This window comes from Salarias fasciatus, chromosome 20, assembly GCF_902148845.1.
Source record: "Salarias fasciatus chromosome 20, fSalaFa1.1, whole genome shotgun sequence".
NCBI lineage: Eukaryota > Metazoa > Chordata > Actinopteri > Blenniiformes > Blenniidae > Salarias > Salarias fasciatus.
Window position 1 is genome coordinate 17,586,326 of NC_043764.1, and position 66,705 is coordinate 17,653,030.

The 66,705-nt window shown below is 43.0% G+C and overlaps 7 protein-coding genes across 11 annotated transcripts in view; 4 read left to right on the forward strand and 3 right to left on the reverse strand.

Annotated features, from left to right (window-relative positions):
• Positions 1–1,253: 1,253 nt before the first annotated feature.
• Positions 1,254–8,440, reverse strand: LOC115407646 (periphilin-1-like). Of its 2 annotated transcripts, none has more exons than XM_030118073.1 (7): positions 8,087–8,440; positions 7,427–7,507; positions 7,206–7,309; positions 6,680–7,011; positions 4,479–4,537; positions 2,453–2,611; positions 1,254–1,734 (listed from the first exon to the last, which is right to left on the reverse strand). In XM_030118073.1, the coding sequence occupies exons 1-7, from the start codon at positions 8,123–8,125 to the stop codon at positions 1,552–1,554; spliced, it is 957 nt and encodes a 318-aa protein (XP_029973933.1). In that variant the 5' UTR covers positions 8,126–8,440; the 3' UTR covers positions 1,254–1,551. The 2 variants fall into 2 exon arrangements, with proteins under 2 accessions (XP_029973933.1, XP_029973932.1); XM_030118072.1 differs by having other exon boundaries at positions 6,656–7,011.
• Positions 8,441–9,466: 1,026 nt separating this feature from the next.
• Positions 9,467–15,665, forward strand: LOC115408081 (receptor-type tyrosine-protein phosphatase V-like). 2 transcript variants are annotated; one of them, XM_030118676.1, is made up of 12 exons: positions 9,467–9,483; positions 9,551–9,682; positions 9,955–10,000; positions 10,356–10,455; positions 10,531–10,621; positions 10,698–10,774; positions 10,912–11,046; positions 11,563–11,685; positions 11,815–11,975; positions 14,359–14,494; positions 14,945–15,006; positions 15,101–15,665. In XM_030118676.1, the coding sequence occupies exons 3-12, from the start codon at positions 9,996–9,998 to the stop codon at positions 15,318–15,320; spliced, it is 1,110 nt and encodes a 369-aa protein (XP_029974536.1). In that variant the 5' UTR covers positions 9,467–9,483; positions 9,551–9,682; positions 9,955–9,995; the 3' UTR covers positions 15,321–15,665. The 2 variants fall into 2 exon arrangements, with proteins under 2 accessions (XP_029974536.1, XP_029974537.1); XM_030118677.1 differs by lacking the exon at positions 9,467–9,483 and having other exon boundaries at positions 9,490–9,682; positions 15,104–15,665.
• Positions 15,666–15,762: 97 nt separating this feature from the next.
• Positions 15,763–24,102, reverse strand: LOC115408079 (glutamine-rich protein 1-like). Of its 2 annotated transcripts, none has more exons than XM_030118674.1 (12): positions 23,900–24,102; positions 22,966–23,239; positions 22,793–22,888; positions 20,610–20,750; positions 19,753–20,529; positions 19,493–19,667; positions 19,239–19,393; positions 19,034–19,148; positions 18,400–18,508; positions 18,096–18,244; positions 17,926–18,016; positions 15,763–16,921 (listed from the first exon to the last, which is right to left on the reverse strand). In XM_030118674.1, exons 2-12 carry the CDS (start codon positions 23,218–23,220, stop codon positions 16,735–16,737), a joined length of 2,250 nt encoding a protein of 749 aa, XP_029974534.1. In that variant the 5' UTR covers positions 23,221–23,239; positions 23,900–24,102; the 3' UTR covers positions 15,763–16,734. The 2 variants fall into 2 exon arrangements, with proteins under 2 accessions (XP_029974534.1, XP_029974535.1); XM_030118675.1 differs by having other exon boundaries at positions 22,966–23,244.
• An 812-nt stretch (positions 24,103–24,914) lies between these two features.
• On the reverse strand, positions 24,915–34,612 carry qars1 (glutaminyl-tRNA synthetase 1). Its single transcript, XM_030119513.1, has 23 exons — positions 34,435–34,612; positions 34,014–34,164; positions 32,105–32,214; positions 31,955–32,030; positions 31,793–31,857; positions 29,956–30,009; positions 29,608–29,668; positions 29,456–29,530; positions 29,275–29,360; positions 29,091–29,177; positions 28,912–29,011; positions 28,729–28,807; positions 28,390–28,629; positions 28,210–28,302; positions 27,978–28,115; positions 27,528–27,615; positions 27,293–27,439; positions 27,095–27,196; positions 26,903–26,995; positions 25,902–26,029; positions 25,763–25,829; positions 25,554–25,679; positions 24,915–25,446 (listed from the first exon to the last, which is right to left on the reverse strand). The coding sequence occupies exons 1-23, from the start codon at positions 34,543–34,545 to the stop codon at positions 25,396–25,398; spliced, it is 2,328 nt and encodes a 775-aa protein (XP_029975373.1). The 5' UTR covers positions 34,546–34,612; the 3' UTR covers positions 24,915–25,395.
• Positions 34,613–34,906: 294 nt separating this feature from the next.
• ogg1 (8-oxoguanine DNA glycosylase) lies at positions 34,907–38,736 on the forward strand. The gene is made up of 7 exons (XM_030118638.1): positions 34,907–35,325; positions 36,239–36,594; positions 36,678–36,857; positions 37,440–37,618; positions 37,719–37,866; positions 37,943–37,992; positions 38,073–38,736. Exons 1-7 carry the CDS (start codon positions 35,216–35,218, stop codon positions 38,289–38,291), a joined length of 1,242 nt encoding a protein of 413 aa, XP_029974498.1. The 5' UTR covers positions 34,907–35,215; the 3' UTR covers positions 38,292–38,736.
• Positions 38,737–42,604: 3,868 nt separating this feature from the next.
• Positions 42,605–58,941, forward strand: LOC115407840 (proline-rich transmembrane protein 3). Of its 2 annotated transcripts, none has more exons than XM_030118360.1 (4): positions 42,605–42,625; positions 51,090–51,995; positions 52,094–52,402; positions 55,458–58,941. In XM_030118360.1, exons 2-4 carry the CDS (start codon positions 51,170–51,172, stop codon positions 57,470–57,472), a joined length of 3,150 nt encoding a protein of 1,049 aa, XP_029974220.1. In that variant the 5' UTR covers positions 42,605–42,625; positions 51,090–51,169; the 3' UTR covers positions 57,473–58,941. The 2 variants fall into 2 exon arrangements, with proteins under 2 accessions (XP_029974220.1, XP_029974219.1); XM_030118359.1 differs by lacking the exon at positions 42,605–42,625 and adding an exon at positions 42,649–42,939.
• A 4,778-nt stretch (positions 58,942–63,719) lies between these two features.
• The window catches only part of LOC115408000 (cytosolic sulfotransferase 3-like), a 3,983-nt gene continuing 997 nt past the window's right edge, over positions 63,720–66,705 (forward strand). The window contains exons 1-4 of the mRNA XM_030118573.1: positions 63,720–63,911; positions 64,314–64,442; positions 64,583–64,683; positions 66,683–66,705. The exon at positions 66,683–66,705 is cut by the window's right edge and continues 104 nt beyond it. Of these exons, the coding sequence (XP_029974433.1) occupies positions 63,776–63,911; positions 64,314–64,442; positions 64,583–64,683; positions 66,683–66,705 (389 nt within the window). The 5' untranslated portion in view covers positions 63,720–63,775. The remainder of the gene's footprint in view (positions 63,912–64,313; positions 64,443–64,582; positions 64,684–66,682) is intronic.

Here is a 66,705-nt window from a genome sequence, read left to right on the forward strand (position 1 = left end):
CTGTTAGATGTATATATAGTAATAAACTTTAATAATGGATGTAGTAATGTAAATGTTCTGTACATATGGTCTTAAATATTTATATATATTTTGTAACTTAAGAATCATTTGTATAACATGATGTAGAGATAGGGAGGCTTGCATGTTAATTTGTTGTTGTTGTCTCATACAGAAAATAAAGTGTACTTCAATGAACAACAAAATCTTGTATGTACAAGTTACATTGGTTTATTATATGTACTGCATCACCAGCATGTCATCATGAGAGGATTTGCTCTTGACATTTTAAAGGAAAAGTTACATGTGAGGCAAATGTTCCATCGAGTGTGCTTCGACTGCAACGAAGTGGGTCAACTCCAAGAGATGGAGCAATTTTCATTCATTAGCGTGCCCGCAGGTCGCAGGTTGTAGCCCTGCTGGGGGCTTGAAATTCTCCACACAGTGTTCTTAAGCAGGATCTTTACAGCATATTTTCTCCCCAGGACAACATGTGGTGTAACTCCTTGGTATTAAACATCACCTGCACCACTCAGCAGCCATTAGAACAAGACAATCTGGTCACTTCAACACAAACAAACTCAGGTTTTTATAGAATTTATCCAGACTAAAGCAGATAAAGTCAAAATGCTCATATCTTAATGAAGGTTTTGCTAAGAAAACACTAAAATCAACATTTAACAGTGTTAATCGAGGATAACTACTGTTTCTGGGTTTTTTTGGGTTTGGTTTTCTTACCCTTTGCCTCGTGACCAAATCTGGCAGACCTCCTGAAGAAAAGCGTCCACACGGCATGATGCTGCCACCATATTTCGCAGCGGGGACAGTGTGTTGAGAGTGCAGTGCTAGTTTTCCACCACACATAGCATTATGCATTTAAACTTCAAATGGGACTTCTTCTGTCTTTGTTTCAAAAATGGCTTACATCTTAATACTCCTCCATCGAGGCCCGATTTGAGGAGTTTACCACCGATAGTCGCGCTGTGGATCTCTGCAGCTCCTCCAGAGTCACCATGAGCCTCTCGGCTGCTTCTGCGATCAACGCTCTCCTTGCCCGGACTGTCAGATTAGGAGGATGGCCAAGTGTGCGAAACGCTTTCTATTTTTGGATTACGGATTGCACGGTGCTCCATGAGATGTTCAAAATTGGGGGATTTTATCATTTAACTCTGCTTCACACTTCTCCACAGCTTTCTCTCCAGCCTGTCTGGTGTGGTCCTTACGGTTTATGAAAAGAAGCACTTGTAGGTACTGAATGTTGTAAACGAGGCTTTATTTCAGTTGGAAAATAAATTAAGTCCAATATAAAAACATAAAACTCTTCAAAAGCAATACAGCCAGCATATTTATTTGTCACATTTTCAAAGTAGAATATTTGGCTTTCAACATCCAGCATGAAACTGAGCACTAAAGGGGATTTTTACACAGGCAGCAGATACAAAAATAACAGACGTCTAGAAAATTCCACATCAGATTTCAATTATATCAAATAAGTCTCTGAAGAATTAAAACAGCAGAAAAAAGCAAGCACACTAGTTATGGCTCAGGGTGAGATTAGTGTGATAATCCCCTGGAGTCATAATCTTCAATAAACTTCTTCATGGCGTCCACGCAGCGCTCGCCAATGTCCTTGAGGTTCTCCTGCAGCGACGACTGGATGGACTGTTCCAGTGAAGGGTCCTTCGCAATCAGCATCTTTGTCACCACTCCAAACATTTCACATTCCTGGTAGTACACCTGAAAGGCAAAAAAACACTCACGGTTTCAGGGCAGCAGCTCTTATAACCAGAGAACGAAACAAATAATGCAGATAAAAAGTCTCTCATTTTCAGGCAAGTTTTGTTTTTGTGCAATTTTGTGGACTCTTTTTTTTTTTTTTTTTTTTTGAGATCGGCTACCTGTTGCCAGACAAGACTTACTCTCGCAGTGTTTCCACAATCCTGCAACCATGGAGATATGAAAAGCAAGAGGCCATCTTTTTCATGAAGTGGGCAGGAACGCGCAACGAGCAGAGCCTCATGTGACGTCTGTCACATTGGAGGCAGCATCAAAACACGTGAGAGAGGTCTCTGAGATTCAGGTGAGCTACGCTGCTTCATTTTATTTGTTTTTAAAATCAAAAGCTAAAAAAAAAAAAAAATAGTAGAAAAGCACCATCAGTCATGTCAAACAGTGCATAAGACCCGCTTTGTCAATGACACCCCCCCCCATTGCTTGAGGCTCAGCATTTTGAAATTAATGTTTAGACTACAGAAAACAAATCTTTTTTTCCTTGTCTTATGCCTCCCAGCGCTTTCGAGCATCTTCCTTCTGTCATTCTCTCTAATCCTGGCTCCTCTTATCTCTTCTCTTCCTCTATCTGCTTATAACTATCCCTCTCCCAAGATGTAGCGTGCGTGTGTGTGTGTGTGTGTGTGTGTGTGTGTGTGTGTGTGTAACGACGACACTCATCCACCTCATCTATCTCCCTCCTCTTCTGCTGGATGGCTCTGTCTCGTGCTGCCGTCTGGCTGACAGTTGAAGGGGGCTCCCTGTCTCTGCTGCGTTCTCCGTCTTTGCTTTTGCTCCTCCTGTGATCTCTCTCTCTGCTTTGGTTCCTGTCAATCTGACCAGCCTGCAAAAAAAAAAAAAAAAAGAAAGAAAGAAAAAAGGAGTTGCAGGGAGGCAGTTGGCTTCAAACTTGGATGCAAACCCTGATGGTGACTGAACTGCTAATGATGACTTAAGTGAAGCGCCACATGTCAACTGGTAACACTCAGGGAGATGAATTATAAATTGTGCAACTGTACAGGCTCTGGATGTATTTGGGAGAAAAAAAAAAACTGCAAGAAACAAGAAAGCAGATAAAGTGAAACAGCCGTGGTGGTAATGGGCTATCTGTCCAGCATCAGCAGTTCAGGTCGAGTGTTATCTCTAGATGTGGTCGTCGGCACAACGCCTGGGAGGGTTGGGAGTTCCCCTGATTTTAGCTTCTCCCCTCCACTTAAAACAAGTCCCTATAATGCTGTTATTGACCTGAATTTGGATGTGCTGATCGCACAACAATGTGAAGCTTGTCCTCATCTAATCAACTAAAATAATAAATACAGAGTTGCTTCAGCCATCTTCAAATATCCCTCTATCTATTCCAAGCACGATTGGCTCAGTGCTTTGAACAAAATGACTCTTATTGGGGATGTTTCATATCAGCTGCATCGCATTAAAAGCAGAGCAGCAAATTGTTTTAAAATTCATAGCATTTAACTTCTAATATATGAAAATGAAGCCTTATCATAATGGAAAAAGAGGTGCTAGTGCAGTGTTTCGCCAGAGGAAATGTAAGAAAGTGGTACGACATCAGTGCATTTAATAGCAGATGGCATTAGCTGGTCAGATTGTGCTGACGAGTCTACGAAGAACTGAAAAGACCCAGTAATTCTTTCCTATTTCTTTCCCCGTCTTGGCTTGAACTCCACTGCAGCAGCAACCAGCTGTGATCCATCACGTGCCGCTCTGCCGCGCTCAGGTCAACCAAGGAATTTATGCCAATTGCTTGATTTCAGCCTGGTCTGCAGCACCTGGGCTGTGTGCATCAACACCGAGAGCGTCTGGCTTTGCTCCCACGAGCGAAAACAACATCTCGTCTGCTTGAATATGTACAAACCACTTGTTCAGCTCGTGACAGAAAAATATCATGCACACAGAAATGGCTTAGCAGTGTTCTTGACTTTAGAAAACAGTCTGTTTTTTTAAGTCCTTACAGACAGTTTTTAAACCCTTGCTTCTAAATTTTAGAGACTGAATTTATATAGAAAAAGCAATTGGTAGTGAAGCTCTGCAGAAGACTGATAACGATCAAGTCAAATGGGTTGGAGCTTAAAACATGAAGGGCAGTGTGTATCAGGGCCTGCCTGAGAAAAAAACGATGTTGGAGGAAAAGATATCAATCCAGAAAACAATGTTCAAGTCTGATGAAGAGAAAAATAGTTCTTTGTTCAATCCATTCTTCCTGATTCGTAAGTGATATGAAATCAATCATTTTAACTTAACTACCAGGAAACAAAGAAATAGAGTTTTGTGAGTAAATTTCAATCCTGAAAAATTTCAATCTGGGTAAGAAAGGTAAAAATAAATCCAACCTTAAAAGGGTAAATATACTGTGAGACCAAAGGAACCAGTGAATATTCATGTCTGTCAGTCAGTCCTACTTTTTTCACATTTTTTAAGGATTGCAAAGACATAATTTACATAATTACGTTTACTTAAGGAAAAACAAAATCTCACTTTTGACAGGCAAATTTACAAAAGATATAGCTGTTAGATCCAACGCACACATGTAAAACTGCATATATGTGAACATTTGATTGGTTGAATCTGTCAATCTTAGCTTGCTTTGGTTTACCGAGCAATGTCAGAATATCTTCAGTGGCTTGACAGAGTGGACCGCTCAGTCGTTCATAATGAAAATGGAGACAAAGCTCTTGTTCTGCTGGTGAACTCACAGTGAACTGCATGTCCTTGTCTCTGCTGCTGCTGGATCTGGATGAGAAGGACTGAGGAGCTGAAAGAACAGACAAAGCACACGGTCAGCACGACAACGAGATTTGTGTACCAGCTAGATCAAACATTCTTCTGTATTTTCGCTGTCTCTTGTTCTTCTTCTGCTGTGGTACCTCTACCATACCGGTGAGGTGGCCTTGAATTCAGGGTCTAAAGGAAAGAGACACGTGCTCTTCTTCATTTTGTCTTTTAAATACCAATAAACGTAATCTGACAAGATGTATTCCATTAAGCATATTACCCTTAACATCCAGATATCAGTATTCTGTGCCTTAAAAATGGAACAATACAGCGATCGCCTGAAATTAATCATCTACAGAAGGAGATATGATGATCACTTTAATCTGACAGTGATCAATACAGCTCAGACTTATACTGTCAAGCTGCTGAAAAATATGGAGTCACTGACTGTAACGTAAGAAGACGGAGAGCACAAAAAGAGTCAGACGAGATTGTAAATATCGATCGGTGACAGTGATAGCGAAGAGTCGGTCTCCTGTTGCGCTGCACGTGTCGCTGATTGAACTAAATGTTGTCCTGAAGCACCAAACTGTTCCGAAAGAGGTCAGCAGGTGTCAGGTGCAGAAAAATAGATATTCTTATAGATAATCTATCACACTGTAATCTTTAATCACACATTATTAAAAAAGAGAACTTTTTTTCCGCCCTAAACAATCTTTTTCTTTATTTTTCCCTAAATATGATCCTTGTAAAAGAGGAGGTCATCTTATGTTCATACCACTATGACAGAAACCTAAAGCAATCGCACTGATGCTCATGCCTCGAGTTATTTTCAGGGTATCAAATCGATGCGAGTTTTGGCAGAATCTGATCATGTTTGGAAAATCTGCCAGGCGATGCCGGACTGCAATGTTCCAGCGTGAAGCGATAGCTTCATTAGATCTCATTATATACTGCGGGCTTGTCCCTGTCTTTGTCTCTCTGACTCTCATATACACACACAAATCAGTGATGAGTCACCATCATCGCACCATCACTCAGGCACAAACACAAAAAAAACCTGTTCCACACTCATACATACACAAACACACACCTCCACAGTGCTGCAGTGTGCACACAGATACAGCGGCCGTGCGCGGGAGAGGAGAAAAACATACAGTACCGGCAGCACAGTCGGTGGAACAAACAACACACACCAGCTCAAATCTGGAACACGGATTTCAAAACCAAAGATACAATCAAAGAAAACAAATCAAAGCAGATTTAAATCCTCTCCTGTTTACTTTACAGGCTCTTCCCACTTACAAATTATTAAGTTTTGGCTTTTAACAAAGCGAATATGTCTGTTTCTAACTACCTGAATCACACAGTTCACATGAGGCGCAGTTCTATCATGGCTCGACCACTGGCCATTCATTGATGACATAATCCATGTATTGAACCCAGTAAAAGCTTCTTAGCGATCAGCATTATGTAACATCGGTTTGTTGCTACCGGAGTGTGACTACACACCAACCACCAGATACCACGATGAGCAAATGCCCTCCAAATATTTGTAATGCAAAGTGTTCATGAAAATCCATCTGCCTCTGCCTGCTTCGTACTGCCACCCGATGGTCATTTAATGAAATGCTAAATAATGTCAGGCTGCACATTATGTAAGGTATATAAATATGACCATATATGCAGGAGGAGGAGACAGGAACCTGAAAGGGTTTATGTCACAAATTTAGTGTGATCAAGGCTGAAATAGCTTACTTGTATTTTTTTTTAATTGTTCTTACTTACTGCTCCAGCACTGACGCGTTGTCCATTGTTTATTTACAGCGCTCTGAATCATTTTGTTGAGGCCCTCACCACACGAGTGCGAGTTAAACCACAATAAGAACAAACAGCAGGAACTGCTGTGTACAGCAGCTGGATGGTTATCAACTCATCCTCTCTTTATTCTGTGGAAATATCAAAATGCTGTCATCCAAATACTGACAGCGCATCTTCAACCAACTCTCCTAAAAATAATCATGTATGCACATAAACTTTTGGTCATCTCGTGAACACTTTGTCCCAGTCAGGACCTAAGTTTTACTGGCGCAAAAGAATAGAATGAGTATTTGTTGCGTTGTGTGTTTTGCAGATCTTTCTGCTCAGATGCACTCACTACTGTTTAGTTTTAGGGATGAACCTTCATTGATGCTCTCCTTCGGCTCGTACCACTCCTCCTTCTGTCGATCCCAGTCTTTGTCTTTCTGCTCGTACCACTCCTCCTTCTCTCGGTCCCAGTCCTTCTCTCTGGGCTCGTACCGCTCCTTCTCCTTCTCTCGATCCCAGTCTTTCTCTCTGGGCTCGTACCGCTCCTTCTCATTCTCTCGATCCCAGTTTTTCTTTCTCAGCGGTGCCATGTAGTGAGGTTTCGGCAGAAAGTGATCTCTTTTATGGAAGTAAGCTCTGTGGTAGAAGGCGCGTGGGTACCTCTGGAAGCCGGGTTTGTAACCCGGACGGTCATCCCTGGGAAAACTGCACCAATAGCAATATCATCATTATCATTATCATCATTTTCACCATCACAACTATCACCTCTGTACAGACTTCTACATGAATACAGGGATCCATTCCTCTGTTTGATGGCAACTTTTCAATTTTCTCAACATCATAAGCAATCTATTGGTGGCTACAAGATGTGTGTTGGATGTGCCACTTTTTAAACTTACCGAGACTTGTAAAAATGTTGGGCAAGCTTTGGTTTATAAGAATGTGACAACCATGCCCGGGGTCTGGAGGGACTCCTGACTCGTCTGATCGGCCTCTTGTCATCCTGAATCAACGATATAGGGAATCAAATCACAACATTGCGGTGCTTTCTTAAGAGTTTAGGGCTAATCCAAAGTCTAAAAAGGTAATTTTGTGGCACGCTGTGCAAGACTGGATGTACCTGAGTGGGGGCTGCACCTTTGTCAGCCTGCTTCATGTCAAAAGACTCATCACCATGTTCCCTGTAGTGCGACATGGAGCTCTGAAGGGCAAACATGTTGTATTAATCAAATCATAGGGGAAATATATCTCAGCAAAACTCCAAGCAGGGACATATTTCATATTAAACTACCAATATTTTACACTTCTCTACACAAGTCTGAACCAAATATTTGAGTGTGAGGTTTGCATGATTACGGTGCTCCAGTTTCCTCCCGAGGTCCACATTACAAATAAGAAGCACAAAGTCTAGGACGCATCCTTTTAAATCACTTATCAAAACAATATAATCTAATTCTGATGAGGTAGTTAGAAATTGACAGGGTCATGAAATCTTGTTATTCATTTACTACACATTTGTCATTGTGACATTGAATTTCTCTTGTCAGTGACATAAATTAATGCAAAATAAACTGAAAATGATTGAGTTCACTGCCAACTGAGCGTCTTATGCGTTAAAGTTGACGTTTGTACATCATGTGACTTGAGTATTCATCGTTTACATTTTTTTTTATGCTCATTTATCAACACTTTTACAGCCACGGAAATTTAAGAGCGGGTTTGTAATGTTTTAAGATGCGCTTATAAGAGGAGTTGAAAATAGTTTTCTGCAGCAGTTTACCTTTGCTTCCGATGCGTCCTGAGCTCGGACTGGGTCCATGACAGCTCTCTGACACTCAACGAAGACAGTTGCCTCTGCGCCTCTCCTGAGTCCAGCAAAGCAGGAAGCACGTGTCCCCTAATGCATTAACGCCGTTTGTTTCACATATAAAGTGAAAGCATTGAGTATTTGTCGCGCGCACGCATTAAATCACCTCACAGACGCGCGCGCGAGTCCATCAAAACTCGCATCGGCTCGCTGCTGAAAGAAAAAAATTAACAAGTCATGCTGGCGACCGACACGAAGCGATTGCTGCAGTTTTGACAGAAATAAGGAACTGTGTGTTACTTCCGCAGTCTGTGCTTCAGAGCTTATCATAAACCAAGAGAGCGAGCACAGAAGCGCGCATGCGCAGTCCGAAGGCTGCCACACCTGCCCTCACCTTTGCTCCCACACTGAGGTTATTATGATCTAACAACTGAATAACCCACCAGCAAACTGTTTTGAACAGACTGGGACCTTTAAAGATGGATTCTCAGAGGTGGAAAGAGCACTTTTCCATTGCTTCAGTTGTACTTGTTGAGTATATAATTATTTCTCCTCTATCAACTGTCAATAACAGTCACTGTGCTTCAATCATATAGTAATATCTATCTATCTATCTATCTATCTATCTATCTATCTATCTATCTATCTATCTCACGACTCGCCCATCTGACATTAAAGTTGCAATTTCTTTAGATGTGCTTACAGAAAATCACAGGTAGGCCTAAATGTCGAAGAAAAGGCAAAAGTTAATTGTTCAGAAAATTAACTAAGCAACTTTTTAAAAAGTCAAGACACTCAACTGGTAGAACATGATCCAGATCTCACAAAAAATAAATAAATAAATAAAGTCTTCTTTATTCCATTTAGCAAGCCTTTAAAAAAAAAAGAAGAAGAAGAAGAAAGAAAGAAAACAAAATTGGCAATCCAACCTCAAGTTTTTCAATAACCAACCGATCCACCAAACAACCAGCCAACCAACCAAGCATCCAGCCAGCCAGTCATCCAGCCTAGCAGGGGTGGTTCTAGCTTTGGGTGCAGTGGGCAATCACCCAGGGTGCAATCTGTGAGCTGCAGATTGACTAATAAGTCCCCCCTTGCAGGGAAGAGCTGTGAATGAAAGCCTGGAAAATAAGATTAATCAATATGCTACTACCACACTACCATGAGGAATTTTGGAAATTTAATGAAAATAAGGACTTTTCCCATCCTTTTCAAACATGTCTTTACTGACACAGTAAATCCAAAGAAAAACTTGTCTGATTCTCTTTGAGCATCTGTCTCTTGTGGTTCAGTGCAACTCCCCTCCCACAGTCTCCACCTATCACACCTCCTCTTCCTGCCTGAAGAAAAAGAGTAAGAGAAGCATACAGGTAAGCCACACCATTTCACCATGAGTGGAGGCTTTGCAGCTTTTGACTCCTCATCCTGTACTGACAGGCTGAAAACATTCAGCTGAGGCTCCTTTACAAAGGTAAACTGGAAGAAGAAGAAGGAAACAACGCTGGAGCTGTTGGGCCTGTCTCGCTGTTGTGCTGAAAACTGGTTCGGCCAGGTTTTTCTTCTTGTCAGGTCAGTCTCACGCACTAATTGTTCTGAGAGAATGTGGGCTTGTACGTCCTCTGTAAACGGTTTTGTCATGATCTCATGACGAAGAGCAACATTTTCTGTAAAGAAATGACTTTCTGGCTGTCGGAGGCAATAAGTGAATGTTTACAAACTTTTCAGTTTATGAAAAAACAAGCTGAAGAGAAGAAGGCATGGCCGTCAAATTTTCATTTTCAGCTTGCTTGATTTCCATCTGGCTTTTATTTATCGATTGATCAACACTGATCTCTTCTCAGGAGCATCTTGTCCTTCTAGGAGCACACCTACGGGAGCAGACATGAGGTAAGAACTGCTGTTTGACTTCAGAGTGCATGCTCTGTCTTGTTTTTAAGTATGGAACAAGTGTCTATGACTTTAACTAACAGCAGTTTACTGAAGACAAGACAAATACATACATTGATTCATTTTTCATTGTGTAATTTTTAATAGCACAGACACACAAACAAATGATACTTGTCTGGAACAATTTTCTGTGGCATATGGGCGTTCTGTGCATGTTTTGATCAGCTGTTAGTTTTAAGGAAAATGTCATCAGGCGTTACACCTGCATAGTGGATTATTAGTTTTAGTCCTTTCTTTTCCTACAATGATGTAAAATACAGAATGTGTGTCATTTTACTTCAATTTTGTTTCACAGGCTGCAAACTTTCTCAAGAGCACAAATTGTTCAGGCTTTCACTTCGCACTGCAAGGCGCGAGCTGCCAATGACAACAGAGGCTTCAAACAGGAGTTCGAGGTACCTGACAAAACAAGTGGGATTAAAGTTAAGATCTGATTTGTGACGTGTATTAATGCTTTTGGCGTGGTGCAGGAGCTTACTGACGTTGGGAAAGACCTCCCCACGAAGGCAGCGGAAGTAGAGGCCAACAGAGAGAAGAACAGATACCCTTACATTTTACCCTGTAAGCACAAAAGCTTGTCTCACAAGATCGGATTACAACAAGTATGAACAGCAACAGACTTTTGCGTGCCTTGCAGATGATCACTGCCGGGTGAGGCTGTCTGTTCAGAACTCCGCTCCACACACAGACTACATCAATGCCAGTTTTGTGCCTGTAAGATCTTATTCGCCTCTCTGTCTTATTCATTTCATGGCTCTGGTCAGTTTTTGCATCTGTCTGCATTGGTGATGAACTGTGTGTGTTTGTGTGTGTGTGTGTGTGTGTGTGTGTATGTGTGTCTGGGTGTCCAGGGCGGAGGATCAGAGAGAGACTTCATCTGCACACAAGGTCCTTTACCCAACACCACAGCTGACTTCTGGAGGATGGTGTGGGAGCAAAACGTCAGGATAATTGTCATGGTGACAGCTCTGAGACACAAGGACATAGTGAGAGAACACTCAGTGTGTGTGTGTGTGTGTGTCTGTGTCTGTGTGTGTGTTTGATACATGCATTTTTCTAGTACTGATCTTGTTCACTGCAGTTTTATCAGAATATCATCAGCCACAGTGAACAGAACCATGATACCGCCACGTTTTCTTATTCTAATTTGCCATAAGAATGTAAAGCTTTCTAACTGTTTTCACTAATAACAGAAGTTGATGAATTAGGTTGCACAGAGCGCAGAGTAGATCTTTGCAGGAATAAAATTTATCGCGCACCTCTTTGTTGAACATACCATTATTCCAGTACCTACTCCAGCCCCTCCTCCAACGGTCATACAATAGGTATTGTAGTGCATGCAGATTTTTATAGTTCTTTGAGAAAAAAGGTTGGACTATTTATTTATGTTTCTCTGTTTTTCTATTTTAGATGAAGGTGGTTTACTGCTCACAACTCGCATTTTCTTCAGTGTGCATGCTGCTACCGCCCTTCTGACCTTTTCTGTCTCGGTGTGTGTGCAGGTATTGTGTGATAAGTACTGGCCTCTGGAGCCGGGGACAGTTCATCACGGACTGATCCAAGTTACAACCGTGACCTGTAAACAAGGTCCAGATTATTCTGTCACAAGCATTAACCTTCGACAGGTGAGACAGAGACATCCATCACACTGTTGCTTTGCTTCAGTTGACTCCTCTGTGCGCTGACCACACGAGTAATCAATCAAAGAGATGAGCTGCTCTGGAGGAGTTGAAAGAAAGTGTGTTGTGTTTCAGAGACACTGTCCAACAGACAGGACGGTCACACACTACTACTATCACACATGGCCGGATCGGGGCGTCCCGAGGAACATTTCCTCGTTGTGCGTGTTCACTGAGCAGGTACGGAGGCATTTGGAGGCGATTCCTCGCCTGGGTCCGGCGGTGGTGCACTGCAGGTGAGACCTTTGAGTTTGAAAGCATGGCTTCCGCAGGGCTGTTAGGTCTTTATCAGCTGGAAGGGTCAATAAAATGCTTCTATTTCAGCTCATTTATTGTCCTCTGAGCTACATTTATTTGCACATTTTATTTTCATTTTTGAGTATTTACTTCAGTTATATTTTTGCTCTTGTCAAATTGATATTTCATCTCAATATTTTACTCAGTGGAGCAGTGCTTAGGGTTGTGGGTTCAAATACGGACGGGTCTTTCTGTATGGAGTTTGCATGTTGTCCCTGTGTGTGTATGGGTGTGTGTGTATGGTTTTCAATCTCTGTGTTTTTGCCCTGTGATGAACTAGCGATCTGTTCAGGTGTACCATGCTCTCATCCATAGTTGACTGGGAGTGGCTCCAGCATCCTACAAGTTACTTTAAAAAAGTAATTTAGTTACTAGTTACTTCTTCAAAAAAGTAACTGAGTTAAAATATTTTAAAAGTGACTAATTGCTCGGTAAAGTAACGTGTTCTTTACTTTAATAAAACATGTTTAAATATGTCAAAGAATTTGGATTCCCTCTTTTGGAACTTTAAAGATGGATGCTGGATTATTTTTTTCATAAAACTGAATTTATGATTAATTAAATAAATGGACACTTGACAGAATAGATTGCAAACACGAAGCGCTACATTAATCAAAATGATTCAAATGTTGCTATATAAAAATATGACAAAAGACACAATCAAATTTGCTTTATACCTGTAGATAGAATTTCTACGTTTGTGGAAGAATAATAAAACACAATAGATGTCTGTACTTCCTTTAAAAGCTGCCTTTGAATGATCAGGGCTCTGTAGCTGTATCTCTGTCATCTAATGTGATGGACTTTGCACTAAAGGATTTCTTCTTTCTGGATGGAAACGTTATTTGGAACGTTTCTGACTGAGTTTGCAACAATGTATCATTTTGAGAACACGTCATCATCTAATTTGACCCAGATATGCAAACTAGCCGATATGCAAATTAGACTGTGACGTAATCAAAAGGAAAGGAACTGTGGACCTTAATAATTATTTAAATAAATTGACTAGGGCTGTCACTTTAGTGCATTCATTAGATTAATTAATTACACCGCAAGTTAGTGCACTAAAAAAATTGGTCTAATATTATAGCACACTTGAGTGGCAATTCAATGTGAATGGAACTGTTGTCTTATTTAGAGGCATGTTATACTTGTAGTATTCATTTTAAATTGCTGTATTAGGTTAGTTTTAGTATTCATTTTGAATTTAGTTTGCTTAAGTCACTTTTTGAGACGCAGCCTTATTTTATTTCAGTTTTTTTTTTTTTTATCAATATTTGTACTGCATTTTTGAATAGTGCACCAGGCCGAATTGGTTTTGCTGGGATGTACTTAAACTTTTTGTTCTTTTGAATTTCTTTAATGAAACACTCTGAAAGTGCTTTTTAAGTTGATTGAGTTGAGCCCTGATTGGGCTTTAGAATTTATTTTGGACAAGACGTCCTGACTTAACTGTCATTCATCATTAACAAAAATGTGCATTTCAAATCTCCTCTTCTCAGTGTATTCATTTGATGAGTCATGCACGACGATTCTGTAACGTCCCTGAATTTGAATTCTTCACTTGGGGACCTAAAGCAGATATGAGATTAAAATGTGATTAATTAGATTAATCAATTACAAATCCTGTAATTAATTAGAATAATATTTTTGATCGCATGACAGCACTAAAATTGACACTTGACAGATAAATTACAAACATTAATCTAAATTTTTTAAATATAGCAGAGTATGAAACAAGACACCAATCAAACTTCATCCACGATTTCTACATTTATTGGCTTGTATCCGTTGACATGGATCTCGCTCTCCGGCTTTAGCTCTGTCAGTCACGTGAAGCGCTTTGCACCGATACGGTTCCTTCTTTCTGTACAAACTTCATGCTCCTCCGTCTCAGCTGGACTCCATGAAAACAGTGAATGATGTAGTAACGGAATCACGTCTCATATTAATGTCAGTAACAGTAGCGGCGTTTTGATGTCGGAAAAGTAATTAGATTACTTGTTACTAAATTAAACAACGCCGGTGACTTTAACGCAGTTACTCTCACCACCTGCCACTGTGGCCAGGATAGAGCGGCGGATGGATTCTGTTTGATCTTTTTCTCAGTTTTACCTTATTTGCCATTCAAAGTTGTTTTGAATGTCCGTTTTTCATCCTCTTGATTTTAATTATGAATAAATTTACTTTTTAAATGAATAGTTTTTGATGTATTTTTCCCTGTGAAGTTCTTTGAAATGTATCAAACTGCATGAAAAAGTAGTGGACAGATGAAGCTCGAATCAGTAGATTGATGGTCAGTGTGTTTGTTTTGTTTTTCAGTGCTGGAGTTGGACGATCGGGGACTTTTGTGACATTTCTGTGGCTGATGCAGCTGTGCGTGAGGGGCATCCACCCGGACATCCGGGCTGCTGTGGAGGACCTGCGGCTACATCGCATGTGGATGGTCCAGAATCTGGTCAGTCCAGTTGTTATTTACTTAATTTGTGCTGCAAGTTCATTAAAAGTTGCAACTGCTGTATATCATTGAATAAAAAAGTAGATCCAATTTAAAGTCTGTTTTCTCATGAAGGCCATGATTTCCAGGGTTCCATTTTCTGTGCAGTTAATTGATATGCATTTCGGAACAAAAACTTGCTAACATTAGATATTGCAATCGAGGTGCAAAGTTATAAAACCTCCTGATAACTAACAGAGTAACTGTGTAACTGCATGACTGGGCATGCCGGAAGCAAAAAAAAAAAAAAAGTGGTTAGTTTCAAATGAATGCTTTTCAAGTTCAGACTGGAATATTGATTTTAAATGCATGGCTGTAAATCATCTCATTATCACAGTGTGCCTTGTTGGTTCAAGCTGAACAGAAGATCAAGCGTGTTTCTGACCTGCTCCTTCCTGTCTGTGCACTCAGGAGCAGTACATCTTCGTTCATCAGTGTCTTCTTCACTGGCTCAGTGGAGGAACCGCAGCAGGGTGAGAACAATAAGTGAGGCTGAAGTTTAGACAGCGTATTATTAGTGACTGTAATATATGCTGACGTTTTAATTGGGTGCCTTTCCCTTCCCAGCAGCCCACCGATCCAGGGAATAAGCCTGAAGCCTCAGGAGGGTCTTCACAGCTCCTCGAGCCGCGGGGAGCGGACAGACAGGAGACACCGTCGCCACAGGCATTCACATTCATCAGACCGGGCACAGACCGGCATGCAGATGTTCCACCCTGCAAAACTCCTGAGGCGACTCTTGCCTTCTTCCTCAGCACTGAATCCTGGATCTCACATTCTGAACTAAGCACGCTGCCCTTTTAACAGTTGTTCACAATGAAAAACTGTGACGTACTGTACAGTACAGTACAGGCCCTCAGCCAGGAAACTGGCCCGACAACATACAAAAGGAGTGCTGGTAGACAAACTACGTGCACATCAGTTTGTACTGCACCTCAGGGGAATTAAAGACGTTATATGAGGGTAAACCTGTTGGTCTACTCTGAGCTATGTACTGCAACAACAAGTGGAACTCATCAGATCCTGACAGTGTGTGAAACCGGACAGTTCGTTTACCTCCATTACTGATAAAAATGTTGTGAAATGATTTTATTAGGATTTTTTTTTTGGAAATAAAAATCATTGTGCATCATTTCCATATCACACAATGCGGACTATCGTCATCGGTACTGGAGGATGCAATGTGCAGAATCGGTATGGGACTTGCTAGAAAGGCAGACACATGGTATAGTGGCTGTACAAAAAAGGTCATGTTTCAAAAACACACAGGCACTGCCATTCTCCTTAGATGACTGAAGGATTACAGTACATGAAGGAGCTATGAGTACTATACATTATAGAACATTAAGGACTAAACCACTTTGTAGAGTCTTTCCATCTGTCCTCTGATAGACATGTGTGACACAACATAGTCCTCTTCAGGCGATTTGGGGGTTTGTTGTTGTATTGGAGAGAGAAAAGAGCTTCTTCCTCCTTCCCGCTACGCTGTCCACGTTGGACTGCCCTTAAGTTCACAGCAGTTTCATCCTGAAGTGGTTTGATGTTGCTGAGCTCATCTGATGGGCGGTGCTGCGGCCTGGCAGTCAACAAGCCAGCCTCTTCCAGAGTTCACTGTCCATCAGCTCAAGGCAGAGAAGTCAAATGCAAAGAAAGAATTGAGTATTTAGCCCGTTTGGCTACTTGGATGGGGTTTAATACCTCGGCGGTATTCACTGTGAGACTGAACTGTGATCAAAGTGGATGAGAGGAGGGGAGCAACAAAGAGGGATGTCTCAGAAAAGCAGCATCGCACAGGCCAACCCAGTGAAAACAGAAGAAATATATTACAGATCAAAACAGTAAAGACAATAAACAAGTGTTCCAGATTATCTGTGAGGAGAAAGAGCATTTTAAAATAACGTTTAAATTAGAGCTTAGGTCCAATAGAAAGATTAGACACTACATCCTTTGGCCAAAAATCACTACTGTTGAATGATTGCCTTGGTGAGACAAAATCAATATCTGTACTGTTTTGTTTGCGTATGTACAATCTGTGTGGAAGGTACACTGACACACAGTGAATATGAACATATACATGCCACCCTCAGACCACAAGAGGGTGTAAGAAAAATATAAAACTAGTCATGATGAGCAATCAAAGGCTGGGTGAACTCAGAAAGAAAGGAAGAGTGTAGTCCATTTTTCATTCTCCTCTGGTCCCACTAGTGCACGCTCTCCGACATGTTAATGGCTTCTTGGATTTCGCGCACGACGAGGATACGAGAGAGCATCTGCTCCAGCTGCTCTTTCGGGATTGGCTGGGTTGAGTACCAGATGGGGCTGTTTGGAGCCACCACAGGCTCAGGAGTCAGGTAGAAGGTGTCATTGCGACCTTTAGCACTCTGTGGACTGACGAAATAGAAAAAAGGAGAGATAGAGGATGGTTACAACTTACATTTACCAGTTATAAGTCTCATTACAGTTTAAGCCTGTCGGGAAAAGGATCATGTAAAACTCTTGACAACAGAAGGGGAGACTGTTTTAAGATCTGATTCATATCATTTTAAAATCTAATCCAAAATTGACAAGTGCCTTATGTATCTTAACATGCACACATTCACTAACTTTTTAAAAACATTTCACCAAAACGAACTGCAGACTATCTTCAAAATGTTCAGACAGTGACCGACCATTCTGACATGAATTATGCATTTAACAACTTTCATTCTGCATAATTAACAACCATATATCAAACACACACATGTTCTCACTTCTAGCTCTGGCCATACAGCAGTGAGTACACTCCCCTCATGGTATATGGACTTCACTTTCATCATGCTTTTCCACCGCTTGAACAGCTGCCACAGCACATTACACTATTAATCACATTCCCCCGTTCGCACACATTCCAGTTGGGAGTCCCTGTAGAGCTCGTGAGCTTACTGTTCAGTTTGCATGTTCTCCTTTAGCAGTTTTAATTTCTCCTTCATATTCACCAGCAGTGACAGACACTGTCAAGGCAGTGAAGGCCAAACACGTTAGTAGTTTTAATACTCATTGAAAGGCATAAAATCAAACATGACTCGGGGAGCAAAGCGCTATATAGCATCCATGTTTCTGTCAGTTGCCTAGCAACAGTGTCCCTGCACATTTCAGGACTTGGGCACAGAGTGCAATGTGTACTCCACTTCCCTGGCAATAAGACAGCGAGTTGCACCACTAAAGAGAGACTCTGGCTCCTGTCATGAATTAATAACCCCTACCATGATCACACGGTAGACCAAAATTCCCTACTGCATTTTTTCAAACATACATATCAGTATTAATCTTACGCGCAAGTATTTATTCATTCATTTATGTATTTGACAATTCATAATTTAATTTCCCCAAAGTCTTAAAGGTTTCATATTTACCATTTGAAGAGGTAGAAATCATAGAGTTTGATTGGGCATCTCAGAGGGTTTTCTGGATCTTCGATCTGTTCTGAGTACATGTCATCCGTCACTAAACAGGAGAGAATATAGAGTCAGTTACTGTGAGCTTTAAATGCAGGTTACCGGTTACTTGTCTGGGCTGCAGTTACCTTTCTGCCCTATAAACCTCTCGGTTGACTTCAGGTATCGAATGCTGGTGCTTTTGTCTTTGGGGTTGTTGGGGCTCTTCCTAGTATGTCTCAGCACCTTTGAGAAGGCCACTTTTAAGTGCTGCTCCACTGTTTTCAGATGGAAATACCTGCGGAGAGACGCACGCGGGTGTACGGTCACTGCAGTGAAGAGAGTAGATTTAAAAGAAAAGCAGCACCTCACAGAAAACAGCAGTTTGAGAATTATCGGGGATGCATGTGTCATTGTAGCAGTTTGATGTGAATTTGAACAGACAACACTCACTTTGTGTTAAAGAACATTAGAGTTGTAAGCAGTGTTGAGGGGGAATGAGCTCCCAGCTGTTTACATTCCCAGAGCATTTCCTCCGTCACATGGCTGGGAATAACATAACCTGGTGGAGAGGGGAGGGAGACATTTACAACCTGGATGATCAGCTTTCAATGCTACATGATTCTATGATCTCCTCAAAAACAATTGTGAGGAAACTATTTGGGCAGTCTGAAAAAAACAACAACACTGAAGTGGTTAAGCAACACATGTTGTAATGCAAGATGAACTTGAGTGGAGGAGCCAGAACAACAACAAATAAAATAATAAGAAGAATTGAAAAAATCTAGTATTCTGCCACCGATTCTAAAGGAAAAACAGTTTGAATTTCACAGCACACTGATCAAGCTTAACCACACAAGTACAACAAACTGTCAGATCACTACACACCAGCATAACCTTTGCCCGTAGTAACATATCTGAAGTTACACTGTGCAGCAGTATTATCAGGAACTCTAAATTTGAGGTTAGATCGTGACTGAGGCACAGTTTCACACCCCGACAGGTTTGTGGCAGCTCTTTGTAGGGGGAGAACCATAATAACAGATATTTCAATACAAGTTGATGCTAAAAATATCTGTGGTCTCACCTAGCGGATGAACAGCTGGTCTCCACGGTTCAAGGAGCTGGTGCAAACTGTGAGCAAAGCGAGTGTAATACTGATCTGAGAACACATCGTCCACACGACCATTATCAAACAGATACTGTGGGATAACAACAGAGAAACATCCATTAGTGCTGCTCAACCGCCCGCAGGTTTCATAAATAATCAAGAGGATGGTGTGTGGATTTACTTTTTGTATACACAGAAACACGTAGTAGAGAACATCGGGCTCGTACGTCTCTCCCTCCAGTCCTCGGGCCTCTGTTGTCATTAAAGACAGACCCATGCAGAGTTCGGCCACTGCACAGGACACCAAGTCTTCCTGGAAACGCAGAACTTGACGTCCTAAAGCAAACACACAGAAATCGGTGACTGGACTGACAGAAAAAAAACAAACACAAATGTTGTTCATCCATCCTTTAAGAAATTTATGAGCAAACTTACGGCCAATAGGGGCAAGCTTATTTTTCTCTAATTTGTCCATCTCAGCGTTTTTCCGCTGAGCCCAGAGCCGCCACACATCTAGGCCCTCTTCTGGCTTCAGAGTGGCAGGAAGCAGCAACTCCTGCACCTGCACCTGCTGCTGGCCTTGACCATCTACTTCCACTACCGTTTGCCCCTGCAGACACAACACACACGCACAAACGCTATAACCTCGGAAAATCCATCTCGGTTCCAACAGAGGTGAGCAGCTGTGTCATTACCTGCAGCTGCTGTGCGTCCTGGCCCGTCAGCCCCTGAGTGTGCAGCACCTGCTGCTGCGGGTCCCAGATAAGCGACTGCGTGGCATTGGAGTAGCCCTGCACCGCTACAGGGATGTGGATGTTTCCATTCATCAGCTGGGCAGGGAACAGGGTGTTGGCAGCCAGCGTGTGCACCACTTCCTCCTGAGCCCCCATTCCCCCCGAACTCGTTATGCTCGAAACAGCTTGTGCAGTCTGACTCTGGCTGACAACATTTTTCAGCTTGTCGTTTTCAACAGTAACTTGTGTTGGCATTGTGGTCATGGTTGTAGTGTTTGCTCCAGCCACCTGCACCGTTCCGTAAGCCTCCTGCGGGATGGCGATGTGTGTGACCTGCTCGCGGCCTCCGGACCCCGCCGGTGCAGAGTACACCGGGATGGTCCAGGTCTCCCCCGTGGGGCTGGTGATAGTGCCTGTGGCACTGTAGAGGTGGGAACTGTCCACAGTTAGGAGATCTGGCCGCAGGGACACGTAACTTTGCTGCTGGCCTTGGCCCTGAGGGATCGCCAGCACTGTGGCGACCTGCTGGCCGGGCAGAGCGTAGGAAACTGTGATGGGCATGTCCACCTTGCGCTTCTTGGCGGGCTGGAGAACGCCTGCTCCCTGGGCGGTGGTGACAGCCGTTCCCATCGCTCTTCTCTCTGCAGTGTCCTGCTGCTGTGTGGGAGAGAGCGCCCCCACAGTCTGGATTTGGATCTGCTGCCCTCCAGCGACAGCTGCCACCAGCTGGGCTTGTAGCTAAAACACACAGGGAAAAAATTAAAGAGTTAGAAAATTCTTTGTTTGCTTAAACAAAATATATGGTTGCGTGTGTTCACCTGTTGATGCTGCTCTTCTGTAAGTTCTCCGGGCTGAATAAGCTGTGCAGTCGTCACACCTTGTAGTTGTTGATGGGAGCCTGAGGGCACCTGGAGAACCTGACCTAACATCTGACCTTGCTGCTGACCCTGAATCTGCACCTACAGACAGACATTACAGCACTGATGAATAAATAGAACCTTATTCAGGTACAGAGTCAACACAGCAACAAGGGTTTAAACTGATCTACATATTTGGACGACAATGATTTTTTTTCCCTATTTTTTGTTGTTTGAGTAAACTTTAAGCAAATATCAGAATGTGACTGGACGTCACGTGGATTTAACCTTGTCATAATTTCAAAAGCATTCCACATCAAAGTGGTATCAGCTCTTTGCCAAATGCTACACCAAACCTTTTCCCATCATTCTCCAGTCTATCACACAACAATGAAAACCAAAATACATCTGCAACACATGAATTGAAATGCACACTTGTGCAGAATAATATGGAATACTATCAACTTTTCTTTTTTAAGTGTGTCCCCCCCAGGCATCAAAGACCCACTGCTGAGAGTCTCTGCTGTCATCAACAATAGCAGAACAATACGAGCAGTAGCAGAGGGAGCTTGGACAGAGCCCAGTAAACAAAGACCAGAACAAAGAGACATAAAATCAGGAAAGACCGAAGTAATGTCAAAACATCTGCTTCACGATGTGACCCAAACTTCAAATTTTGGTGAGTTTGACAAACTAAATTGATAGAGAAGACAAACCTAAACAACTTCTATTATTCTGACATGGTATTATCATTTAAAGGTATACTGGAGGATCCTTAGGGTGCTTTCACACCTACAGCATTTGGTCCGCTTGAAGCGGACTAGCGTCCCCAACTCCGGCAGGTTCGGTTCGTACGCGCTGGTGTGAAAGCAGACCAGTTAGTTTTGGTCCGGGACAAAGAACCGCACCGAGACCTCCTCGGGGAGGTGGTCTCGGTGCGGTCTCGGTGCGGTCCGCTGCTGGTGTGAAAGTTGACCAGCCTCGGTCTTGTCCGCTCTGTTGTGGAGAAGGCTTTTTGGTCGGCGGAGGCTTCCGTAGCAAGCCGCGCAGCGCATCACGTCACACATGCTGGCCAATCAGGGTTCACTTCCGCCACCCAAAACACATTATTATGTGAACAGCGCCACCAAGGGGCAGGAGGGTCATAGTGGATAGTTCATCTGCAAAAACAAGTGGTGTGAATGCGAACCGAACCAGTTGACAGCTGCAACATTTATGAATAATTTATGTCCGAACCGAACCACTCTAGCGGACTAGTAGGTGTGAAAGCACCCTTAGAACCAATCAGAATTGTATGGTTCCAAATCGTAATTGGGCAGTCATAATGCCAATCAATGTGGGAACGCGTTTGCGTGATGACATATCATGTTGAGTCGCCACCTCTGTGCGCGCTCTGGTTCCGAGCCGCGCATGCGCAGAGCAGTGTTTAGGAAGTGACATGCAGCGGGAGCCTGCAGAAGCGGCTTGCTCCTCCCGGCGCTTCCAAAGATGGTTAGTCACAAAAAAAGAACACTGTTGGAGATGGCAGAGGATAGAAGAAAGGCCATAGAAAAGAAAGGCAAAACGAGTGTTTTACTCGGAGATTCCTTTACGAGGTGGCGGACATTCGAAGCACAAAAGGGATTTAGGACTGATTACGACGTGGGGAAGTTTCTGCTGGACAGGTAACATGCTTATTATCCCATTCAAATGTGTTTCTGTTGCATAAACACGTAAGACACTACTTTACAGATCGTATTCTTATGTATGATTGGAAGAAGAGTCCGACATGATTACAAATGTGTTTTAATCCCATGCGGAAAGATGATGCTCCAGCTGCGTAGATGTAAACAAACTGACATGCTGCTGACGTGAGCACTCCTGACCGTCCTCATGTGGAGGGAGCCACACATGCGCAGTGCTCCAAATATGGCAAATTGGCCATGTTGTACGAAATCGGCGGAGAATCCTCGAATATGCCTCTACGCTACATAATTTTAAAAACATTTAACATTACAACACAGATAATTAAAGACTTTGCTTGTAACGGTTTAGTTAAAACTACAAATGCATTTATAATCAACTCCAATGAAATAAATCTGTATCTATACAGAAAAATACAAGTCATAAAAGAAGAAGAACTGTAAACAAAGTGGTTAACAGACCTGCACTATTTGTTGTTCAGTACCCTGCTGTACAGACTGCTGCTGGGACGTAGACTCTTGAATCTGCTGCTGCTGCGGCTGAACCTGGACTTGAACCTGTGTGAGGAGACACGGCTGTCAGAGAGGGGCTTCCCTCATCCACAAACCTTTTCACAATTTAGAGCATGATTTACCGGACAGGCCAACTCCAACAAAGACCCTGCCACCTCGGTGCTGTCTGTGTAGATGCAGTTGGCTTCCTGTTGGTAAACCATGGTAGTGGTGGTGGTTGTGGCGTCTCCACTCTGCTGGCTGAACTCCTGCAGGGCGTCTGGACCTTTGCTGGCCAGCGACTCCAGGAACTCCTTCATGCGGTGCTGCGGGATGCTTCGAGCTTTCTGTCTCACCAGCTCCTCATAGGAGCCGGTCCCATCCAAGGAGTTGTTCATCGCTGTTGCGTGTCCTTGTCTGTATTACAAAAACAGGTGAGAAAAGGAGCATATCACTATTTTTATATATTCATCCCGCTTATTATACCAACGAGTTAATGACATTGAGCAAACGAGGAAAAAAAAAGACCCAAACAGTTGAAATGATTAAATAAAACATGTTACTGGACTGACATGGGTTCAATATTCAGGATGTTTACAAATGGACCTCCAGCTCTCTGACCCGGGGCAGCACAGAGGGGTGGTAATAGGAAAGGGTTAATTCTGCCGAGTGTAAACGAGCTGGGACAAAAGCGCGGTCACTTTCCAAATGTGATCCAGTATTCAAAGCAGCAATGGAAAGCTCTACATAATGAGAATTTGCATCTTTTCGACAAAAATCAAATGAATTAACGCTGGGTGGTGTCACATCTTCAAAGCAGCTGATTACACAACAAGCTAGTGTTAGCCGCTAACTAGCCGCGTGTTGTTTGCAAATTAAATCCAGACCACGGTGATGTGTGAGGGCACTTAGCAGCGTTTGAACGTCCCCGCATGACAACCGGCTATTGTCCTGACCGGTGCCGACATCACAGATGACACCGGTCGGGGTAACATATCTCTGCCGGTGTCGTTACAACGACTGCATTTCTGTTTTCTCTGGGGCTAACACGCTAATGTTAGCAGGCGCGTTAGCTACCTCTCTTCCTCAACCGGGCCGAGGTCTGAACCGCGTCACTATCCACGAAAAGGCGCTCCTTATCCAACGTGGCCGTTAGAGAAGAGTTGCTGTTGTTGTCTGAGGTTGGTTTATTCGTTAATTCTTGTGGTTTTCCTAAGATGACAGGCTGTATTTTTTTTCTTCACTACCACTCATATTTCACTGGGCGCCATCTTACAACAGCACCCACAGACCAATGAGCAGGCTGTTTGTAACCCCGCCGTGTTCTCGCGGGATTTCAGCCAGGTGATATCGCGAGAACTGGACCGTGCGTGGTGATCTGTTAAAGGCGACACGCGGCAGTGAGGCGACATACCGGATCCAGCAGATATCAGTCCACCTTAAAACGCGGTTACAGCAGACAGCCGCTCCTAGTGGTTCACTGGCTTCTGAATCTTTTAAGGTCGTCCGACAGAGATGCGCCGAATGTTTGGGTGGAGCTCATGAAGCTCTGGACAGTTGAGAGTTAATTCCCACGGACACGCTTTGGCGTTGTCAATGCGTGGTCACAACACTTGCGTGTCCGTGTCTTTTTAAACTTTAACTATGCGTGAGCACTTAATTACACTCTGTATTGTATGTATGCATCCATGCATGTAATGTGTGTGTTGGAGGGTGGGGGTGGGCTTAATTAGACTTATGTTTTCGTATTATTTTTCTCTACATTGACAAGCATATCTACCCATCCATTTTTTCCCCATGTCATTTTACATTTCAATGAACACAAACCCCTGGTCTGCCTCCAGAGATGGTTTCAGGTGACCCAGGGTACATGCTGGTTTGTCTTTCCTATTCATGGTTGAAATTTGAATGTGTTTGACCCTTTTCTTTAGACCTGTCTGCTTTTGGCCCGACTACCAGGACCATGCGCTCCAGACAACAACCATGAAGATGACTAGAGCGCACAAGCTTCTCTACGACAACAAGGTTAAAGTCCAGGAAACGTCACCAATAATCATGTAGTTAAAATCCACTAAAACAACAAAGACAAACAGCTGTTTTAGTATTTATTCATCATGTTAAAGGAGACCTGAACCTCTCAGAGACTTAAAAAAAAAAATCATGACAGTTTCGCAGTGACTCACTGCTCTCTGTAAGAAAGTTATTTTTGGCCTCTGTACACTATAACACCAGCTTTAGGGAAATATAAAATTTATACAGGAGGCCTTTGTTGAACAATCAAAATTGCATACATTCAACAAAGTGGAGGAACTGATGTAAGAAATACCCAGATTAAAAAAAAAAAAGCCTTTCATGACTGAGAACGGTCAAATTGATGTTGCCGTGATCGCTTCCGTTGCAATCCTCATGAGAAAAAATTACCTCGAACAGCACAGAGACACACATATTATAGTATCAGAGTTGACTCAGTCTCAGTCTACAGCTTCACTGATGTTGCACAGTGAGTGATGCAAACATTCTGGACATGTTTCTGTAGGCTCTTGGGAAGCAGAATGTACTTGATTTCAACTCCTTCAGATCTTCCCAGGATCTTCTTTGAGGGTGACTGTTCTGTTGAAGACCAGCTGCAGTAATTAAAAAAGAAAAAAAGAAAAAACATTAGTGAGTTCATATCATGTTTTTAACAATTAACACATTTTGAAATTGATCTGAAAAGAAAAACTGTCACTACTTTGTCTGCAGTGCTGTCAGGGTCCAAAGAGAAGTAGCCGACTCTCTCAAACTGGAACTTGTCAAAAACCTTCGCTCCTCTCACCGAGGTGTCCACTAAGGCACTGCTGATCACCTGCAGGGAATTCTAAGTGACAGAAAGAAAAAAAACACATAAGCTTTTGAGTTCAGTCAAACTGGCTTTCGACTGAATCTTCCAGCGAAACTCACAGGATTAATGTCACTCAAGAAGCCTTTGGGAACCTCAGATGGATCCTCTGGGTTTTTGTGCAGGAAGCTACAAACACAAGCTCTGGTTAAAATGACTTTTCTTTACAGTTATGAGTGGTGGGTGATAATTGTTACTTACAGTCTTTCATAGAGACGCACTTCACACACCAAAGGCTCGCTGACCCAGTGGATGAAGGCCTTTGGCCTTTCTGCTGTGTCGGAGGTGGTGCAGGTCACTTCAAGTTCAACCACTTTGCCCTGAGAGTCCTGAGAAACAGGCCAAAAAAGAGGAACGCTTGAACCACAGATGCCACAGAGAGACGCACTCGCATTCACAACTACAGGCCACAGGGAATATTTCAAGTCACCAATTAACCTCACACACATTTGTTGACTGTGAGAAGAAACCTGAAGTACCTGGATAAAACTGACACAGACAGAGAGAACATGCAAACCACACAAAAAGGCCCAGACTGAAACCTGGGGATGTTCTCACTCTGATGAATGCTAACTAGGGTGACCATATTCTGATCACTCTACCCAGCCTCTGGGAGATACTGGAAAAATACCCAAAGATACTCAAAATGACAAACCAGCTTTATATACTTTCTAAAAATTGTTCCTTATCCGTTTGAAGTGAAAATTTTCCACGACGTAAACAAGTAGTACTTCACAACATAAAGCAAAAACAAAAGGAACCCATTTTGAAGGTGCATTTCAAGTCCACTGCTTTAAAATAGATTTCCCTTACACAAAAGCAAATAATGCTTCAAAATCTTCAAAAGAAAAATAAATGGTAAAGGGATTCTTATGTGTTTTTGTTAAAAAAAGACAAAGAGAGGTCACACATTCTTTCATTTTGGCAACCGTAAAAACAAACACTTTCAAATAAATGCTATTTAAAATTATACATGTTTATAACTGAGCCTCACATTCCACTAGAGGGAGCTCACGTGCCATACCACAAGAATCCCATTCAGAAAATTTGATTTGTTCCCAGAGTCAATTAAAAGGCACATAGAGCAGGCATAATATTTAAGAAATAGAGATAAAAATATCTAAAATAAAAATAGAGGGGTGGGGGGGGGGGTGTATGAATAAGAAGTAGATGCAATATGACTTCAGGGTTGAAGTGCTTACCTTGATGACCTTCTGCACAGAGATGACGTATCCAGCATGCCTCAGGCCCACAGGCTGCTCTGCTGTCAGACGCTTGTAGCCCTTCTCCATCACCTGTAACAGAGGAGTCCATAAAGAATTTCCCTACATCTTCCAAAAGAAACCTCCGAGTGAAACGGTCTATATTTGTTTGTGGTCACTGTTCTCACTGACCTCTCTGAAGTCGCTCTGCTCAATGAAGATGGAGCGTGTAAGCTGAACTGTGTGGCTGCCTTTAGACTCTGAGGCAGGGAAGTTTGGTACTCGAATGTCAGACTGAGAAACAAAGGAAAGCAGTTTAACATTTAAAATGGATTATCAGAGGGCAGGTCCATGAGTGAAATCTAAGTGCTGGAAAGCAAAAGTACAAACCTTGAAGTTGTCAGGAAGGTTTGTTATGGTGACTTTGAGCGGCTCCAGCACGGCCATGGCTCGAGGAGCTGTGTCATTCAGCACGTCCCTCACACACGACTCCAGAAGATGTGGCTCAGTAGTTGTCTGAGACACAGTGACACCCACCTGGAAGACACCCAAGAGATTACTACACAGCAGAGGTTTATGAGGAAAATGCTTACACTTATTTCTGAAGTCTGTCCTTCCTACATACTCGTGCACAGAAGTTGTTGATTGCCTCTGGTGGGAAGCCTCTTCTCCTCAGTGCAGTCAGAGTGAAGAGTCTGGGATCGTCCCAGTCCCTGGAGAAACAAAGTGCTGCACATCAACTCACAAACACTTTAAATCCCCTTCAAATACAAGATCATTGCGCTGCAACACAATTGATTGAGTTCAGCAGATTATCAGTTATTGAGAATAAATGCCAGCTAGACTTTAAAAATAAAAGATGCCTGCAATATATGTATAAACATTTGTGTGGTCACCAATCTGAACTGTAAAAAACAATTCAGTTCACAACCCTATTAAACTTTTAAGAAACACCATGTCTGCAACAATAAGATGGAGAAACAAAATGATGGGAAGAAAATACTGCATTGAAATACAGGTTGTTGGAGGGGAAAAAAAACTGAAGGAAGAAATGCAAAAAGTCCTGTAAGTCTACCTGACAACACCCGTCTCAACCAGTTTGATGATCTTCCTTTTGGAGACGACAGTGTAGGTGAGGTTCAGGCGGCCATATTCCCACTGCACGGGGCAGTACACATCCACTGCATTACACAGCCAGTAGTAGGACGATCGTCTGCAAGGCAAACATTAACAACAGCATCACACTGTAGGCATGCAGCGAGCGTTAAAAGATTCTGAGATAATACAGAATAAATGACAAATGCTACCTGGCCTGAAACTCTTTGGTACAGAGTGAGTGTGTGATGTTCTCGATGGAGTCACACAGGCAGTGGGTGAAGTCATAGGTAGGGTAGATGCACCTGCACACAGAAGAACAGCAAATCCTGGTTCAACAAAACCTGTTTGAGACAAAGTGGTGTGAAGGGAGCAAAAAAAGGTTTCCGAACCATTCATCTCCAGTCCGATGATGAGGCGTGTATTTAATCCTGTATGCTACAGGGTCCATCTTCCCATCCTCCATCACCATCTTCATCCTGAGTGTGGCCTCTCCCTCAGCAAACAGACCCTTCTTCATTCTTTCAAACAGCACCAGAGACTCTTCCGTGGCTCTGTCTCTCCATGGGGACGGAGGAGCGTTGTGGCCCTTCAGCTCTTCACCCTTCTGATGACAAATGTACGCATGGCCCCTGGAGGCAGCGACAAAAGGAAAAAAAAAAAAAAACTATCACACATCATCTGTGCCCTTTCTTCAACATGTGCTCACAGTGAACATTCTTCTCGCTCACCTGCGAATGAGCTCCACAGCGAGGTCGTACAGCTGCTGGAAGTTGTCGGAGGCGTGTGTGATAGCATAAGGCTTGTAGCCTTTGGAACAGAGAAATACTGATCAGAAACTTCATTCAGAGAAGAAGAGCTATGTATGCTTCACAGTGCTTTAAGCCTGTCAGAAAGAGGTTTATAGGTCTCACCCAGCCATTCTACCATATCCTTGATGGCCGTGAAGTATTTCTCTTCTTCTTTCTCAGGGTTTGTGTCGTCGTATCTCAGAAAGCAAATGCCATTGTTTGCCTAGAAATAAAATCATTATTTTTAAAAAATAATAAATAAGATGACTGACCAGTTTATATGTTAAAAAAATACAACGTACTTTTGCATAACCGAAATTGAAGTTGATTGCTTTGGCATGGCCAATGTGTAGAATACCGTTGGGCTCAGGAGGAAAACGTGTTCGAATCTAAGAGTCAGATAAAACAAAAAAAATCCTGTGAAACTCATAACTCTCAAGTCATTTTCTTTCCGAAAGTTCAAGTAACACATGTAAAGGTTCTCACCTGACCACCGGTGATCTCCAGGTGCTTGGCCAGCAGCTTCATTGTATTTTGGGTGACAACATAACCCTCAGATGTGAAATTCTCCCCTACATGATAGAAGGAATTTTTTTAAGAGAGTTTATGATTTAACAGAATTTATCGATTGCAAGGAAAATGTAATAGCTACTTTTTTCCATCTCACCTGGTTTGTGGAATTTCAATGCTTCTCCCTTAAGCTGCTCCATTAGTGACTTTCCTTCCACTGAATTTACATCTCCTAAACAACAAAGAGCAAACTCAAGAAGCAGTTCAAAAAAATCAGTGATTCAAAGTCAATAATTTCCTGTAGCTTACCATTCACTGCCACCTCTTTTTTCACCTTCAGATCATTCTCCACAACTTTCGCTTTCTGTGGCTGAAAGATAATGAAATTCAAAACACATGTCAAGTTAAGATTATGCCATTTTATTAACCGATGTGCACTCATTGATGGCTCAATAGTAAGAAAAATATCAATACTCTCACACCAGCTCAGTAAACAATGAACCTGGACAGAGAAACACCAAGGGAAGGGGGAAAAATGAGACTTGAAAATTCATCTGCCCGTATTAAACTCACTACAATATAAAAATAAAAATACAAAGAAAGATTATAATGAAAATCAATACAAATGAAGATTTTCGTTGATGAGCGCTGACTTACTTTGGCTTTCTTTTCCAGGTCTGCTTCTGTTTTCGGGCCTAAGAGGTGCAGAACCTTAAAGAACAAAGTTTTTATTTCCTTCTGTAGCAAGAACTACCAAACAAAACAAAATCTAACTGATAGTAACGAGCGGTGTCAAGGTCTACACGTGTATAAGTGTACATGGATAATAAATCATAACTGTTTAGAAAAATCAATAACTGTGTACGTATCATTTTCCTCCTTCTCCTCCTCATTTTTTTTCACTAAAATATATAATATTTTTCGGGGTGATGATGTTACCTGAAAGCTTCAGGTAACATTGACCAGCTAGCTCGTTAACACAACGCTACCACGTGCGGTTCACAAGCTAGCATGGGGTTTTTACATACAATAGATTGAAGAAAAGTGCCAAAACACTTAGTGAACATATCAGCAACTTACTAGTTGAAACGGTGGCCCTTTTATCTCAAAACTGCTGGAATGGTTTTGATTTAAAGGGGGGGTATTATGTGTTTTTTTTGCCCTTTAGTATCAATCTACAGCACACTCAAGCAACAGCTTTGCCCAAAGTTGGATGGTGAAAGCTGCATGTGTCAAAAACAACTTAAATCAAATTTGCCTCAGCATCAGGCTGCCTCAAACGACTGGAAATGAGTCCCTGTCTCAAATACCCCTTTCCCACTGGCCAAAAACCCCGTTTAAACACACTAACAATCGGCTCCTCATGGCAGTGGGAAAGGGTTTAATCGGCATTTCGATCCGGGTCGTTCGACCCTGCAATCGACCCAGGAATTTACCAGGTCGCTGCTACCGGCTTTTAGTGGGAGAGACACATCCGGGAACTTACACGATGACGTCGACGCAGCGCGGCTACGTTACCGCGCTAATTGTTAATTCTGGACACAGCGTGAGATTTCCTTCGTTAAAATGACCCAGCATTGGCAAGATAGCGAGACCAAGAGAGCTTCTCCTGGTCCGTGGGGAAGAGGAGATTCGTTTACAGGTAACAGGGACTGTGTTCCGCTGCACTGTTTACTTTTGTTGCGCTCCGCCGCACTGATGATGTCATCAACGTGGGACACTATCAGCGCTGGAAAACGCAGCGGCGCAGCTCGCCAGCAGGAGGCTAGACCCGGGTCTGCAGGCAGTGGGAAAGGAGTCTAATAAGGCGATTGTTAGTGGGTCGAAAACACGGGTCGACCTGCTAGTTGCAGTGGGAAAGGGGTATATGATTCTCCTCAGCTTAGCGGCACACCCCCCTCAGAGCTTCCATTTTGGGTATTTGCGGTGAGAGGGGCGGGGAGCGCGAGCTGTGCAGATTACGTCAGAGCTGGGGCGGAGCTGTGCATTATGGGCAGAGCTGTGCAGCACCGAGCGTTTCAGTGCTCAACATGGCTGCCAGGGAGAGATTCAAGGATTGCTCAAATGTGCGTGAATGGTTCAGAAAACAACTCCATGCATCTTTTTAATGGGGAAATGACACTATAGCATTATACAAAGCTCAAAAAAGTGGATTTAGCCTAATACCCCTCCTTTAAATTGGATTAAAAGGTAATTCTGGCAGATGTGGCCACTGCCAGCAGTTCACATTAGAGGCTGCCAGGACCAGTAATCTTGCTTGCCCCTACTGCTTATTTCAATGGAGACAGAGCCCTCTAGTGGTCAACAATAGCACAACTGAGAAAGAAAAAGATCACAAATCTCTGACCGTCATGTGTAATCGGCATGGGCGAGCCTTGTCGCCATGTCGTTAGAAGTCCCGATTACACGTATAGAAAAAAATGTAAACGTTGACACCCCTAAAAAGCAACAGACATGCTAATAATATCATTAAATGTCCTTTATCTAAACATACCTGAAGGTCCACCTCATTTTTGATCACTTTTCCATCGGCCCACTTTAGAGCAGAGCGAGCCTCAGCTACAACAAACAGAAATCGGCCAGTGAGGAAATTTGCTTCACTCCACAGGTTTTTATGGCTGCATTTAACGTCAGTCAAACAGGCGGGAGCTCATACCCATTAACAGGCCCATGTTGAAGTGGTACCTCTCCTTCAGCAGCTGCTCCTTGTGCTTCTTCATTACAGCCTCGACCTGAACGACATTCCACCGTCACTCAAAACACTTTAACCAGTAAAATCAGCAAAAAGAGAAATGTGTGCACTTACCGCATCCTCAATCTGTTCCGGGGTAATAACAACACCGACGCCACACGCTTCGTCAAACTCCTTCTGGTTGATGGGGTCTTGAGGGTGACTTTTTACAAAGTCCAAAGCAGCTGCATAAAACAGTAGGTCGGACACAGGGGAAGGAAACGAAGTTAAAAAAAAAAAAAAAAAAAAAAAAAAAAAAACTGGGCGTGTCCCATGAAAAAGTCACATAATTACACAGTCAGTACAATGTTACAATGACCTTGGAGCTGACATTATCTGGGTGTAAAGAACAGTAAACAAAGTGAATGAAACATTAAAGGAGTGGCACTTATAATAAGAAATCAATGTGCTTTTGATATATATATATATATATATTATATATATGTATACACACACATTTCTTTTTTTTTTTTTTTTTTAGGGCTAACACGTTAACGCACTGCTTCCATAATACCGACAAACATTTTATCAGGCGTTAAATCACACACACGCACGCACGCACACAGGCCACAGCGCTTTTAGCAGTGAAACACGGTCCATTCCTCATTATTTGCCAGATTGAACTCGGACGAATTATCAGAAAAATCATGAGGATAAGGCTGGTAAAAGGCACAAACTGAAATAAGGAGAGCAAATATGACAAAAATGAAAGTGAAACTTTGCCGGCTCGACGTTTCTGCTCGCTGGGCAGTGTTCAGGCGCTGAAAACACGCAAAATAAAGTACATTTCCCTTCAACACACAATCTGGCTCAATAAAGGTAAGTATGAGTCACAATTCGGCATGACTGAATTTATCCTTCTCTGTCTGAGGGTCAGTGATAGAATGAAGTTTGAGGAAGTGTGTGCTCAGAATAAACTTCCACTTGGAGGTGTGTGGTGGTGGTGGTGTGTGTGTGTGTGTGGGGTGGGGGGGTGGGGGGGTGGGGGGGTGGGGCAATCTTGGCAAAGACCTCTATGCACAACATCACCACTTCCTGAACTTCAGGCGGCTCCTTTGTTTCCTGTCTTTCATGATAGGCCGAGCTGATTAATCCAGGTGTCTGTAACCACCACAGTAAAGGTCAGACACACCTGCATTAATCAGCTTGTCCTATCATGAAAGGCAGGAAGCAAAAGAGCTCCTGAAGGTCACGAAGTGGTTGAGTTGTGCATAGAGCCCATATAAATCATATTTGATGAATTGTGAAATTATTATTGTAAAATTATGCTTATCACAGAATTCTTGCAAAAATAAAAAAATCTGTGTCACTGGCTGGATTTTGAATTCATTATTGTATTTTGCGCATAATGCAATTAATCGCAGAAAAGTTATGCCATTAATCACAATTAAGAAATTTAATCATTGCCCAGCACTAATTATTTTTGTTGGTAAATCAGAGCTGGAAGTCGCAGTGACAAATATTTAGAAAAAAAAAAACTCATTAAAGTCTTCATGCATCCTTGGTGAAATAAAACCAGCCTTTGTTAATTGACTGCAATATGATTACATTTATTAGTTACAGGGAGGTAAGTACTATTTAGATCTACTGGGATGTCATGAAGAAGTTTAATGCTGCAGATGTGTTTCCTGGAAACATCAATAGGATCCTGAAGGAGCCTGCCTCCTCGTCCCAATAACAACATGGACTAACAGATGAGAAGGTCACACTTTTAGTAGGCATCTTGGCTTTAGTTGCATTCACTCACCGAGGGTATTTCTGCATTTGAATTTATCCTGATAACTAAAGACTGAACATTTTCTACTACTTATTCTTGCCTACTTTCCACTGGCTGCATCTGGTGAGTGTATCTGGTGTAGCTGTGAGCGACTGCAGAGTTATGCACAATTAAGTGTAAGAATAATTAAGTATTGAATATTTCAGGTGACTTGGATGTGCTTGCATTTTGTGAGTCTGTAACCCAGTGGAAGAAGTCAGAAATCACCTGCCAGCTGCAGCTCTGTGCAGAGTTTGCGTTGAGCAATGCAGTCTGAAAGGAAGACCAGGCGTTTTGGGTCTCTGAGACGAGAAGTCATGCTGTACAGGAGTACACCCATGGCTTTGTCCACTCCACTTGCGCCATGGACACGTTGAGCCTGTGGAAACCAAAAGCACAGAAAGCACGTGTTCAATCACTGCAGTGTCAAAAATATAACAATAGTGGATTGCCCCACAGGACAGAAAAGATCTATTAGAGTGTGAAATTTGAATTAAAATCAAAGTGCTAAATGTGTGAACGCTAGAAAAAGTGTGTCAACATGCAAATGTATAAAACCTAAAGAAGGGGTTGAACTGTGAGCCTGGCTGTCAGTCATATTTCTGCCTACAGGCAGTAGCTGAGTTTGTTCATATGCGGTGGTCTGTACCTGAGTTATTGCTTCTTTGAAGGAAGAACTGAGCGCGTCATTCCTCAGCGTTTCTTTCGCTTTCTGCTCACTGAGCCCCACAGAGGTGAAAAGTTTCAACGTATCCTCCATTAGTGCGCCGTATTGACCGAGTACACCTGAGCCACACCGACACGCCGCCGCCTCGGACTGCTTTTATTTCCGGTGAGAGGAAGAGGGACGACTTCCGGTACTAAACAACATGTATCCAGTGAAATCAGCCAATAGAACACCGCGGCTGGGAGTGATATTGACCAATCATAAGGGAGTGTGAATTAAAGTACCGCCTACTTGGAAGGAGAACCAATCAGCAGTTGTATTGACATCAAGGGCGGGACCTCGGCGTCAGACAGTCTAACATCGCATGAAATATTGCGTCAGATCGACGGCTCTGTAAATAAAACTGATATTTTAAAAGTTGAACCAATTGTATTAATGTATAAAGAAGTCTGTAATTGCTGTAGTATGAACGTTCAATTTTTTTCTAAAAGTTTATACGAAAAAAAACTCAGTTCTCCAACGCAGTGTAAGCTCTTAGTTGTCCATCAGATTAAATGCAAAATGTCCGAAAATAACTCCGTGAAAGTTATTAACTCTGTGCAGTGAACATAATGAATAACATGCAGTTGCTCTAAAATCGCTCTGTATGAGTTCGTATTTAGTGTTTTCTAAGGGTAAGCACAGATAGCTTTGCGATGTTTTGTAACACAGATTTGCCGAAAACTTTTAACTTCTACATTGAGAGACAACATTAAAAACCAGCATGGCCAAACACATGGTGCTGTCATCAGGATCTAAGCTCTGGAGGTCTTTCAGATGTCCAAAATCTGAGCTGCGCCTGGATCTCACTCTTCCATGTGGACAGTCGTTTCGGTAGGTTGCACTTTAAGAACTACAGGTCCAAAAAGTATGGGTGAAAGCGGTCATCCAGTCACATCCCGTGACTATGTGTCCAGAAAATTTTAGCATCAGTTTTGACATCAATGTAAATAGATATACCTCCTCTTTCAGTACCTGGTTTACTTTCTTTCCTCCTTCTATACATGCTTCTTTATCCTTCCTCTTTTTATACCTGCTGTATTGCTTCATCATTTTTCTTTTTCCTATATCTGTTTTATTACACATGCTCCTTATAATTCCTGCTTTATTATCTTTCAGTTAGCTGCCTTATTATCCGTCCTCCCATATATGCTTCATTATTTTTCCTCTTCTTTTACCTGCTTCATTATCTTTCCTCTTCCTTCTATGCCACACATGCAAACACAAACAAAAAAAACAACAGTCTATTCAAAATCAGCATTTAATTAAACCCAAAGAAGCCTGTCTTACACTATATATAGACTGCTCTACACTCTTTATATTTTTTTCAGAACCAGTGTTGCAATCTTTTGCACTGTATTTTCATCCACAAATGCCTCTTGAGTGGCCTGCTGGTGGAGTTATTTTATTATGAGTGAATTCTCACAACAAGACACAACACAACTAGGGAATTTTCTACAAAATTCCCTGAATGTGTGTGATTGTGTATGTCCCTATCTCTTGATGTTATGTTCTGTGCAGTCTGTACTCTATGGACTCTGCCTCTTGGGGAAAAAAAAAGCCTAAAGCCTCCCCTGACTGTATTCTAGGTAAAGTGGTTATAGAAGGCAATTGATTATGTTCTTTTGTGAGACTTCAGTTAATGTTTGTTTAAAAATATTACATTAGAATTTTACAATGCATGAGATGTAAATTCTCTACACTTATAATTGACTTTTTTTTTTTTTTTTGCTATTGCAACTCCCAGCTGGAGAGAAACTGCAGAGGGACACTGGACTGGTGTGATGGGAGGACGAGTGTGGACTTTGACCCAAACAGAAGACACTCTTTGGTACCATGTGTACGACCAACAAGAGAATCAGGAGAAAGGAAATGAGATGGAGAGAAGAGCTGGTGTTTCTTTCCATGAACAAAGCAAAGCTGAGAAAACATTTAAAGAGAATGTGAAGGAGGAGCAGGAGCTGCCAGCTGGATTTCAGAACACTGTGACTGAAGAGGAGATGTTGAGAGATTACTTTCAGCTCAGTGTAAATTTAGGGGATCTTTACAGGGAATGGGGAGCAGCAGATCCTCACTTTAAGAAAATTGCAGACATCTTCACAGGTCAGTTTGGGTTTGGATATGAATCAAAATAAATCTTGTTTCTCCACATGGTGAATTGATACTTTTTGTTGGTATCTCTCCAGGAGTGCGAATTTTGCGCCAGGACCCCACTGAATGTCTGTTTTCCTTCATCTGTACCTCCAACAACCACATCTCTCGAATTCAGGGCATGGTGGAGAGACTGTGCCAAGCTCTGGGCGCCCCTCTGTGCCAGCTGGATCAAACCTGGTATCACGACTTTCCTGCCCTGTCTGCTCTAGCAGGTGCTTCACATGTTTACCACACATCTTACACTCCTGTTTTAGATCTTGTCTAAAGCATTACTGCAGATCTTGTGGGATTTACAGCTACAGATTAGGTGGAGGTTCATTCAAGTACATGCTATGTTTTTCACATTGTGGGAGCTGTACAAACATCTCTTTAATCTTCTCTTCAAATGTAAAAACAAATACTTCATTCTCTGCTTTTTGTGTTCTATTTTATGTCAAAGATACAGCATATCATGCACTACAGAATGAAATTCCAATATTTGTTTCATGTACATCTTGGTATGGAGGGATATTTTCCCTCTACTTTGACCTGTCTTTCAGGGTTTGTGATCCTTGCTCAAGGGATCAGCCTAAAGAATGTCTCTGTACCTACAAATAAAATAACTTGAATGTGTTTTAAATGCTATTTTGTTCCTTGTGAGGCACAATGATTTTAATATTGGTACTTAAACAACACTGTATAGACCTTGCTGGAAGGCATTGTAGTAATGCAGCTACAGTAATGCAAATAAGATTTGAGGAAGCAGTTGATTGATTTACTTGTATTTGTGTTTATTTTGTCCCTGAAATTGGCAGACAGCAGTGTAGAGGCACGTCTCAGGGATCTGGGTTTTGGGTACAGGGCTCGGTTCCTCCAGCAAAGTGCAAAGCAGATTTTGGAAACCCACGGGCAGGACTGGCTGGACGGTTTACGGAAAGTGTCCTATATGGAGGCCCGTGATGCTCTGCGCTCTCTCCCTGGGGTTGGCACCAAGGTACAGCAGCAAAAAAAAAAAAATTATGTTGACGTTTTACGCTTCGTTGATCGTAGCAGAGAAAAAAACTGTGTATCGCTGAGTGTTTGTTATTCTGTAGGTGGCTGACTGTGCGTGTCTGATGTCACTGGATAAGTCGGAGGCCGTTCCCATCGACACGCACGTGTGGCAGATCGCAAAACGTGACTATAGATACGCTGCTGGCAAAGAACCAAAGAGCATCACAGAAAAACTTCACAGAGATGTTGGTGAGTCACAAAGTCACTTTTTTCTACGAACAACAAAAACATCAAATCAACATACTACCTAACTGCTTCAACACAGGGGATTTCTTCAGAAAGCTGTGGGGACCCTATGCTGGATGGGCTCAGTCAGTAAGTTTCACCATCCTGTAACTCTTCTGTCACTCACTGTCAGTTCACCTTCACAACAGAGTGTGTCCTTCCTCTTTGAGGTCTTGTTCTGTGCTGACCTCAAGAAGTTCAAAAACCTCAAAGAAGTATCACATCTGAAGCAACCAAAGGAGGAGGAAGAGCACCACGAAGAAAGAATCACAGTGTGCCCGAAAACAACAGTGAAGAGAGAATACAGTGGAGCTGGGAAGAAGCTGAAATCTCAGTCAACCTGTCACAAGAAAGCGAAGGTGTCCGTGAAGAAAGAGAAGGTGGTGTGAGGTAAAGCTCAGATTGCATGGTACCCCACATTTTACTCATACCGCTAAATCAACTTCATTCAACATCCCCACAAATGGACTACTGTATATGGATGATTCAGAAATTAAACATAATTCTGTTCTTTATCGTCTGTAATATAACTCATGAGATCAAAACTTCAGGGGTGTTTAAATGTGTGTGTGATTGGTGACAGAGGTTTCAGGCCAGGGATGTTCCAGTGGAGTGTTCTGTTGTACTTTATAATTTTTCCTTTTTTCCTTTTTTCCATGAGTTTGCCACAGAAAAGCCATTGCATTGAAAATAGGTTTTACAATAAACGTCCAACATCTCATGAGCTGTTTTATTTGTTTTGAGTGAAACATAATTTTCTACCATATTCAATAATGCTGACTGTTACTGAAAGCCACCAGTAGGTGGCAGCACTGCTCTCTGAGACTTTATGCTCCATAGAGGGCCATCTCCTCCAGTGGAATTGCTCTGCAGCCCTGGTACTTCCTGTCAGTCCTCTTCACCATGGTTACATCAGGGTGATGGTCTCTGGATGCTGCTGTGCGTGTCTTTGTTGCATTTCCTGCTTTAATAGTATTTCCATAACATTCCACTGGACTGTTTGAGGAAAGCGTGCTGTCTGTACGTGTATCTGAAGGCCATTTCACTGTGTCAGCCAGTCTTTTTATAGCAGCCGCTGCAGCTATGTGCTGCCTCTGCTCGGGGCTGGTGTGACTCTCTAGTGACAACACGGTCATGTCTCTCTGGATGCTTTTTTTGGAAATGACGAAGTAATATTTTAGTTCAAAAATATATGGAGAGGGATTCTTTTCTACAGACATGACCGCCAAAGCTCCTTTGACATTTAGGCTTAAATGCACGATATATCCAATTGTGGCATCTGAGCGCATGTCTGTGTATTTCCATGTTTTTTTCATCCACACAAGTGTTTTATTTGCGGCAGACAGTGCAGCCATGTGAGCTAATGAATATGTGAGTCAGCTTTCATCCTCCATTCCAGTTGAGCTGTGCAGAAGCTGAGGCCCAGCTGGAGGGCAGGGTCACAGTGAAGAAGAAAGCAGAGTAAAAATAGAGCTGGGAGAGCAGGAATATGACAATATAAAGAGGGATGGAGGGAGCATTAAGGGGAAAAGGTGAAAGTGTGCTGGAGGTTGGGGTCGGGAATTTCAGTAACCGCACAAAGAAGAGAACAACACAACAGTGTTGTGTAAGAGATGGTCTCAGCCTGCGCTGTGTCCTCAGGGCTGCTCAGTGAAAGGACATCTCAGCCTGCCCACTCTCTCCTCGCCAGCACCAGGGGGCGCTACTTTAGAAGTCACGACTCAGGAAAAGGCCTGCAGCAGAAACACTGGCTTTGTTTGGGTGACAGCAGGAAAGAAGTGGTTCTATCTAGAGACTGAGTGAGGATGCTACACGTTGGATGTGCATGTCAGCACGTGTATTTTCGTAGACATTCGTCTGTAGATTAAACATTTTTAAAGCAGTGAAGCGTCTTGTCAGGGCCAGGCCTGGATATCTTCAGCACCATGAGTTTCAATGCGGTTGCAGTGCGAAGCAGTGAGTATTGCTTTCACCTCACTACGAGAAGGTCGTGGGTTCAAATACTGGCCTTTCTATGTGGAGTTTGCATGTTCTCTGTTTGGGTGTGTGTGTTTCCTCCCACAGTCCAGAATCGTGCATGTGAGGAGTTAAATTGGTGACCCTGAATTGCCCCCTTGTGTGTGTGGTTGTCTGTCTCTCTGTCTGCCCTGTGATGGACTGGAGACCTGTGCTCATCCACAGTTAGCTGAGATGATTGATTCCAGAGTCCAAACACAAAATTAGTACAGTAACAAATGCAATAATAAGATTTTTTTTTTTTTACTCAAAAAGTAAAAAACAAAGAAGCCTTTCAATAATAATAAACATGTCTGAAAAACTGAAAGCCTCATTGACACCAATACTTCATTTTATTATTTCACCCCCCCCCCCCTCCATTCAGCTATAATTCTGCTGTGATCCCAGAGGTGGCCTCCCCACCAAACACCCCTAAAATTTCTGTCTCCCACTTCAAATGATGGACGCTCTTTTTCCTGAATGGGAACAGACAGAGCAGTATTAAATCACCATATTTGAAAGGTTGCCTAAGATGGATAAAAATTCAAAGCGGAGTTGTGTTGATTCACCTTGGATGTGGTGAAATCTAAAACTGCTGGGAGCAGTTGTGGGAGAGCTGGAGTAACAAGGGAGGCCGTCCCCACATGGAAGCCTTTCTCTGGGGCCCGGAGATGGGGAGATTATTCTTTGGTGTCTAGACAAGCAGAAGACGAAGGGGAAGCCACAGAAAGCTGGCAGCCGTGATTTACATCTGAAGCTCTTGCGACCCTCCAACGTGTGGACGGACGTCAGTACGTGAAGCCCTGAGCTGTTCTTAATAAAAGAGGCTTATTTTGTGTGGAAAATGAATACCTTGTACCATCTGATAGGGTCTGCACTTGGCTGGCAGTGATTAACGTCCAGTGCCTTATAGATTGGGAGGTGGAAACGTTTCCGTCTGCTTCAGGGTCAAATTTCAGAGACCCTTCCTCAATCAATTCAAATGGAATGTATTCGCAACATTCCTGGACAAAGATGGTACAGTATACCTCATGTTGCTCCACGCCCAGAGAACAAGTGGGTGTGTTTATGGTGGATGCCAGTGGACTCCTTCGTTATTAACAAGTTGTTCATGAATACAACCCCCCTTTTCGGTTTATTTAAAGCCCGCTAAAAATGCTCTCTATGAATCAGGAGCTGTCAGCGTCATGCTCATGTGATCTTTACGACTGACCTGCTTTAAGGCAGTGAAAGTGAAACATGTAAATGCCCAGCGGTTTGCACGAGTTTGTCATCAGCCATTTGTTAAAACAAAAAAAGGGAAAAGATAAAAACATCATAATGGAATGTATGTATATGCTTTTGTTTCTGTGCTATCCAGTAAGCAAGACCACATGGCTCATCCTGGCGTGAGTCTCAGATACTGTGTGTTTGTGTTCAACACGGTCCGCTACTTCAAGAATTGGACCGCATGGCTCTCTGTCACTTTTATTCAGCATCACAGTTTTCCCACCCACCCTCCGATTTTATCACAGCTTAATAAAAAACAACAACAACAACAACAACAGATGTGTCTAAATCCTGCGTGCATAAACTATAGCTGCCAGAAGAAGAAAAAAAATGAGTAAGTTGGCAGAAAAATATGTAGCATTCGCTTATTTTATACAATCATAACCAAAAAATTAGAATGAGTGCATTCATTCTGAATGGGAATCTGTTTCTTATGAATAATACATTTTAATACAAACCACACATCAAAGGAACATTTGTGAATACAACTCCAGCAACCACACTGGATTCATGCTGAAATTGTTATAATTAATCTTGTTAAAGCATGCAGCTGTCAGTTCCTGCCATGACTACTGTACTCAGGAGGAGAGACTCAAAAAGAAAATGCACACTTTACTTTTAAACTACATTTAATCTTTTTTCCAACTGTAGAATTACAACGCACTTCCTTTGTTTGCATCCATAACATGCAATTATCATAATCCATGTATTCCCAACAATAATGTGATTATCTTAATAGTGTCTAGCCCTGCTTGTACAAACTCTTCAGTGGCCTCTGCTTGCTCAGTAGTATTGTAATGCCATTAGGAAAATCCTCTGAGCTGCACAGGTTATTCTGGGACTGTACTACACACAATGTAACATGTGTGACAAATACACAGAGATGGTCGAGAATGAGACACGCTGTCAGTAAGATGAAATCCTGCTTTGACACATAAATCCTAAGTGAGCCTGCAACTGTGTATGAGGGGAAAACTGCAGCAGGATGAGGATGTTGTGTTTGTAAGGCAGACGAGACGATCAGGTGGAGGATGGAAGGTGCAGCGTGGGGAAACAGTATCAACCTGGCTCAGGCTGACTCTCTCTCCCCTGTTGGGAGGACAGGAAGGCAGAGGGCGGCTTGGGTTACATGCCCAGGGACTGTGCCCAGCTCATTGTCCTCCTCCTGCTGCTGCTGCACCATTCCACACCTCCTCACCTGTCTGCGCGGAAGACATTGTGTTGAATCCGCCACCAGGCCACGATACGCGCAGATTATTTCATCACATTTCCAGCTCCAGCCTGAGGACCAAAACCCCAGAACCTGGATAGAAAGCTGCGCGATGATGTCAGTGAAAGCGTGGCCATGTTTCCACGGGACTCTTGTGTCGAACCAAGGTGGATGAGGCGATGCGGGGATCGATCTGAGCTGCGTGACCGGCCGAGCTCCGTTGCGTAACGCGCGTGCCAGGCTGAGTAGGTAGGCAGGCAATCATGTTTATCCGCTTGTGCGTAAAGAAATGAGAGGGAGGGGGGTGATGTGGAGGGACACGGAGCGGTCTGTGGGGGCGTGCATCAGCTCCTTACCAGCTCGTGGCTAGAGAGCTGACAGTGGTACAAGGCTCCTGGCCGGGGATAGAGGAGCGCGTCCTCTTCCTCCTCCTCCTCCTCCTCCTCCTCCTCCGCCCCGCGGCTGTTTCCTGCAGGTAAAACGCGGATTTTGCCGTCGGCGACTCTTCATGTTTTCAGTCTTTACACGCCGCCGCTGCGGAGAAGAGGCACACGGACCCGCAGGTATGTTTTCTCCCAGGAGGACCTGAGATGACACATGATCGTTGCGTGTAGCGTCTGTCGGCGCTATGCGGCGACACTCTGCGCACCGACCGGCGCGTGACGCCGCTTCTACCTGAGCTGCGGCTGTCATCGTTAATAAGCATTTTTTACATTTGTATTTGTGCCTCTTTTTCTGCGTTACTGGGCCTAATTCGGTGTATCCGGTGAAGGGAATTAGAGCTGTTCCCAGCGGCGAAACAAACGGAGAGTTTGCGCGAATTCAATTGAAGCCACTGGCGCGTCCTGCTGCTGCTCTGCTCCAGTGGGATAATGTTACGCAGCTTTTTGCTTGTGACCAGGACAGAATACAGTCAGCATAAGAGTCAAATCCATAAAACTCCATCATAAAACTCTATCTCCATGGAATGGAGTTATAATGGAATTATATAATATGTAAACTCATCCAAGTTGTTTGGGACTTGATATGTGGATGGCTTGATTATAATTACTTGTGGTTTGGATTTCTCACAAATGTCAATCTAAAATGCTCATATAGTTCTTTGAATTTGAAAGGTTTGTCTGATCAGGAAGTTGTGAACTTGTTGGCTTTGGTGCAGCAGCAACAAGTGAAGCTGTTTGTTTAAAGGTTCACTGCTGGCAGGTGTGTAACAGGATGCGCATGAACAGGACTGACTAACCTCTGCATACCGGGCACTTATTTAGCCTGAATGGTGAACTAGAATCACTTCTGTCATATCAGGACTTGAGGAGAGATGGCCAATACGCCCGTCTCGGAAATTCAGGCAAAGCTGCTTCAAAGAGCTCCCAGAAGTCACCAAGAGAGATCTTACAAAAGCTTTGGTCAGGGTTTCATAGGAAAATTACATTGTTTCCAACCATAGAACAAAAGACGTTGCAGGACAGCAGCCTCCCTTCTGGAAATCCCAGTTATGGTGAACTTCAAGATTGTACTTTGTTTGGGTTATAATCCACTGATAGGTTTTTCTAAATGCGAGAAGAATACAAGTGAAACATCAGTGTTTGAATAAGACTAAACTCATGAAGTCCATTTATAGGTGTGTTTATGACTTTTGTTTTCCGAGGCTTTAAAACAGTTCAGTGAATGCTTTGGGGCATTTAAGAAAGTGAATGCCTACCACATACACACTATTTAGCGTACATGAAGCCCGCTTGCAGATTGAGTAGTTGCCACATAATTACCAATTTTATGGTATCCAGCTGTAACAGTGTGAGAGTCTTAAAGCTGAGCTGTGGTTAACTCCCTGGAGCAGGCACGTAGTTTATGACTTGTGATGCCTGTAATCTATTTTCCTGAAAGTGTTTTGTGGCTTTTCCAGGGTTTCACAACAGCCTCACTCACCGTATCTGTCAGGGTGCGCTTGTGAGAATATGTGAGTACTAATTTGAACATCAGTATCTCTCTAGTAAAGATCGTTCATCAAGTCTAAATGTAGAATTCCTATGTTCACGCTTCATATGTCAGTAATATCAGCATGCTCGCTCTGAGTTTACCACCCCGTGCGCAGAGGGCCCAGCCTGTCTTGGCATGTGTTTTTTGTGTAAACGGTCACAGTTGAATAGAGTCAGTGATGTCTTGACACTTGCACATCCGCTTCAGTTGGGGATCAAAAGCATCAGCGATTGGTTCTGGAGCCCCCTCTCTTCATACAGCCCTGCCTCGCTGTGGGGCTGGTGTTGTGTGGCAGCACAGCTCCGCTGGAGAGGCGTCTTTAACAGGCTTTGGTTTGTCTTTCAAGCTAAATGGACAGCTTCAGTCTGGAAGTTTGGGCGCTCTTGCCAGGAAAACTTTCTGGGAAATCTATCGGGACACATTAAAGGCTTGTGCATCTCTTCATGTGAATCAGTTGAAACAGAATTGTTAGGAGTCTGTTCTTGTGAAAATTATTTAATGTGCTGAATTAGAAAGTAAACAATCCAAACGTTATTTCAAGGTGTGGAATTTTTAACGGTAGAACCAGCGACCTCCCCCCAGCACTCACATACCAGCATAACCGCAAACACTCCCTCTTCCATTTCCCCCGCTCCCCGTTTCTCTCTCTGTACATGGATATGTGTGTACATGAGACATACAGTGCTGCATAGTTCTAACCTCTCCCCCTGCATCAGACTATGAATAAGTTACACATCTGTATGGCCAGTGGATGTTTAGCAAGAACACCGTCGTACTAAAGTCCAGGAGGGCCCACACCTGTCACCTGGTTTATTCCTCTTTATGTCTCCCCTTGTTTTCTTATCTTCCATCTATCTATCTCCTCACTGTCCCTGCAGCAACTTTTACTGTGCATCTTATTCAATCAGACACTCTTGTGCCCTCTCATGTCCCTCTATGAAAGGGGTGTGAAACATCTGGCCACAGCCGGCCCACCAGAGGGTTCAATCGGACCGGCATGACGACATTGCAAGGTGTCGAATGTACAAAGAAGACATTGACTGGAATTTTTCCAATAAACATAGTTGCTGTTCATTTACAGACGATGGCAGAGTTGAAGTTGGATTTGTGAATCAATGGAGTAATCAAAGTTAGCTACCTTATTGGAAAAGAAGCATCACAGCCTTTCTTTGAGGGTGTATTTGTGAAAATATGCATGATGTGCAAAATACGGCAAATGAAAAACCTTTTTTTTTTTTTTTTTTTTTTACATTTTGCTGTATATTGCATTAGGAAGTATTGATATAAAATAGAATAAAGTGCATTTATCTTGTCTTTTTTTAATAATGTGTGTATACATCTTTGGATTATAGCAAAGGAGAAACACAGTTGTCCTATTGTAAAGGTCAATATGCTCCTAAACCAGCGCGGCCCGCTTGGGTTCAGTTCCAGCTATATGAACTAAAACAAGTTCAATGTTCACTACCAAGCCTCTGTCAGCTGAGCACCTCTTTAGTCTCAGTTACTTTACATCCTGCTCATCAGAAAGACGCCTCGACTCCAGGTACTGTCAGCAAAATACATCTCACCTGCTGATGGGAACTAGAATCTCCATACTGTAAAACGTGTGCAGGTTAAAGTGTAGGTCAGTTAAATTCACCACTTTGAGTCATTAAAGATATCTTAAAAATGAACTAAGTTATTTTTAATTCTAATTGAATAACTGTTATTAAATGGATTGCCTTGGGCTTCAGTTCACTGAATACATTTTATGTTGAAACATGAAAATTCTGGAGACCTCATTATCTGGTGCACATATATTGTGATCTTTGCTACAGATCTTAAAAACCTGCTACTACTAATACTGTTTTTGAGCGAAGTATGATAACCAGTAGTGGTGAACTTCATATTGTGAAAATCAGTCTTTTACTTGGGGGCCATTCTCTGTGGAGTTTGCATGTTTTCTCCAATTACTCCAGGTTCCATCCACAGTCCAAGGACTTCTAATTGAGGTTAATTGTTAATTCAAAATGAGTGCAAATATACTTGTCTCTCTCTCAGGCCTGTGATGGACCTGATCACTATGACATGAACCCATTCTTACTCCTCATTTAACACATGCTCAATTAAATGCAGGGTTTGTTCAGAATTGGAAAGGTTTCAGGAGCTGAGGGAGTGAGACTGGGTTGCACTGTGAGGGATATCAACATTTATATGATTCAGAAAACAAATAAAGTATTTCATACATTGCTGTCTACCCAGCAGGAGCTTCATATTCAGATGGGCTGTTGTTTGAATTAGCAAAAAGATGATGAACTGTCTTTTATTATTAAGGTACAGACACTTAGCTGGCATTCGATACCAGCTGCTGTTTTCCTCCTTTTTGAAAAATTCTATTTTGCGCCCAAATTCTGATGAATAAAAGTTCACTTTGTCATGGTCTTAAAAAGACAAACGAGTTTCTGTCCACAGACGTATGTCTGTCATTGGAAACAGTAACTGGAATAAACTGGAATAAATGGAAATTTCTCCTGGCAGACTGAGAGAGGGAGAAAGAGAGAGAGGGAGAGAGAGAGAGAGAGAGAGAGAGAGAGAGAGAGAGAGAGAGAGAGAAGCAAAATTTCTAAAGCATATGGGGATTCACCGACAACTAGACTCTGACGATGCTCCTCCACTCTCCTCTATAAAATCCATCGGCGTAAACATGACATCGCAGATTAGGTGACTAGCAGCAGCTGCTGTAGTAGTGACTCATAAGATTGTATAACCAGCAGCTCTACGTCGTGGGCAGTTTACAGTAATCTGCAGATTGTTGCTCGCCGCTGTACTATTGAACATGATCCATGGGCATTTCCTGCTCGGGACAAAGCACATACTGTGCCAGAGAGAGTGACGCCATAAACGCAGCATGCACACCATGGCAGAAATGAAATACAAAGTGATGTGTTCCCCCCGAGGCTGAGCATGACATACATGAGTGGCTGTGCCCCCATCTGCTTTCCCCCCACATGAACATGTTTGTAACTCCATGTCTGGGCTGTGGACTCTGTTCCAGAATTGGGGGAATGCAGTCTGCAAAGTGATGCGATGAAGGGCTTCGAGGAGTTCGAATTCAGTTAGAGAAAGACAACAACACTGAGTTTTAGTAAATATTATGTGGAATGCATTACTTACAGCCCCGTACACCAGACCCGCCCACTCCTCATCCACATTTGGATTTGGAGTTGGGCTTAGTCTGGATAGGAGCCCATAGAAACTTCGTGCAGGGGGTGTCGGTTACTCCTTTGACTGACAGCGTACTTCAGCCAATCAGCGCTTCAAAACAAATACGTCAACAAAATGCGTTAGCTTCTCTAAGGATTAGCATTAGCTCATTAGCTCTAGCTTCCCTACATGCAAAGACACGCGAAAACATCTTTTCCTGTAAAAAACTCACAAAGCACAGACTCTTGCTCTTGCTTGATTGTTGTAATTCTTGGTATTTTGGCTATAACTTTACTTATTGCAGCTTTCAGATGATGGTTATATTCCGTAACCTCCGCTGCGCGCAGTGATGGTGTCACTTCCGGTTTAGCCACCGGAATTCACCAAAAAATTTTGAAAACAAAAAGCGGCAACGCTGGTTGGCTCGGCCGTTTCATGACCGAGTGAAATCCCCTTCTATGGGCTCCTACCCAGACTGAGCCCAACTCCAAAATCCAAACGCGGATGAGGAGTGGACGGGGCTGGTTTACGAGGCAACATTACTTATGCATTGCTCTAATATGTAGTAATTCTTCAGGAGTGACATCGAATAAGTGTGTCATTGTGGAGTTCTCCCCACCAACTGCGACATGGCCAAGCAAACACTTCGAGGAAATCCTGAACTCCCTCAATAAAAAAAACTGTCTGGCTGACCTTGGTGGAGTTTCTTCACCACGAGTTCCAGGTGTGAACGGACCCACCGGTGTTTAGCCATCAGCACGTAGCTATGCTAATGGCAGACATGGAAACGCTGCAGGACTCAGTGAGGTCTGTGAACCAGACGATGAGCAGTCAGAGGAGAACGGGTGGGCAGGAGTCAGTGCTTGATCTACAAAACCGGAACATTTGGGACAACCTGGTCTTGTCTGGACTTGAATGGGTGTCGGAGGACTCTGAGGTGTCTGTGAGGGAATGTCCCCCTGAATCAGAGAGGAAAGAAAACACAGATTATGGCCCCATTTGTGCAACGATGCAAGTCAAAACGCATCACTTTTGTGTTTTCGTCTCAGGAAAGTTTCACACTTGGGAACCTTTTAAAAACATCTTAATAGCAATGAAATGTCCAAAAGTATAGTTTTCATATATGTTGAACAGTAAATTATACAGTGGCTGCTGTTTATTTTTGTAATGAAATCATACACAAGGACTCATGTGATCAGGACAGTTGTGTGTTTCCTGAAACCATTTCCCAATAGTTGGGCCGGTCATGTTTTGGCTGCTCCAGACTGCACACCTGCCAGTGAACCGTAGAGAAAGATGAAGACGTCTCAGTTTCCCCGCATGCCTTCCCAGACAGATGACTGTACCTACACTGAAACCATAACAATCCTGTTAATCCCGAAACATAACTTTCTTGTGACTCTCCTTTTTTTCCCTCTTAAACGTTCCTCTCTTTGCTTTCTGTCAGTGTGAATCAGATAGCATCTCACCTCATAGCCTTGGCTTCCTCTCACAGTCTGAATTTCGTCATACAAGCCTTCAGCTCTAAGCCCCTTGCTTTGACCGACCCTCCATCACATCATGCCTCCTCCGCCTTCCCCACATCTCCATCATTCCTCCTTTGTGAGACAGCTTCACATTCTTAGATCCGCCTCCTCTTCTCTGACTTATCTCTCCATCTCCGGGGCTCGCTTTCAACGCCTTCCCAGGTGCATGCTGTCGAGCGGCGTTAAAATAACTCCAGTTAAATGGGCACAGGGGGGCGAAAGGAGGAAGGGAAGGGAGTAGCCGACTCCAGAAGGCAGAGTCAGGATGGAAAATAAACACAGGGGAGATGGAGATATACCACCACGTATCTTGCTATGTTTATTGGCAGTATTTCACTCCAGATGCTCTTGGGCAGCACAGCGAGCACCCAGCAAAGACCGATTGTGTTTATTTGAGCGCTGGTTTCACCTGCTGTGTGCTCCGTGACTTAAAGCTTGGCGACTGACCTCTTGTGCACACACATTCTTGAACATATTTTCCATATACTCAACGCTGAGATTACTCACACCACACACGTTCTAGTGTGCACAAAGTGCACATGCCAACCGTGGTGTGCAGCTGCAGCAATTTCCCCGAGTCCCTAAACATCGTAGCTGTGAACGGACCCGAGGTGACTCGCAGAATGAATTCACTGTAGGTGTCCTATTTTCTGTGCTTCCCTTCCTAAAGTTTCCGTGGAAGTTTTCTCCCAAAGGTTGTTTTGTTGTGAGTCACAGGTAGAAACTAGTGTCTACAGGAAGATATGTGTAAGAAAAGATGTTTTTTTTTTTTTTTTTTTTTTTTTTTCTTTGGTAAGATGTAGTCATTCAGGGGATGGATGCGACTGGCAGCTGTTGGGCTGGATGACTTGTAGGGTTGTGTAATTCTCCAGGGAGGCCAGGGGGGGTTCTCCCTGAGCTTCACCACACTTTGTGCCCCAGCTGTCAGCTCCTGGCTTCCACTGCTTCAACAGATCTCACAGGAAAGGAACCAGAGTTCTGCTGCCTGGAAATAACCGAAGACTTAAGGAGAGAGGAGCTGATAATCTTCCAAAGAACATTTGATGGCACAGATATTGAGGACAAAAGTTAATGTGTCCATCTGCCACTGAAAGAAACCATCTGGGCCTCCTTTTTGTTTCTTGGCTCGATCATTTCGCTAGTGCATGCTCTTATATAACTTAAAGCTCCGCTCTTGGCCTTGTGTGTTTTGGGACATATGCTGTGTGTTCTGAAACCATCACCTGACCCCCCCATGAGTCTCCTGAATGACCGTCAGCCCAGCATAGTACAGTCCTGATATATAGGTCCGAATACAATAGAAAATATTTTATTGATCCCATAGACTATCAAATAATTGAGAATTAAATATTAATATGTTCAAAGTAATATGAATACTTTTAAGGTAAATGGTGAGTTACAAGAAGCCAAAAAAAAAAATAGGAAAATACATTTTGAAGCTGAAACAACATGAATCAATATGAGAACATTGGTTCAGCTGTACTTGTGTGTTAGAGTTAGGTTTGTCTCACTCTCTCTCTCTCAAAAAAAAAAAAAAGCCTATCACACAAATTACTCCTTTCTTAAAAATCACAATGTTGCTCTTCTTAGTTACACCCCATAAAAATCCTGTGCAAACTTGTTTAACTGTATTTTCATTTGATGACTCAGAATCATGTTTTGAGTGGCGTCGCCACGAGCGAACAAAGTTAAAAGTTGAGCACAAACCTGTCACATAATAAGGATGTTATTTATGCTCTGGAATAGAAGTCACAGATTACAACAAATATTAAAGCAAAGGTGGACAAAATGAGCTAATAAAAGCAGGAAACAAAAAAAAAAAAATACAAAAGTGACAGCAACAGCAGAGTTCAGCTGCCAGCACAGTTTGTACTTTTATTCAACAAATTCAGAGTACAGTAAAGATCTCTCCATAAATATTTCAGGTACTCAAGCATCAGCGTCCAGTGTCCCACATGAAGCATGAGCTGAGTGTTCACATACATGTATTGTGGTCAAACAACTTACTCAGTGTATGTTTTTCTCAACAGAAACACTGTGGGAGGATGTGTGAAAGACAGACCGAGACATCCTGAGGGCCCGATCACAGCTCACCACTCCAAGGCAGATCATGGCTCCAATCTTTCTCCTGATTCCGGCCCTCCTCCTCCTCTCCTGCCAGTTTTCAGATGCTCAGACCGTCATCGGCTCTTCCTCCTCCTTCTCCTCCTTGGATGCACCCAAGAAGACTTTGCCTTCGCCAACCAAGCAGCCTGCGGGATTCTGGCCCTCTTTACCTCCCAGAGGGCGCAGCGATGTGCCCATCAGAGTAACGGGTCGCAGTCGGTCCACAACAGCAAATGCAGTGGATGTGGGGCAAAGCACGAGCCATACAAGTCCACAGTTCACTGCTTCTTTCACGTCGGCCCTTTCCACGCAGAATCTCAGCAGGGGGTCAGTTGTAGCTCAACCGACTGCCTCCAGACCGAGGACTGACACGTCTAGCCTGGCATCAAGCAGGGCTTTTACAAAGAGGGATACTACGACAAAACCTCCAACTCTTCCCACCGTGCCCTTCACTGCTCCGCCCAAACCTGAAGATCATGAACAAGCAACCATTTCAAATCCAGAGGAGGAAACTATGAAAGACACTGAGGATGAGGATTCACAAGGATCTGGATCTGGTGGGACTCCGACAGCAAAGATAGTGAAGGAGAACTCTCCCAGTCCCCCGCCAACAGTCGCTGATGAGATGGCACAACACCGGCCACCGGCTCAGACTGTAATATCACAAGTTTCTGATGTGAAATCCCCATCTCCGGAGAGTCAGACTGTAAATCCTCATCTGTTAATGCCCACACCAACAAGCACAACCCGCACGATTGCTGCAACACCAGAGACTACGACAGAAACCACTGTGGCAACAGAGCAAACACCTCAGATTAAAGTAATAACAGGTGAGAAATCGAAGCCGCCTGAAAAGATGCTTCATGGCAGGCATAAAAATAAAATGCCACGCAGTGTCACAAATGTGTGGTTTTCTCTCATTTTCCAGGTGAACTGGCAGCTGACACTCCTCCCACTGACAGAGGTCATCAGAAGCAGGACTCGGCTGCAGTCACTTCACCACGACCTGCATCGAACGCCACGCGCTCCTCAGATAAACTACTACAGACCGTGACGTCCCCAAGCCGGAGGAGCTCACAAGTACACACCACAAGGCCACAGACGACAACCGCGTCCACTGCTGGAGGGCTCACTGCCTCACAGACGACTGTGAGGACATCCCCCAAAGCCACAGCGACGCTCGGCAAAACAGCACAATCGGGACAGACGGCAACAAGCGTCGAGCCACCAAGAACAGGTAGGAGACCAGAGCCGTCTGTTCTGTGGTCTCGCAGCTTTGGCAGTTCCAAATGGAACTATTTGTGCAGCTGGAACTTTCTTAGTAGAAGAATTAAGGAGGGGGGGGGGGGGAAAGGGCTTCAAAGGAGGGAAAATGTCGAGACAGTTTTCCATGGAAAGTGGGGCTGTAGTTGTGTGGGTAGACGACAGTCATGGGAGAGAGGGGGCTGAGGGGGTGGGGGGTGGGGGTGGGGGGGGGGACATCGAAAGAGATAAGAGACAATTGGAAAAAAAAGTAGGGACTGAAAAGGAGACTGTTGGGTGTACAGATGAAAGAGGAGACAGGGTGAGTGAGCAGTGTGGCTGAAGGAAAGGTACAGACACAGAAATGTAGGGGAGTGGAGCTGGTAATGAAATCCAGATGCAGAGAGAAAGGGAGGGGAGGAAAGCTATGACACATGGAGCAGGAACCAGTTTCCAAGATACCATTTAAAAAAAAAACATCCTCGTGACCTTTAAATGTTCCTGAAAGAAACATTTACATAACTAATACTGTCTGAGTTCACGGTCACATATATTCTCATATTTTATTGATTTTATCTGACAGGAAAACTATTTTTCTGTGCACAATCAGATGATCTTGATTCAGTTGTATTCACCCATTCCTCATTAATTCTCACTACTTAATATGCAGTAAAAATCTGCTTCATATGCCACTGAAACCTGTGATACACAAAGCAGAAGTCTGCAAAGCTCCAGCTTGCATTTCTGCTAATACAAGCAAGGTGATTAATCAGTGAGAGATATTGCATTGAAAAACTGTTTTCTTTACACAATGGAAGATGAATCAAGCCACTTATAAATTTTTGATATGCAACAAAGGTCTCAAAGTTTGCATATTGTACTACAGTGAAGTTGCATAAGTTCATTCTCACCTCACTACAAGAAGGTTCCAGATTGGAGTCCAAGCTAATGAGCCTCTGTGGAGTTTGCATGTGCTTCCTGTGTCCTTCTTTAAATGTCCCATAGGTGTGATTTTGAATCAATCAATTTTACTTTGATGGGGTTTAATGGGCCTGACAGTATTATTAAATTAGTTCATTAAACTTAACGATTAACTCCTAATAAATATGGAGTCACTGAGCAACACAAGAGGATGGAGAGCACAAAAACAGTCTGAAAAGCACAAAGAATCAGAGGAGATCATACTGCGGCTCTCAAAGTGGTTTACAGATAAAGATAGCAGAGGGAATGATTACTGAGTGAGAAATGTCAAGACAGAATGAACTTAACCAGAGATGTTATTCAGCTGAAGGTACAGAAAGTCTCCAAAGATCTCAACACTCCTGATGCTGAGTTTTCAAATCATAAATGTAAAACCTAATGATTATGGCCTGTCTTTGTGTGTGTCACAAGATGAATATAAAGTTGTTTTGACTGGTTTGTCCACTACGCTGGACTTTCTTTGTGTGACTTTTTAAAATGAATTACACTCGTTCATGCATGTGTGTGATTTTTTTTTTTTTTTATTGGGTCATGCTCATGAGTGTATTTCCTCAGAAATAAAACAAGATGTTCATTCTTCAGTTCACTGCAGCACATGAACATATAGAGCAGTGTTGGTAGTATTTGCACATAGGGTAGAATACTCGGGTAAGAGGGTACGTTTAAATACATCCAGCTGTGTAATGTGATCGGCACATCTGGAATGTGTCTGGACATTGCCGTTCGGAAAAAAGTCTGCGGGAAGGAAGTAAAACGTAACTTTATATAAATAAAGAAGTTTGGGTGTAATCTGTAGGAGGCGCTCTTCTCTTACAGTACGTGAAACCTGTGTGCATGTGTGTGTGTTTGCGTGTGTGCGTTTGTGTGATAGGAGGGATAGAGTGACACAGAAGTCCAGAAAGTCAAGCGCATGCCGTAGTGAGTCAGTCGGTATGTCGGCTTTATGGGTGTTTCTCAACATGGTGAGCAACTAAAGTCCTGGAGGTGGCTGATGGTTTGATTGTTTTACCACTGATCTACTTTTTCCACCATCTGTCAAGTTTAAATGGGCCTGAAAATAGTAAAGAACTTGCCCATGAACCAGCTGTTTGCCATTTCTCTAGTAGTTATGATATTAAAACTCACCCTGCCTGTTTGGTGTATTCTTGCTTTATTGCAGAGTAGCCTTTAAAGCGCTCAGTGATGAATGGCTCTATGATTATTATGCAGTTGGGTGGAGCCATTGCAGCAGATTAAGGTGGAGTTGCCTTAGACAAACAAAAGTATTTGCATTGGAAATTCCTGAGACAAGGTGTTTTGTCCCATGTGGTCGTCTCGCATTGTATAATACAGTGAATTTCAACAGTTTCCCTGATTTGTGCATGTATTCTGTCATTACACTGTGTTGCATAATACATAGTCTTGTTAATTACATAATCTAATCCAATTAAAATCTCAATAATTTCTTTTTTTTTCAGATGAGTTTTTCCTCAGTTAAATAGTTTTTATGAACATAATGTGCTTATTGATGTTGTCTCCACATAACAGAACATTTTTGTACATGCTGGGCTGCCATTTTGGCTGTATTAACTTTTGTCAGCACCTGCACTGTGCCCTTGTCTTTGAACGCACATTTTGAGTTGCATATGCATTGTAGGTCACATCACTGAAGTTTCACTTTTCCACCAGCACAAATGACCACACATGCACACACCAACATAAATATGTCATCTTACACACAACACAACTAATTACAGTACCAAAGGAAAATTAAAATTTAGTCTTTTTTTAACCTTTTTTTAAAACTGAAAATATGGATTTGAGAATTTAAAATGGCTTGTTTTATTGTTTTGGAAACCACTGGTAACCCTTGGACCCTCACAGATCTGATCAAGCTGCCATTAGAGTCTCAGAAGTGCCAAATGCTTTACTTTAGCGGTGATCTACAACCCTCCAGTGGCACTTTGTAGTACTGCATGTAGGTTTACATGATTACTCTGCAGATATATGGCATGAAAGCCATTTGATTTATGTGCTTCATATTTTTGGTACCATGTAAAACCTCTGTCTTTTTTTTTTTTTGTTTTCAGGATCTTCTTCTGTCATCACCTCCAGTCTTGAGCCAGTCACCGGTGTGAGATTTGGCCCCACAAATCAGCCTGGAATGGGTCAGAGAAATCGCTCGCTGATGATTGGCCATCCTCACCAAGCTCCTCATTCCACAACAGATCCAGCCCCCTCTCCGAGTGCCGGACCCTACTTTAACGGCACGCGTCTTTACTGGGGCGATTTGAGCCGGACGCTGGCCTTCGCCTGGGAACTGCATGTCTACGGCTCTGCCAGTCTCTTCCTCCTGCTGTTTGCTGGAGCCGCTCTCGGGCTTACTCTGTCCCCGAGCACAAACTGTCCTCATCGAGGCGCTCTTGCACTTGCGAACGCCTTTTTGTTTTTGGCAGGAGGGCTCAGAGCGACTCTCTTTTTCGTCGACCCCTATGGCACACGGAAACTACTTCCCCACTCCGCAGTCACGGCCCTGTACAACTTACCTCTACACCTGCTGGTGTGGACCCAGGCCACCCTGGCACTGCTGGCATTGAGGGCAGCAGGAATAAGTGTGTTGCCTTCCACTCTGGAGCGCCCCCCGCTGGTAGCTGTGCTGGCCGTGTTGCAGTGCACTTTGCTCCTGGCAGCTGACCTGCTGTCCCCGGCTCTGTCTCCTGTGGTTCCAGTCACACTTCAGGTCCTGTCCCTGTGTTGGGGGCTCGGCCTCTGTCTGGGCTTTCTTTGCTATGTCTTTCCACGTATTCGCTGCCCCGCTCTTCCACACCCTGGAGCCCCTGAAGAGTCCAGGAGGAAGGCTTGGGTAGGCAGCAGGAGGTTAGGAGTTATTCTGGCGCGAGTGCTGGCCGCCTGTGCAGTTTTAGGGGCTTTGTGTTGTGGATTGCATGTCCACGCCACCTTTTGGCTCTATGGACTTTTAGGGGATTGGATACGCTTTAACTGGGGGTGGTGGTTGGTTCACTTCTGGGCCCGGCTTCTGGAACTGGCTTGGGGTTTCTCCCTCCTAGTCCTAAGCTCCTGGGTGTTCTGGAGGCCTCGGGATTGCCGTGGAAGGGAGGAAGAGGGTCAAGACAGTAGAGTAGGGGGAGACCTGCCGTCCCCTGGCCAGTCTGTAAATTCTAATCAGAGACATACCTGCTGGTCTAAGATTGTCCAGAGCCTGAAAGGGAGACCCAGTAGAAAATCCGACAGTAACGGAGTGGGAGGCGGAATCGCAGTACCAGGGGAGGTCCCGAACAACTGGGCTGGTCAGGAGCGTCCTGGGGCTGACATTAGCAAGAGCCTGATCAGGAACCAAAATCACGAGCAAGCCATTGCTCCGCCACGATGCGTCAAAGACAGCAACCGGGGACGTAATCACAGGGGCCACTCTGCAGAACGAGGCATATCCGACGGCTCCACCGGTTCTCTGCTGAGACTGCAAGCATTGGGCCTGCCTCCGCAGCGCTCGGTGAGCGGCAGTTTGGATCAGGACAGGGACACATCACTGTCTCTTTACGACTTTGATCTGCGACCCCCGTCCCCCATCGATCTGACTCGCAGCATTGATGAAGCCCTTCACAGAGAACACCTGCTCGGCACAGGAAGCCTGTTTCATCCTCTGAACCAGCCCTCGCCATCTCCATCTCCGGGGTCCGGGGCCAGCCAAGGGCCCTGGCTCCGCAGGAACAGTGATCCTCAGTTGCTTTCTGATAGTAGTGATGCCCCAACAGAGTCTTCCATGCCACTGGGGGGCAGTGTTCTCAGTAGTGTGCCCAGCAGGCAGGTGACTGCACCTCCAACACCTTCCCACCAGGGTCACAGGTGGGCTGGTAACGGGTTAGGAAGTGTCCCTTCTTCAGTGTCCTGCCCCGTTTCTCTTCGTCCTTCCAGAACTTCATCCGGGCACCTTGAGGACGGCGTGGACGACACGCGGCCGTTCATAACGCCAGACTCTGAGAGGGTCCCAGGGAGAGCTGCAAAACCAGTGGGCTCACGCAGCTACCTGGAAGTCAGTCGACATGAGGATTCTGCCAGTGTCAGCAGTGAAATTATTGACCTATAAACCAAACTTTTGGCTAGAGGACGAGCAGATACAGCAATTCCACAAATACTGCTTCTAACCAAGATTCAGCACACTTTGAAAATATTTTGTCATTAAACTGCCTAAAGTATTTATTTTCATTGACATGAACATCAAGAAGAGATTATAGGTGATAAATGTATCTTTTAGTTGTCTTTCACGTCTTCTAGAGGTGTATCAGCTGTGTTTTTGAAGCAGAAATGTTAAATATTTTACTCCAGAAGTAAAGCTGGTTGCTTAAGTGAAGTGGTTCACAAAGACACAATGATGATATGGTTCACCTCTGGGGGACGCCTCAGAGATTCGGTTGGAGGGGCTGCAGCAGCACGTGACATCTGGCAGGCACAGTGTTCTTAAAGGATTGTGAGGGGCTTGTTATCCATCACTCTGAGAACCTCTGATACAGCACATATGAACCAGACAGCACAATGTCTTCTGAAGTGTTAATTTTTTCCTCCCATGCTCATGCATTTCTTCTTTTACTTGTCTGCATAACACTGGCATAACAAAGTACACCATTCATACACAAATACCCTGGCTTCACATTTCTGAAGCTGATCCAAAGTCCAAAGTTGTGAAGTGAACAAAGCTTCGGGATAATCACCACAATAATGAAAGGCAAAAGACAAATGTGAAGCTCATGCTGTTGTTTCTGTGAATCCCATGTCTGCATATAATTGGTTGTGAATTGACTTGCTTTTATAGGACATACAGTACTTCTCGTCTTCCATATGTCAGTTTGCTTTGTATTGTCAAGATGTGCCATACATATTCATGGTTGGTTTTTGTGCTATTTATAATAGGTGTACAAACCCCAAATTTGGGTTAACCTCCTCGACATGTTAGTGTCAGTACATAGTGACTCAGCTGCATATGACTACGCCTAAGCTCTTAACTCCCTGCTGCTGTTGCACTTGTCCACTTTGCCTTGTACCTTCAAACTGATTACACAAAGAGGTATGCAGTATGCGCTTCGGTGTGTTACTGCTGGAAATGAACTACGCTGTTAATGGACACAACTGACTCAAAATTAATTTTGTTATGTTAATTTGGTGCAGGTCAAAGCTTTCAAATTAATAGTTATGCATCACTGAAGCCACTGACTGCATTTTGGTTGAGTTTGCATCCAAATATTTACAATAGTTATGGTCTGTTGCATTAGGTGGACTCAAACAGTTTGATCAGTATGCACATACTTCACGGCTTTGCAGGGCTGCAACGCACAAGACTGGCTTTGCGCAAACTCCAGATCTATTATCGTAGACAGAATACAATAACACAGCACTTAACTGTAAGCCTGAGCACTAGACTGAAGTATTTTACTACCCAAGAGAAAAATATCTTTCAAATATATGACGTATGAGTGACAATGTAAATATAGTTATTTTTGATGTTCATGAATAAAGGTGTAAAATGGTCATAGTTGTTACTGTGAAAGACAATCTAAGGTGGCATTGTGCGTCTGAGCTGTGCAGACTGTTTAGGACACGCAGAGCTGTGACAGCTGACACTTGATCGCTTACTTTCAGAGCTGTGCTCAGGATTGTAATAATTGAACAGGTTCAGTTAACAGTCCAGATCTGCAGGATTTTGTCTGTGTTTTTGTCTTCTCTGTCATGAGAAGATGACAAATGAGTTTCGGGAGTGAAAAGGACACAATGCCGACGTGGAACGATATTCAAGCTGCTCCTGATATTGAACGCGTGTCCGGGGTGCCCTTCACAGTCCCGTGTTGAAAACGTTGTTCTGATTGTTTCAGGAAAAACATAGACGTGCTGAATTAGATTGATCTCTGCAATGCTATTTTGGAATGCCGTTTTGAATATATAGTAATAACAGAATATTTTTTCAAAGTGGACAAACATGAAATGGTTTAAAACTGATTTACTTTGCCTCTGTTCCTAAAAAGAACCAAGACCTGTCTTCTCTGGTTACCTCGGGGTGACTTGCAGTAGCTCCCAGTGTTGTGAGATGCTTGACTTGTTTAGTATTTACAGTTAAATGGCCTTTTGTTGCTGTCTACATTCCAGTAAATCCTTGTGTTTTTTTCATCATGGCCCTCGTGGTTCTTGTAGTGTTCCCACCAAACATTACGTGCCATAGAATCAATGTGCCCCCTTCAGTCATAAATTTCAGTTACAGCTGTTTATTTTGCTCTTTCAACTTGTGTTTATGTATTTCTTGCAGCATTTTGTGTCTATATTCAAATTAAAAAAACGTCCAAACTTAAAATCCTTTTGCTGTGATGTGTGAGATGTCGTTTTCTGTCGTTCATGTTTTTGATATGATGGTACGATGAAGATAGCTGTAATCGCCCAAAAAATACTAAAAATTGAAGAGTTTTCATCTAATTGGTATGGACTTTCTCAAAGTTTTTATCCCAATGAAGGCTAAATAGATTTTTATGGTCTCCACTCACACATGTAGCAAAGCATGATTTCCCCCGTCAACCCATTCAAGGTCTTCATTTTTCATATGATCATATAATGGGAGGGGAGATAACACTAATCTCCTTCAAAATCTAATTTGAGAGGTAAAATAGCTGTCATCTCCAAAACTGACTGATAAGAGTACTTTGGACAAAAGCTGTGTGGCGGACTGGTTGAATGAAGTGAAAGCCATGACTAATAATCCAATGCCCTAGTTTTCTTCTAAACATCAGATCAGATCAAATGCAATCTTCGTCCCTTGTTGCACTATTGACTGGAGTAAAACTTGTAACTTTCTCCTATTCATTTACTCTTTCTTTCCTCTTTAGCCACCAATGTTTTCCTGTAAAACAAGGCTCATTGCAGCCACTGAGACCCCAAAGGGACTAAGCTGTGGATTTAACTTATTAAGCGCTACCTAAGAACTGGGCAATAGCAATAGACAGAACAGCAATGAGGAACATGAGTAGAGTTGAAAGAGAATCCCCAAAGGGAACATTTGATAGCAAAGTGTACTTTTTCCTTTCTTCTTTCTTTAAATATGTAGGGTTTTTTTTTTAATTCTTTATACATGTTCATTGTTCTGTTTTATGCCATTTATAAATTACTGCAAAAGATCAATTTCTGCAAGTAAGGTCATCCAGGGAAAACTATTTTAACTCAGTGGGGGGCAGCATATGGATGAGTGTGTATGTGTTTCTTTCCAGAAATGTTTAATTTGTGGAATTGAGAATAAAATACAAATTAAAAATGAAAAAAGACATGATACTGATGTGCAACGGGGTTTGTAAATTGTAAAGGCACATTTGATGAGCTGTCATTCTGAATAACACAGCACCAGATGGCAGTGTTGCTAAGCCAGCACAAGGACTTCAGTTGCTAAAGAAGTAGCTGAAAACTCCAGCAGTGTGTCTGCAGAGCTGGCGGCTGCACCAAGAGGGCTGTACACTTCTTTCTCACACGTTTAGGGGACTGACCCACACACTGACTGACTCATCACAACCAAAGATGGAATGTATATAGAGATTTCACCTCAGTTTCTTGGTGAGGAGTAAAGGCCTCTCAGTATGCTTCCCCGTCACTGCGACGTCATTCCTACGACGTCTACGCTGTCTACGATCTTTTCAATCCATTAAAATAATGTTTTGATACACACAGATCTGCACAAGCATAGTGCGTCGCGGAAGGATATACCAGCTCACAGCGGCTGAGTCATGTGACTTCTACTGCTGTGCTCCGGTACATCCTTCCGCGGAGCACTGCACGTGTGCAGGTCTGTGTGTATCAAAACGTTATTTTAACGAATTGAAAAGATAACACGTCTTTTAAAATTTGTTATAACCATTTGGATTTACTTCACGTGCTAACACGCCATCCCCTGGACCACTGTAAGGAGTATTTTGTCCACTTTCGTCAGTCCGGCTCTGTTCCCTATTGACTTCCAGCAATTGAGCTAAGCTAACTGCGATGCTAACAGCTGGGAACCAGCCACTGGACGCAGGGACACAAAAAAGGTATTTATGAGCTTGTCTAACTTTGTCAATGATAAGGATAGGGTGTGGGTCAAAAATCTTCGGAGTATTCCTTTAAGCGGGGACAGGGGGCCTGTCACTTAAAGCGATACTTCAACATTCTGGCAAATTGGCCCATTTAGGGCAATTCCCTAGTCATTTAGAACAGCCTACTTACTTTTTTTCTGAGGGCGAGCTTTTGTTTATTCAGCGGTGGGTCTGAGGAGAGCTTCACGGCGGACATAATGGAAGTGGATGGTACATTTGCTTCCCTTGTCAGACTCATCAAATACACAATCCAACAACCCCAAAACACTCGGGTGGACACGTTATAGTCTGCACATTCACTACGTTGTGAAATATTAATGCAAAATTACGAGATTGAGTGGTTTTTGCGAAGACTGCTAAGACGGAACTACTTACTAAACATGGCGTCTGGGCGTAGTGATTTCAAAAGAAAAAGTAGTTCCCAGTATTTGCTTCAATGTCATAACGCTACAATATTATTTGTAGGTGTTTCACAGCGTAGTGAATGTGCAGATCATAACGTGTCCACCCGAGTGTTTTGGGGTTGTTGGATTGTGTATTTGATGAGTTTGACGAGGGAAGCAACTGTACCATCCACTTCCATTATGTTCGCCATGAAGCTCTCCTCAGACCCACCGCTGAATAAACAACAGCTCGCCCTCACAAAAAAAGTAAGTAGGCTGTTCTAAATGACTAGGGAATTGCCCTAAATGGGCCAATTTGCCAAAATGTTGAAGTATCGCTTTCAGTGGACTGGTTTTTGGCCTGGCCGGCTGCTGTTTCCCTGGGGAAATTCAGGCTGCAGCGTAGGTCCTGTCCGCTTGCCGGTGTGACTCTGGGAGTCCTGACCGGTGCGTGCGTGCTCCATTGAGGATGCGTCACTGTTTTTGGTTGGACACATGTGCGGTCAGCGCCTTGGTGCGAGGGTGCTTGACGTCAGTGTCTTGGGGGCTTGGTGTGGCGGCACTGGGTGTACGGCCTGCCTGCTTCCTCTTCCACGCCAATCTTGTCAGCATGTCCAGCTGGGGGTACATTTATCCCTACGGCCTCCGCCTTGTTAGTGTACCAATAGCGAAGCCCAGTAGAAATTACGTAACTGCAGTTCTACGAGTGTGTGTGTGTGCCCACCTACCTGCAAGCCCAGCTGGACTGCTTCCGTTTTCTCCTGGGCTGATTCAAAGAAGGGAGATTGCACGGGGCCGCTCGGTTATATCCCCTTGGAGCGGGGCGGGGCGTGTGCCAGCGCACAGGCATGATTGGCGCGACAAATTTTTCAATCTGTCTCAGTGTCTGGCTGGCGCCAAAGGAGGGTACCAATAGCGAAGCCCGTAGGTAGGCAAGCACACACTCGTAGAACTGTAATTACGTCTAGTAACTATAATATATTGCGCCTCATGCTTGACGACATTGTGATTGGATCATGCACCAGACAGAAGATATAAAAGAGAATAGTATGTTGTATAATGGATTTTAAAGATTTTTTTTTTTTTTTTTTTACACACAGGAAGCTGCTTCTGCTGTGTGTGTGTCTCTCGCTCTCTTCCTCTCAGAAAAGGTGCTTTGTGATTCCACCAGGACAGCTTTACAGGGATGGACATGACACAGCCACCTTGATGAATGGCAGCTGATCAAAATGTGTACGACACATCTAATGTTTTCACAGCTGATTTACAGTGAAGTATCAAAGCATCTATTGTATTCGTGAACTATTATTTACCGGTGCTATTATCATCACATAAACTCAAGCTAATATTACAATCACAATAGCATGAATATTTGATTAAAATTTGTATTTGACTGTGATTATTTCATAATGTCTTTTATTCACCATGTTCAGGACATACATTCCCTCTGATCAATTTATTATACAATAAAGCCTCTGTTACTTCCCAGGTTAAGCTTGCAAAATCCACAGATTTTCAGCATAATGATAAAAATGACATATGCGATTGTTGCAGTCTAGTCACACAGATCAACAGTTATATGGAAATTCAGGTAGCATTGGGGTATGGTTCGCCAATCAAAGCATCATTAAAACCTGTGCTTGATTTTTCATATCACAAACAAAAAGGCATCTCCAAAATACCCCAAAACATGACAAACACAAGATAATAATATCTCAGAGAAACAAATTATAATGAAATAAGTAACTACACAGTCAACTGAATAGAACAACGTGGCGGTTACTGAGAGAGGAAGCTCCCTCCCCTGGAGCCTCCCTATATGGTCAGAGGGGAGGGCTTTCCATTCAGTAAGAGACGCAGCAGAAAGGAAGACATAACAACCGAAAGAAAAACAAAGCAGGAACCGTGTACACGATGGATTTGCCTCGACCGAAACTCTTCGATTTCCATGGAGTGTCAATGATCACTTATTTCACAGACAACTGGGAGGCCATTCAAAACTTTCAAGCCAGACCAGATGATATCCTTATTGCAACATATCCCAAAGCAGGTCAGTTTGTGAGTTTGGCAAATGATTGCTGAGGCTGACAGGCTGTGTGTGCAGAGGAAATCTTTTTAATACCAGAGCAATTCTTACTCTTTACTCGCCCAGGCCTGTTATCTTCACGTTTTACTTTAGCTGCATGCCTGTCTGTGAAATGTCTCACTCAATCAATGAGCAACTTAATCTTTATTTGTAAAACAATAATCATAAAATAAAATGCAGCCAAGATTTGCTCTATTTGTGAAAAACATTGCCCCTCCCATCATTCTGCAGACCAAGACTCTCATGCACACCTTTATATCTGCAGAATAACAGGAAATCTTTCTCACTGAATGTTTCATGATGTTTTCATCATGATGTTTGAAAAACTATGTTTTTGCTGAAGCCTATCTCTTTCTTTCTCCTCAGGAACAACATGGGTCTCCTACATTCTGGAGTTACTGTACTTTGGTCAGACGTCTCCAGAGCGTCAGACCACCATGCCCATCTATGAGAGAGTACCTTTCTTGGAGCTGACGTTCCCAAATATGGATTCAGGTTGACAATCACCCTATTTCCCATGAACATTTGAATTTATTATATCTATGAATAAGTTCAAATTCCTGCACAATAAAACATTTTAGTTTGATGTTTATCATCATTATCCAATACAACCTGAGTTTTTACTTTCCCTACAGGAACAGACCTGGCAGACCAGCTCCCCACCACCCCCCGTCTCATCAAAACTCATTATCCAGTCCAGTTTGTGCCAAAGTCCTTTTGGGAGCAAAACTGCAGGGTACAGTAAACTGTGTTACTTCTGTATCATGGGGAAAAATAGGAACATTTATTGAAAGTGTCAGTCATAATTCCTTTGGTTTTTTTTTTTGTTTTGTTTTTTTTTGTTTTTTGTCTCTGCTCATCCTTTTTGTTTCCATTTGTCCAAACTCTCAATTGCAACTGATTTTGCTCTATTTCAATTCAGTATGAATTTTATTTATTTTGTGCTGAATACAACAGAGAGAGACATGCTAAACATGGTGATTTCAAAGGAGCTCAGTGAAAATGTCCAGCGGTCAAATCACGCTCATTAAAACGGTCCAGAGTGGCCTGAACCAGTCTCAATGGTAAGTTCTTTAATTAAATAGAAAGCGAGACAGATGTTAACAATTTATTAGAGATTGTTTGAATGCATAATCAGGCAAAAGGTATTTTGATAATTACTGAAAAATAAGTCAAAGTTCACAGTTAATATTACTGAAGTTACCTGCTGGCCTGACAACAACCTTCTGTCTCTCACACTGTTGGAAATTTGTGAGCAAAAATTGGTTGCTTTCAAATAATAACCTCACCTTTTTATAACCTCATTCACCATTTGATTCCAAAGTCAAACTGCCTTTTTTTTTTTTTTTTTGAGAAACATTCCTCATTGGTTTGTGTTCTTAACTGGAGTCGAGATTCAGACAATGTGATGAAAAGTGTCAGTACTGGCCTTCAACTCACTCACTTAAATCAACCGACTGGATCTGACGATCTCAGGGTCTTTGTTCCAGTGTCACCAAGAAGAAAACAGTTTGGATCTTTCAGTTCTTTCTCCCTTGTTAAAGGACTGAACAGGGCTTGTGTCCCGTATCATCCAGGTAATGATTCAACTCTCTGTACAGAATCAAGCATTTTCAATCCATGTTTTCATTAACCCTGGCCTTCTCAATCCCCTGACTGTCTCAAACAACCCGAGTTTATAAAATTAACAGAGCATACAACCAAAGCATGTCATAGTCGCTAGTCCTATAATGATGGAGATGTACCGAGAAGTTGTAAAAAAAGACACAGAGTTTATGGAGATAGAAGGTGAACTGACAGGAGTCAGAAACATCTTGTGTTATTGTTTCAAAGATCAATTATGCTATTGTTGATATAATCTATGGAAATGAATATGGACCAAAAATCAAATAAAAATGCATTAGTCAAAATGCTTTTTAATTTTAAGGTTATGGCTGCATTATGTGATTCATAATTAAATTAATGTTCAATCATCCAAACTGCACTTTAATTTTCATCGAATTAAACTTCGAATCTCAACTAAAAAGAAAACGCAAAGACAAGATTGCTTTTTCATGTCTACAATTTCATTTAGCAGACGCTTTTGTCCAAGGCGACGTACAACAGTTTGGGCATTTCAGGGTCTTCCTCAAGGACACTTCGACATGCAGACAGGGGAGAGATGGGAGTCGAACTCACAACATTTCGATTGTGGGACGACTGCTCTCCCCACTGAACCACAGCCGCCCTCACGGCTCATGTCTGCTCTGCAAAAAATGTACCAAAATGCTGCTGCACCATCAGTTCAGACTAATGAATTCCCCCGGTGTGGACGGTGTTTCCCATGGTCCTCAGTGCCATGTCATGTCTCCCAAATATAAGCGACAAAAGTGAGAGTGTGTGTGTTTGTATGTAGGTGTGTGTACATTTGTGTGTGTATGTGTTTTTGTGTGTGCGATTATGGTGGTGGTGTGGCTACGATTTTTTTTTTATTATTATAAACTGATTTTTATCTTTAGAACTGTAAAGCACTTTTTGTTTTTATATGAAAAGCGCTTTATAAATAAGGGTTGATTTGGTTCGATTTTTGACCATTCCGCCCACTTCCATCTACTCTTTTTTGTTTTGTTGAATGCAAAAACATTTTATTTAAACCTGCAACCCTGTCTGTGAAGGTGCAGACTCACGAAATGTATTTGAGTCAATTACTCTCATTTTGACTTCCTTGATTTTTTTTTTTTTTTCTTAATCTGCAGATGATCTATGTTGGACGCAATGC

Excerpts from the sequence above, each read along its gene's own strand:
- LOC115407646 (XM_030118072.1), bottom strand. The coding sequence starts at position 8,125 with ATGGACCCAGTCCGAGCTCAGGACGCATCGGAAGCAAAG. Across the intron at positions 7,012-7,205 it reads CAACATTTTTACAAGTCTCG|TTTTCCCAGGGATGACCGTC; the intron begins GTAAGTTTAAAA and ends CTATTGGTGCAG. Across the intron at positions 2,612-4,478 it reads ACAAGGACATGCAGTTCACT|GCTGGTCAGATTGACAGGAA; the intron begins GTGAGTTCACCA and ends TTTTTTTTGCAG.
- LOC115408081 (XM_030118676.1), top strand. Across the intron at positions 10,622-10,697 it reads ATACCCTTACATTTTACCCT|ATGATCACTGCCGGGTGAGG; the intron begins GTAAGCACAAAA and ends CGTGCCTTGCAG. Across the intron at positions 15,007-15,100 it reads AGTGGAGGAACCGCAGCAGG|CAGCCCACCGATCCAGGGAA; the intron begins GTGAGAACAATA and ends TTCCCTTCCCAG.
- LOC115408079 (XM_030118674.1), bottom strand. The coding sequence starts at position 23,220 with ATGAACAACTCCTTGGATGGGACCGGCTCCTATGAGGAGCTGGTGAGA. Across the intron at positions 19,668-19,752 it reads AGGACGCACAGCAGCTGCAG|GGGCAAACGGTAGTGGAAGT; the intron begins GTAATGACACAG and ends TTGTGTCTGCAG. Across the intron at positions 18,509-19,033 it reads ACCAGCTGTTCATCCGCTAG|GTTATGTTATTCCCAGCCAT; the intron begins GTGAGACCACAG and ends CCTCTCCACCAG.
- qars1 (XM_030119513.1), bottom strand. The coding sequence starts at position 34,545 with ATGGAGGATACGTTGAAACTTTTCACCTCTGTGGGGCTCAGTGAGCAG. Across the intron at positions 30,010-31,792 it reads AAAATGAGGTGGACCTTCAG|GTTCTGCACCTCTTAGGCCC; the intron begins GTATGTTTAGAT and ends TTGTTCTTTAAG. Across the intron at positions 28,116-28,209 it reads ACCAAAGAGTTTCAGGCCAG|ACGATCGTCCTACTACTGGC; the intron begins GTAGCATTTGTC and ends TTTGCCTTGCAG.
- ogg1 (XM_030118638.1), top strand. The coding sequence starts at position 35,216 with ATGGCCAAACACATGGTGCTGTCATCAGGATCTAAGCTCTGGAGGTCT. Across the intron at positions 36,858-37,439 it reads TGCCCTGTCTGCTCTAGCAG|ACAGCAGTGTAGAGGCACGT; the intron begins GTGCTTCACATG and ends TGAAATTGGCAG. Across the intron at positions 37,619-37,718 it reads TCCCTGGGGTTGGCACCAAG|GTGGCTGACTGTGCGTGTCT; the intron begins GTACAGCAGCAA and ends GTTATTCTGTAG.
- LOC115407840 (XM_030118360.1), top strand. The coding sequence starts at position 51,170 with ATGGCTCCAATCTTTCTCCTGATTCCGGCCCTCCTCCTCCTCTCCTGC. Across the intron at positions 51,996-52,093 it reads TCAGATTAAAGTAATAACAG|GTGAACTGGCAGCTGACACT; the intron begins GTGAGAAATCGA and ends CTCATTTTCCAG. Across the intron at positions 52,403-55,457 it reads CGTCGAGCCACCAAGAACAG|GATCTTCTTCTGTCATCACC; the intron begins GTAGGAGACCAG and ends TTTTGTTTTCAG.